General features: G+C 44.1%; 2 protein-coding genes across 2 annotated transcripts in view; both read right to left on the reverse strand.

Annotated features, from left to right (window-relative positions):
• Positions 1 to 1,619: 1,619 nt before the first annotated feature.
• Gpat4 (glycerol-3-phosphate acyltransferase 4) lies at positions 1,620 to 40,012 on the reverse strand. Its single transcript, XM_028887789.2, has 13 exons — positions 39,847 to 40,012; positions 21,706 to 22,696; positions 12,978 to 13,047; positions 11,131 to 11,431; positions 10,070 to 10,144; positions 9,155 to 9,244; positions 8,923 to 9,016; positions 8,309 to 8,424; positions 7,894 to 7,949; positions 7,146 to 7,231; positions 3,423 to 3,551; positions 3,262 to 3,341; positions 1,620 to 2,594 (listed from the first exon to the last, which is right to left on the reverse strand). Exons 2-13 carry the CDS (start codon positions 21,868 to 21,870, stop codon positions 2,486 to 2,488), a joined length of 1,371 nt encoding a protein of 456 aa, XP_028743622.1. The 5' UTR covers positions 21,871 to 22,696; positions 39,847 to 40,012; the 3' UTR covers positions 1,620 to 2,485.
• A 20,853-nt stretch (positions 40,013 to 60,865) lies between these two features.
• Gins4 (GINS complex subunit 4) overlaps positions 60,866 to 72,089 on the reverse strand; it is an 11,309-nt gene continuing 85 nt past the window's right edge. The window contains exons 1-8 of the mRNA XM_028887816.2: positions 71,974 to 72,089; positions 71,483 to 71,596; positions 69,256 to 69,342; positions 67,101 to 67,214; positions 64,007 to 64,104; positions 63,785 to 63,873; positions 61,245 to 61,335; positions 60,866 to 61,173 (exon numbers count right to left, since the gene is read on the reverse strand). The exon at positions 71,974 to 72,089 is cut by the window's right edge and continues 85 nt beyond it. Of these exons, the coding sequence (XP_028743649.2) occupies positions 61,077 to 61,173; positions 61,245 to 61,335; positions 63,785 to 63,873; positions 64,007 to 64,104; positions 67,101 to 67,214; positions 69,256 to 69,342; positions 71,483 to 71,596; positions 71,974 to 72,089 (806 nt within the window). The 3' untranslated portion in view covers positions 60,866 to 61,076. The remainder of the gene's footprint in view (positions 61,174 to 61,244; positions 61,336 to 63,784; positions 63,874 to 64,006; positions 64,105 to 67,100; positions 67,215 to 69,255; positions 69,343 to 71,482; positions 71,597 to 71,973) is intronic.

The following is a 72,089-nucleotide window of genomic DNA, read 5'->3' on the forward strand; positions in this document are numbered from 1 at the left end:
AGCACAAATCCCCAAGGACAAGGGCAGCGGTTAGCTTCCCAAGCTGGGTTTGCAGGGGGAGCCAATAGCTCAAAATGGACCCACACAATTCGAGGGCTCAGAGCTCATACGTGAGCAATGGGCTTTTAATGGAACTGGAGCTGGAACAAGAGCTCAGTCAATAAAGCACTTGCATTGCAAGCATGAAGACCTGAGTTTGAGCTCCCAGAACCAATGTTAAAAACAAACCACAAAAGCTAGGAAGGTGGCTTCTACTTTTAACCGCAGAGCTGGGCAAGCAGACAGGAGACTCACTGGCCAATCCGCCTAGGTCAATGAGACCCTGTCTCGAAAACAAGGTGAGGCCCGACTGAAGAAGTGGTAGCCGAGGCTGTCCTCCGGCCTCCACATGCACTACCACCCAATGTACCCACCCACACAGACATAGACACACAGGTACACACACACATACACCTACTGAAGTGTCAGGTGTCTAAGGCCTCAGAACTCACCAAATTTAAGTCAGGAAATAGAGACATGAGGATGATACAGCATGGGAGCAGCAGGTTGACAATTGGGATTGAACTATTCAGGCTGTCCTTGTTTGTATCATATAAGGCCAACCCCACACCAAATCTCTGCTATGGGAACCTGCAGGACCCAGTCACCAATGGTCAGCGGCAGAGCAGTGCCTGGAGCAAGTGCTGAGGAAAGACGCACAGATGTCTCCTCACTGGTACCTGCTGTGTCATGGGCGAGGGGGAAGTGAGCCAAGTGAAAACTCCCTGCAGAGATCATGAGATCAAACCAGGAGCAGCAGTTTCAAAGGATGCCTGACCCTAGATGGTTTTAAAGGACAGCACTGAAATACTACATTCCATGTAAGCTGAAACCCGCTTTTCATTTTTGAACATTTGTAAAATAGCTCCCAAGAGGCTGTTCTTACAGTCGTAGGTGTTTTTATTTGAAGTGTTTTCCACTGGGAATGGAGCAGGCAGGAGGGGACGGGAGGCTATAGTGACAGGAAGGTAGGACACCCACCACACGGTCCTCAAGCATCCGAGTGGCATCAGTTCATAGCCTTGGGAGCCCGGCTGCCCTCCTAGAACAGCCTCACATCCCAGACTTGGGGTATCTACAATGCTGTAAAAAGTGCCGTGACTGTACCATTGCGGAACAATGACATGTGGGTAGGAAGGTACTCTTCCTTTGGAGGAACTCACAAGTAGGTGGACCTCAGCAGTAACCACGGAGTGGCTGACTGGATCTGTCCCCAGTGGCTGTTGGGTGGGCTGCAAGCCTGCTATTTCTCTTCCAGCCGTGGGTGCACGCTGGTTCCCACCCCGCCTGCCTAACTTGTGAGTTCTTCCCACCACTCTGCTCCCTCCTCACACCTTACCGATCCCTCAGATCGTGAATGCCACCGACAGGGCCTCTCTCTCACCTCATCAACCGTTTGTTTTTCATGGCTGCATGGGGAGAAGGAGATGTGGAAACACCAAGAGTCTGTCCCTCCTGAGCACTCCTATCCTCACTGCAGAGTTACGTACAGGCCCTGCCGTCCAGGGTCATTTTCAAGTACCACAGTTGTTACCCGGCAAGAAATACATTTCTCAGGGAGTGAAGTCAAGGTCCCTAAATTCATTTACCATCCAGTTTTATTTACTCACAAAACAAGTTTAAAATCCTGGGCAGCAGCTGTGAGCTCTGACCTTTTCGTCCTGCCCTGTTCTATGAAGCCATCCCTGTGGACCAGCATCCATTTCCTTCTCATATGCTAGCACTGGAACCCCCACAACAACCCTGTGAGGTAGGTTATCATCACCCTCTGCAATTCCATGTAACAGACAGGGAAACTGAGACATAGTAAACACACAAGTCAGGTGGGGGACCCAGGCCCAGCCTGGAGTCCGACTCAAAGACTCCTGGGGCTCGCTAGCTGGCCAGGGGCCCACTGGCTTCTTCCTATCTCCTCTGGTGATCTTCGTAAGCAGGAACACATGACTTGTGAACGTAGGACTCCATCTGCTGAACGGAACGAACACTCCTGTAGACAGTTTTCTTTCTGTCCCACCTAAAGGCTCCAAGGCTGGAGGCTGTTTAGACACCTGCCTCGGCAGTGTGTCTTCTGACTTTCTCCAGCATGTAGCTGTCCCTACACAGTAACAACAACATTCTCTCATGGCAAGAATGGGGCCCGCCTTCCCACCAGCTAGCACACAACAGATCTGCTTTAATGGCATTCCTCTTAGAGGCTTACTATAAAGGAACAAGAGGCATTTGTCTCAGGGAGCCCCAGCCAGCAGCATTCTGGGTAGAGGGCAGCAGGCAGTACATGGGGCTCTGAAGAACTCAGGAGTCCTGGAGTCCAGAACAGCCTGAGGGCCAGAGTCTGGAAGATGCAGCAGTGGGTGGCGGGGATGGTGGGAGAGGTTGTGGCACAACTCCAGCTGGCTCACTTGTCAGGATTGAGAGGTGGCGGCTCCAGCCAGTGCCAGGCAGAGCCTCAGGACCGGCTCCGGTCCTCGTGGTTACCGACAATCATCTTGCTATACAGTTTCTGCTGCTCCTCCTTGAATGTGTCCTTCACCTTTTCTCTTTTCAATCCACCATCCCTGAAAAGACAAAGGCCAATATAGCAGCAGAGAAGGCGACTGGTCAGTGCTGCAGTCTGACAGATGCCGTCTATGGTTCAAATCCAAGGAAAATCCGGCAGGAAACATGGAGCAAGCTCCTGTTTAACCTGCCTTTGACTACTGCAGACACCAGGGGTTAATTCAGACTCACGGACAAAAGCTCACACCCCGACCCCCATCTGTTCTTGTAAAGAAGTTTCAATGGGACACAGCCACGACTACTTGTTCATGTATTCTCTTTGGTTGCTTTTATACAAATGGCAAAGGTAAGTGGTTGCAAGAGACCTATAAAACTGTACAGAAAAAGTGTGCCACCTCCTGTGCTAGGCGATAAGGCAAGATAAGTAGTAAAGAAAATGTCTACTTTTCAAAGACTAGTAGTATACAGACAACAGAGGAAATTCCGAAGTTTCCAAAATGGAGTCAGGTCATCTCTACCTAGAGGCACAAACTGTCAGGAAGCCCGAACATACTGGGCAAAGGTCCATAATTCCATGTTCCTGAGGACAACACAGTGCCGCCATTATTCGCTGGAACTAGGGAAAAGAAGTCTGGCCATTCCTTCTCTAGGGCAAGATTCATTCTGGGCCAGGGAGGAAGTCCTTTGGCTCAGAGGTGCTTATTCTCTGGAATCAGCTCTACTCACCACAGAAGGTCTACCAGTCCTCCTTGCCGGGCAATGGCAGACTTCACCCTGTTAGCAAACTGCACAGCATCTTCATCTTTCTGTAACAAAGAATGAATGAGAACACTGCCAGACTCCTGACCCCCACAGCACACTCACACTGGAGGACTGGAGACACCGACCTCTCTGGTCATAGGCGGCAGGTACCAAACACTGCAGACAATGGCCCAGCTGGTCATCATTCTCAGCAAGTACGTCACCATCCCATACTTGCTGCTATTCCAGAAGGCATCGCCAAACTGAGGGTCATACTGTAAAAGGAGAGGAGACTGGATATAAGGACTACAGAAGCAGCTCTGACCAGTGCTTGGTGAAGGGTCCACAGGGGCAGGGATCCAGGTTAGAAGTACTCCTGGCCCCAAGTAAACCCTGCTTAAGTGGCTCTAAAGCCATGGAGTCTGACCTCGAGCCCTCCAGATTCAACTCACGCCATCAGGGAGGTCTTTCCTGACCATCACACCCAAATAGCTCCTGCCTCAGATAGCCTCATCTTGCACTCACAAGGAGCATGTAAGTTTTAGACAATCCAAAAACAGAATGAAGGATAACACACTATCAATCACTCATCTCCTAAATTCAATAATTAACAACAGTCCACTGTGCTTGCTTCATGTATTCTTTCCTTTTATGAGGCCTATTTTAAACATCAAGGTATGGACTTATGTACATAAAGTACATATAAACCTTCATACATACACTTAGAAAGCTTGCAACATACTATGTTAAAACTTAAGTATTGCAAATACAATTTGCATATTTACAATTCTAACAAAGTGAATTTCTGTTTGGGCAGAAAATTCTGCTAATTAAATCACAAGTATCCACTAGCAAATGGGTCCACACCCATTAGTCTCATAAGGTCTCAACAAGGCAGGTGTATTAGGTACTTGGGTTTGTCATGATTTTAGTGGAGGGAAAAGGCTGTTTTCAAGGTGTTTTGTGAGAAAAATGACTGCAGCTGCTGAACTATTATTAGACCACGGTAATCTTAGGGGTAGGAAAGTGCTGAGGGAAGGTACAGGAGAAGTAACAGGAAGAGCCAAGTCCTTGAGAAGGCTGCCTGAGCACAGCATGAGCGGCTGCTACCAAATGTTTGAAGAGACAGATAAGGAGGCAGTACACTGACTGCAGAATCACACAGCGACTGGTCAGCATGGAGAATGCATAAACAGAAGAAGAATTTCAGGAGTTATCCTCCAGGACCAAGGTACCACCACTGTTGCCTTCCCTGATGCCTGTAGAGTACTGTCATGGAGATTTGTGTGTTGGTGGATGGGGTTTCAAGTGTCCAATCTTGTAGGCCTTCCCAGCCTAAGTTTATGATTTCAGAATAAAAACTGAACAACTATGTTGGGATTAAGTCCTAACAATAGAGACTTAACAACAGAAACTAAGAAACTTAACACTTTAATGAATGCACCTTAAATACCACTAAGGGGAGCAGGAGGGCTGGCTCAGTGGTTAAGAACACTGGCTGCTCTTCCAGGGGACCCCGGTTCAATTCCCAGCACCTGCATGTCAGCTCACAGCCATCTGTAATTCTGGTTCCAGGGGTTCTGATATTCTCTTCTGGTTTCCTTAGGCACCAGGTACATAAATTGTGTACAGATACATGCTGACAAAATACCCATATACATAAACTTTAAAAATAGCAACAGCAGGGGCTGGAGAGATGGCTCAGTGGTTAAGAACTTCCAGAGGACCCAGGTTTGATTCCCAGTACCAACAAGGCAGCTCACAACTGTCTATAATCCCAGTTCCAGGAGATCCTACACCCGGGCAGACATACATGCAAGTAAAACACCAATGTACATAAAACAAAAATAAATCATTTTTTTTAAAAAACAGCAAGTGAATTTTTTAATACCAGTAAGAAACAAGGGAGGATGAAAATTTAAAACTAACAAAGATAATGCAGCTAGCCAGATAGACTGGAGTGCACCTGTCATCCCAGCTACTTGGAAAACTGAGATAAAAGGATGATTTCGAGCCTGGGAGCTTGAGACCAGCCTTGGTAACACAGGGAGAGCCTCTTTCCAAACATAAAACTGACTCTTTTGTTATAAGCACATGAGCAGAAGTTGTAGTAGGAATAGGGGATCAACTTCTCTGTTGAGGACTGACTCTCTTTCCATGCCAGGCAGACACCACAGCAAAGCAAGGCAAGACAAAAGTTCAAAATAATAATTAACATTCTCAAAATCAGTGACTTGTGATTGTAGAAATATGATAAAAGCACTGTCACTGCTGAGGTTACCCAAGTTCAGATATCAATAGAAATTCAAAAAACAACAAACAAACCTAGAAACTATCTGCAGAACATAAGTTTGTGATATGTGAACAGGAAGAAAATTTACATGCATCCTATTTTACAGAGAAGTCCTAACCCTCTCAAGATTCCATGCTTCACAATGGATGAGAGCCATGCTGCACAGCAGAGACAACCAATGAGATTCCCTGACCAGTACTCGAAGTATCTCCAGGTGATTGACATTTAGAGTTTGGCATGAGGAATACCAATCTTTTTAACCACCCCCAGGTGATGCTGCTATAGGAGCTAACACAGTGAGGGGGAAAAAAAGGCTGGTAGCCCAGCAAACACAGCTGCTACAGTAACCCCCCCTACACACACCATTATGCTGGACTGTAGGATGACACTGGTGGGGGGATGGCTAGTCTTGGTTGTCAATTTACACATGTGAAACTAACTAAAACCTAAGGGGCTGTGTACATCCGTGAGGGATTTTTTTTCCTTAACTGAACCATTTGAAGTGGGAAGATCCACTTTTAATCTGGATCTTTTTATGTGGGAAGATCTACCTTTCATCGGGGCCATCTGGGCCACACCTTCTGGTGGCAGCCTGTACCGAGGACCTGGAAGAAGGAAGGCCTGCTTGCCCTCACTCTCACTGACAAGTCCATCCCTTCACTGACATTAGAGCCTGCTTCTTCAGGATTCTGGCGTATACTAAAGACCAACTAAGACATCAGCCTTGTGGACTAAACAACTACTAGAGTCTTGGATGTTCTACTGGAAGACAGACAGCCACTGCTGGACTAGCTGGGCCACAGCCTGTAAGCTACTCTAATACATCTCATATATATCTATGCAGTAGAATATTTTAAGGTGTGTTACTTTTGTTTATGTTGCATTTGTTTAACTCTGTGAAGCTGTGTTACTGTGCCTGCCTAAAACACCTGATGGTCTAATAAAGAACTGGCTATTAGCAAGGCAGGAGACAGGACAGGCAGGGCTGGCAGGCAGAGTATATATAGAAGGAGAAAACTGGAAAGAGAGATTGGAGAGCTAGGAGCCAGAGAAAGAGGACTCCAGGGGCCAGCCACCCAGCTATATATCGAGCCATGGAGTAAGATTTATAGAAGTCAGAGAACCAGAAAAGCCTAGAGGCAAAAGGTAGATGGGATAAGTTAACATAAGGAAAGCTGGTGAGAAACTAGGCCAAGCTAAGGCTGGTGCACTCATAAGTAAGAATAAGCCTCTGTGTGTGATTTATTTTGCTTAGCTGCGTGCAGTCTCGAGGATCCATCCATTCTCCTCTCTACCCACTGCACAAGTCCAGCGTACAACCCTCCACTGCTCCTGGAAGTCACCTGTGCACTCAGTGCCCTAGACTTCAACAAAGTAGTGAGGACACAACTGCAGAGCTCATGCAGTTCCTCTTTACAGAACCTGGTAGCTGTTCTTCCCCCACATCCCACATCCCTATGCATCCCGCCAGCACCCTCTTCGGCTGCTCTGCCCACATGGCCTGGCAGCACTGTGGGGGAAGAGGAGCAGCCCCACCTCCCACCTGTGCATCAGAGCTGGCTCAGGGGTCGCATACCTTGATAGCAACAGGGTAAACAGTGGCTCCAATTTCAAAGCTTCCCTTTTTGAACATCATCACTGATGTGTTATTGATGCAGGTTCCTGAAACACAGGCAAGAGGAAACCCTTCCTTTCTGGACTTCTACCCAGTGTTTCTTTAGCACTGAAAATAATCCTCAAACAGCATAAGCCAACCATCACCCAAATGATGAATGCACACTAAGGGACTGGATAAATGCAATCTTTATTCCTTCTCTCCTCTCTCAGGCCACTGTCCCAGCCTTAGTTAGAAAGCAGGGATGCCAAGTAGACTGAGGGAGTACTCTATGAGAGGCTGGAAAGCTACCTGTCAGCAGTATCACAGAAAGGATCCTGCACCAGTGGGGTACACACCATCAAACGTAACCAAACTTATGAACTGACCCAAGTTGTCAGTCTCCCATGCTAAAAGCCCCAGCACTACCCAGGGCTCAGGGCCTGGTCTCCCTCCCTAGAGTTCCCCGGGGCTCAGGGCCTGGTCTCCCTCCCTAGAGTTCCCCGGGGCTCAGGACCTCGTCTCCCTCCCCAGAGTTCCCCGGGGCTCAGGACCTCGTCTCCCTCCCTAGAGTTCCCCGGGGCTCAGGGCCTGGTCTCCCTCCCCAGAGTTCCCCGGGGCTCAGGGCCTGGTCTCCCTCCCCAGAGTTCCCCGGGGCTCAGGGCCTCGTCTCCCTCCCTAGAGTTCCCCGGGGCTCAGGGCCTGGTCTCCCGCTCCCATCACTTTGTACCTTCTGGGAAGATGAGGATGGGCAGCTTACTTTTATCTTGTACGTGCTCAGTCAGTCTTTAGGATACAGAAAAAAATGGAGGAGTCAATGACCTTATAGGTTGCAAAGAGCAATGAAAGTTTTTGGCTTGCAGTCTGTATATCTCAGTAAAGGACCATTTGCCCAGCATATACAATGCTCTACCCAGCACCACCCAAAACAAACAAGAAATTGCAGTTCCTAAGTTGTTTATTAGGAAGGATATAATGAAAACATAAATAACTTGGTAAATAATACTGGGTTTATTTATATCTTTTCTAGATGTCCTAAAACTTTATTACAACTGTATAGGCTCATTATAAAGGGATAACTACCCTGAAAATATTTTCTGTTTACTTCCTAACTAGACCAATAGAATATCATTTTGCCCATTTACCTCTTAGCCACCAGGTGGCGATCTTTAACTTCAGAACGCTCAAACCAGACATGTGGGCAGGCTTTCACCATGGCTCTTTGAATCACACCCATAAGGCCCCCGTGCACCTGCCCCACCTAATCTCAGAGAGGAATAATTAGTGAATACATCCTTACACAAATCCCAATCCCACAAAACACACATCCCAGCCTCTCCTTGTTAATTTTCATAATTTTAAGTTTCTCACTATCAAGAAACCACTATTTAGGCTCCTCTGATTCTGAAGTCCCCTTTAGGCATCAGTGCCAGAGGCTATTCCAGTTAAACACATAAAGAGGAGTAACTCTGAAAACGGCCCTCTCAGGTATTCTCAATGCCTCTCACCTCGCTTTCTTTCTCAAGACTCCCTTTTCTTGTCATCTCCTCCGTCTAAGCACACAAGACACAATTCCCAGCCATACTCTCAATCACTCTACTCAGAACAGCTTCTATCCAGGCCTAGGGTGACCCTCTTAAGTTGGGACCGACACACAAAACATGTTCACATGTGTGAACCCTTAATCAAGGAAGTTTCCTATGGAGGGCCTAGAGATCTCCTAGTCCTGATCAGAAAACCACAAAAAGAGGCTTCGTACCATGGCATAGTAGCCATCGCTGGCCAAGATGATCACATCAATGGGAGATGTATGATTAGCCACACAGATGCCACCATTTCTTGGTCTGTTTTTCCTGGGTATAAAATATATGCAAAGCAATAAAAATGGTATGAATCAATTCATGTGGAACACACCTCACACTTCACAAGCATCACTAGCTCTAGACAAATGTTAATGAGTCTCCCTCCATGTTAATATAAAGTTCCCTCACCTGTTGTGGTAGGTAATGATGGCTGTCAGGGCTCGAACACAGATCCGGTAGCACATTAAATGGACATGTTTACTCAAAAACTCCTTAAACCTGCAACAACAGGACAGCTGAGGTGTTTGTGTATGAAGACAGGACACGTTGCTAGCTCCAAATATTTAACAGTGCACAAAGTACTTGTAGAATATTAGCACACACGGTAAAACCTGCAAATGTATTATTTAACATCTTTATAGCCACACACAACTGAAGAACTGCAATGAGACTTGGTGACATTCACCTGTTAGTGGTTGAAAATCTGTAGGCCGAGAATTCCCAGCATAGACAAACCAAGGTTTCTTAGATTCCTGTCCCCCAACTCACCACCCACAGCAGGTACAACCTCTTTACCAGCCCCAGCTAAATCAGTATCTATGGCCTCCAGAACTTCCCCAAGGGAGTCAAGTTTCCTTAAGAAAGAAAGGAGGTGGGGAAAAAGAAAATTCTACTTACACTCTAAGTTACTTGTCAACTTATGGAGCAAGCAGAACCATGCAATTAAACATCTAAAGATTCGAGGTACAGCAGCAACAGAGAACTTGCCCTGCATATAGGGTCCTGGTTTTGATCCCCAGCAAAACCAAACAACATGCTATAAAAATCTGTGACTACCTTAGCCTGGACTCCTTTGTGGTATCTACCTTTTTTACTCTTAAGTGGGAAGATGGTGAGGGCTGGACTTCAAGAAGGAAGTACACACACAGCTACTATCTCCTATCAGTTACAAAACAAAAGCCATTTACTAAGATACCACTGTCCCTGTGGGTTATTTGAACCACCTAACACTCAAGGACTGTGCTGATCCAAAGCTGTGGTTGCCTCCACTGTCAGCCACCATGCTCAGAGCAAGCTGCTGACACATGAGTTCACCCCACTCACCTCCCATTTGGCAGGTATCCAACCATGGTAGTACCCACTACCAAGAGGCTAATCCCTGTGAATGCCAGAGCAATCCTGTAAGAAGGAAAATATAGTAAACCAAACAGTTATTCAGTGACTGTGTGAAGACAAAGGCAGGAATCATGAAAACCACACATAAGAACTGACAAGAGCTTCCTCTGAAAATGTGAGAAACCACTTGTATTAAGGGGTGACTGCAATTCCAAACAGACAGTCAACTGTCTCTTTACATTAGGCAGTTGTTACACCCAACACCTGTCTGATCTTGCTTAAGCTGAACAAACGCCCTGGCAGAAGTAAAATCTCTGTCAAAAAGGAGGTAGAGTTGGAAGGTTCCAGCATCTGGCAAGACAAACAGAAGGGCACAGAGAAACAGAGACCAATGCTGCTTCTGTACCAGGGAGGCAAGTTTCAGGAAAGGCTATGCCTAGGAAAGAGGGGCCAGGAAGTATATGATGTTCTCTGCCCTGTGTCCAGTCCCCCCAACAAGCAAACAGTCGTTAAGAAATCCTACTATTGCCGGGTGGTAGTGGCGCACGCCTGTAATCCCAGCACTCGGGAGGCAGAGGCAGGTGGATCTCTGTGAGTTTGAGGCCAGCCTGGGCTATACAGAGCTAGTCCAGGACAATCTCCAAAGCTACAGAGAAACCCTGTCTCGAACCCCCCCACCCCCAAAAAAAAAAAAGAAATCCTACTATTAGCTGGGTGTGGTGCTTGGCTCACACCTTTAATCCTAGTACTCAGGAGGCAGAGGCAGGTAGATCTCTGTGAGTTCAAGACCAGCCAGAGCTACAGTGAGACCCTCTCTCAAAAAAAAAGTACACACACGGAAAAGAAAGAAAGAAATCCATTTCTGTCTGATATGTAAAGAATTGAGGGCTTAAAGGGATAGTCCCCACTGTGCCCTTCCACAGAGTAAAATGGACTAGCCCTGGAAAAAAATACTACCCTGCTTTCTAAATGGGAAACAAGGCAAAGTGAGGTGGGGAAGCCATGCACACAGGCAGAACAGTCACACTGGCCTCAAGGCCCAGGCTCACCTGAGTGGCAGAAGGAAGCAATACCGAATCAGCACTCCTAACCCCCAGAGGATGGTAAGCCGTAGGCTTATATATTGAAAATTGTAATTGGTTCGGCTCAGCAAGTTCCAGGACTCCAACTCCTCTGCAGAGAATCTCTTTGTCACTTCGTCATCCATAATAGTCTCCATTCCTTTCCGGCAAAAGTAGAAGATGTCAGAGAGCTCAAACTCTGGTGTCTTATCCAGAGCCTTGTTACTACCACTTCGACGAATTTCTTTGATTTCTTCTTCCAGAGAAGTGGGATCTTTTGCAATGATTCCTGAAAAAACAAAACAATATCCCTTGTCAAGTGGCATGCTACAAGGAACATGTGTTTGAAAGATTACGTGTGCTGTGGTTTGGATGTGGGCTGGATATGCTCTCCACAGTATCATGAGCAGAAAGAGGTAGCCCTCAATACAACAGTACTGAGAAGTGCGGGGGCTTTGAGGGGTGGGGTCTACCATGCTCCGATACATATCTTCCACCTAGGCTCATGCTTGAAACGCTATTTAAACTAAGTGAGTCACTTACACACAAAAAGGGCATAAAAATAGGTGGGAAAAAGAAGGGTTTCTGCAGAAGAAAGGAAGATGAGATAGGGAAATGGGGGGTGAAAAGGACTAAAATTTATACTTGTATAAATTATCAAAGATGAAAATCAACAGGTGTAGTAGCAAATGCCTTTAATCCTAACACTCAGGAGGCATAGGCAATCAAATCTCTGTGAGTCTGAGGCCAGCCGGGATAGATAGACCCCTGTCCTTAAACAAACCAACCTGGAATGTAAGAGATTAGCTCATGGGATTAGGTCATGGGTCTGCTGTCCCTGAACAGAGCAGCATATACTTGCTCTGGGTGGGTGGGTTCTGCAGGGGTGTATTCATTCCCACAACATCAGTTTGGGGTTTTGGTGGATTTTTGGATGCTTGTTTGCTTGGTTTTTTTGTTTGTTTGCTTGCTTGTTTTTGAGACAAAGTCTCAGTAGCAATGGCTGGCCTTGAGCTCACTAAGCAGCTAAGGATGCCTTTGAATGCCTGATTCTCCTACTTCCATCTCTCAACTGTTGAGATCACAGGCATATGTCACTATGTCCAGCTCTCTACATCAGTTTGTTTTTAAAAAGTAAGCCAGACACCTCCCTACTCTCTTGGGTCATTCCTTGCCACTGGAACCAATTCTTCCCTCCCTCCTATCCTCTCAAACACTCCTGCTATGTGATTCCATCTGCCATACTGCAATGTGGCTCAGGGGACCTCACCACATGTGGCATTCTACCTCTACCCACCCAGGTTTTCTTTTCTGTCTCTCTGTGTGAGAGAGTGATAGAGAGGGAGAGACTGAGAGATTGACTGTGTGTGTGTGTGTGCGCGCGCGCACGCGCGCGCGGGGGGGGGGGGGGGTGTTGCATAAGCATACAGGTCAGAGGTCAATGTGAGGTATCTTCCCTTACCACTCTCCACCACACACATTTTTTCTAGGGTCACACTGAACCTGAAGCTCTCGGGCTGCTAGCCTGGCTAGCCACGGAGCTCTGGAAATCGGCCTGTCTCTGGCCCCCAGCACTGGGATTTTACAGGGTATGTCACTGAACCTGTTTTACGTGGATCTAGGGCTCCGGTCTGTGTAAATGCACAGCAAGCATTTCACTCACTAAGCCGTCTGCCCAGCCCCTGCCTGAGTTTTGTACCCACCAGAAGGTCAAACTTTTCTTCTACAAAGTACCCTCGGGTATTTTGTTACAGGCAAGAGCAAGCGGACTAAGGCTCTACAAGAGTCTGGGTATTATTTCAGAGGCTCTGTAAGGCTAGGGCACCCAATCCTACCGTTGGTGTAGGGCTTGTAAAGCTGGTGGTTCTTCTCCTTGGCTCCTCTCTCCATTCTCAAGGTAGCCCACTGGGGAGGAAAACGGTAAAATGACAGCGAGAGTGGTAATGTTCTCATCAGTTATCATCCTACTTCTTTAGCCTGCGGGGCTGGCTGCCTGCTCAACTCTAGCTGCCTGACATGACAGCAGTCAAGCAGCACACCTTCCCAAGGAGTCATCCCGTCCACAGGGCGACGACTTACTGACCAGGAACACACACTAAGTTCCCAGCAGTAAAGCACTTAAAAGTCAAGAAGCCATGACAAGATGTTCAGGGTGCTTTTCTCATTGCCTGACAGTCTCCAGGCACATAGGAACTGGCTAGTACAACATGTCTCCTTCAACCACTGCCTACCCCTGCAAGAACACCCATCACCACAGCATTTATTTGCGGGGGGGGGGGGGGAGGGGTGTCACGCGGTGGCGCAGGAGAACATGTGGAGGTCAGAGGACAATTTGTGGGGCGATGGTTCCACCATGGCGATTCTGGGGATCAAATGAACAAAACTATCTGTGCATGCCCTGATGAAGAACATAGAAGCAGATGCGATTGGTGATATGCCAAAGGAACAAAGAGTCTGAGAGATGAAATCTAAAAGGCCCTGACTCATCACCAGGCTGTTCGTTCTTTTACTTCAGGGTTCTTCCTCCTCCTTGGTGACTTTGGTGAACTTCCTTTGAGTCTGCAGTCTTCTACATGATCCCTTGACCAGCCAGAATCCTCCAAATACACTCAAACTAGGCAACCAGGTACATTCCAACTTGATGCTTAAATTATGTACTGGTGGGGACAAACTGACCCTTTTCTAATATATAAAAAAACATCTATCTGGAGCGCTACTTGTCAAGCTATTTTTGGGATCTTTCCCTGTAGTAGGGAGCTGTTACTCTACTTCTCAATAAAACCCCTACTTGCTCTCAATTCCGCTGTTCTTGCTGACATTCTTTTCAATAGTGAGACAATGAAACCAACAACTCCAACCCATGAGACCAGTGACAATGGCTGTGGACTAATGCTTTCATTAGAAGAGTAACTATTCACAGAGGTTCTCTTAGCTCTAGAACAGCTCAGTATTTGTTGCCTTTATAGTTACAGTCCTTCCCCTTTGGCTTTCTTAGAAATGTCCACAGACAAGAGTTAATGAAGAGACTCAGAGCTGGCCAATGTGCTGAGAACAAGTGACTGGTGATCAGTTCTAAAAGGGACACCTACCCATATCACAAACACACCCTTCAGGTCTCAGGGAACACTGAAAGAGTAAGGAGAGAGTGCTGTGAACTGCTGTCTTCTGGACATGCCATTGCTGTTGCTGCGCTCATGGACTCACTGCAGCTACGGCTACCTGAACAAAACCTGTACACGATCAAGCCAGTCATCATTTCAGCATGGATGAAGGAAAGGCTCATGAGACTCCACTTGTAGCTGAGAAGCTACCAGCAATTGATGGCTGCTGGGGAAAAGTGAGTCATTTTTCTTTGGGGGTGGGACTGCTGGAAGTGGGCCTTGCTCAAGTGGAGGGAGACCCCACATCCATGTGCATGCAGACAGAACTAATTAGACTCAGTGGGTTATAAAAAAGAACAAGGCAGGAAGGTAGAAGGGGAGCATGTTGTGGGAGTCCCATGGGAGTGGGGAGTTTGGGGTGGATCTGATCAAGACACACTGTATACATGTGTGAAACTGTCAAAGAATAAATAAGACATTTTACAACAAACCTAAACATTCTTCCTATCACCTCCCCTGACAGAAATCATCCTCATCTTCAAAACACGGCCTTTTCATTATTTTCATGTCCCTCTGCAGACAACAAACAACACTAGAAAGTTTATTGATCAAGGCTAAGCTTCTGGGCTGGCTGAAAAACCCCAAGTGCTCCAAAATATTGCCCAGCCTGCTCCAATACCACTGTTGTTGCAATTATGTCTTCAGCCTCTGTACTCACACCATAGCTTTTTTAAAGTTTCCAACAAATTCAGCTGCATCTGGGCACTGACCAGATTGCAAGACCTCGTCTTCTCTAACATGATCTAAGTGACTCCTTTCATCTAGGTAGCAAAACTCAGCTTATTTTCATCTTTTTGCTTACATCCAGGTCTTTTCTTTCTCTTTCCCCAAATTATCTTCTATTTAATTGAAAGTCAGTTCCTAGAAATTCCACTCCAAAAATATTACTGCGAACTGTATAGGCAACATCTAAAGTAAAAACTCCCAAAACAGATTACTTTAAGGTACTCTGGACAGACACAGACCCATCTGTGGCTGGCACATAAATACTTTCTTCTGACAGGATGAAGCATCCAAAACAGTTGCAAGCTGCTTAGGTAAGTGACTGATGCTTAGTCCCATAAAAAGCACAGGTAAGTGTACCTGAACTATTAGATACCCAGAGCATGAAGATACCCACGATCTTTGTGAAAATGGCTAGTGAAATGACAAGAGATACAGACATAAAATGTATGTCTACACTATTAACATAACAATAAATTATGAATGTCAACTGTCAAAGACTGAAGGGTATTATGCAAAAATAACAAAGCTATAAAACTATAAAACTATAAAGCTATAAAACATGTGCAATTATAATTTTTTGACATTATGGTATTTGTCTGGTTATCTACTACCATATGAAAACTATCCCAAAACTTAATGGTTTAAAATCCCACTACTGAGTTAGATATGCATGGTGGTATATGCCTTTAATCCCAGTAAAAGCAGGCAGATTTCTGAGTTCAAAGCCAGTCTAGTCTACATAGTGAGTTCCAGGACAGCCAAGACTTGCAGTGACCCTGTCTCAAAAAAAAAAAAAATCAAACAAATTGACAAGTAAGAACAACAACAAAACTCACTACTGAACTGGGAGTGATGGTGATGATGCACCTTTAATACCAGCATGCAGGAAGTGGAAATAGGTAGACCTGAGTATGAGACAAGTCTAGTCTACAGAGTGAGTGACAGCTCATCCAGGGATACACAGTGAGAATCTGTCTCCAAAATAAAATGAAAAGAAACCAAAAAAACTATGTTGCTTGCGAACCTGAAGATAACAGAAGATTGGCATCTACTAGATGGCTCGGTGACTTGGGAGCTGGAGTTCTTAGAAGGCTTATGCCCTATGTGGGCATCTGATTCAGGCTATTAGAGCCTGGAGCTGAGATGGAACATGGCATGGCTACATGAGCAAACAGGGAGATCCAAAGAGTGAGAGAGATGAAAGCAAGAATGAATCAGAAACAAACTGCGTTGTCTTTTCTTACCCAACCTCACAAGTAGCACAGTGCCATGTATATCTACCACATCCTATCTGTTAGAAACCAATCACTAAGGCAGGGTTCTGTAGCTCAGTGGTAGAGCACTTGCCTCACCTCATACATGAGGCCCTAGGTTCAATCTCTAGGACAGCAAAAAAAAAAAGAAAGAAAGGAGCCAGGCGGCGGTGGCGCACGCCTTTAATCCCAACACTCGGGAGGCAGGAAAAAAAAAAAAGAAAAAGAAAAAAAGAAAGGAAAGGAGGAGGGAGGGAATGAGAGAGAGAAACCAATCACTAAATATGTCCACATTCAGGAAGAGGGACTCAAACTACTTCTCTACAAAAGCCAGCAAAATCACCTGGAGAGCTTTGTAAAAATGCTAAGACCAATGAATCAAGATACTGGTACCCCAAATAAGTATTTTTTCTTTTTCTCTTTTTCTTTTTCTTTTTTTTTTTTTTTTGGAGAGGTCTTATGCATTACGGACTGGTTTCAAACTCACTATACAGCAGCCGAGGATGACCTTGAATTTCTGACTTCCTGACTACCTCCTGAGTGCTGGGGTAAGGATGTATCAGCACATCCTGTTTTATATTGTGTACAAACCCAATGCTTTGTACATGCAGCACACACTTTATTGAGCTACATTCACAGCCCAAAATAAGTACTTAAATGTTTCCCTGGGTGATTAAAATGTGTAGTTAGGAGGGAGAACCAAAGAATTATGATAATCTCTTAGCTTTCTTCCAATTCTAAAGATATGCATATCATTCCAATTTAGGAAAAAATGAATCTTTTAAAAGGTAAAATAAGTCATTCTGTGCCATGAGTCAAAATCTTTGTCCTTTAAAAATTCTGCTGAAATCTAATCTCCAATATGATATTATCCAAATGTGAATAAGATTATGAAGGAAAAGGCCTCACAATAAATTTATAGGGGCTGAAGAGAGGTAGTTTAGCCATTAAGATCACTTGCTGCTCTTAGAGAGGACAGGGTTTTGATTCCCAGCACCCACAATTAAGTAGTTCACAACTACCTATACTTTCAATTCCAAGGGGTCTAACACCCTTTTCTGACCTCCACTATACCTGTGCAGACATGGTTATATATACACATAAAACAATAAAATAACTCCTTTTAAAAACAGAATTGGGTTATAAAAGGGATCCCAGCAAGCTCCATCATCCTGAGGACACAGTAAGAAAAAGTCTACGAGCCAGAAGTAGGCACTGACTAGACAATGCTGCCAGCACCTTGTTCTTGGAGAAATTTGCTGTTTTTATAGGCCATCAGTCTACGATAGCAGAATGTTACAGTGGCCCAAATTTGGACATTTCTCAAGACCAACCAACCAACCAATCAACACATACAAATACAGGTATATTTAGATGTATATACATGGATACACAGATACATACTTTCTAAAGTTTGACAACATCTTAGCCTGTACCTGGGTATTGTCATTGATAAAAGTAGCATCAATTCTTTGAGTCCATTAAGATTAATTCACAGGATTGAGCTTATTGGTAGAGTGCATGCCTAAAATGTATGAGTGTGTACACACACACACCACACACCACACACACACACAATCAACTCTGACTGAGTCTGAATAGGTGGCCTTAGCTGGTCTCAAACTCAAGAGATCCACCTGCCTTTGCTTTCTGAGATTAAAAGCATGTGTATCACTATAACTGGCTGCAAATAGAATTTTTGATGCTAGGGTTAGGAAATGCTAGTCAAGAACTCTACCAGTGAACTTTATCTTAAGGTTACAAATGTATGAACTATTTTCATTACTACTTTAAATCACTGTGCCCAGAACAGTGATTTTCAAGATGTGCATTCTCTGGTAGCCTAAGGTTATATGTCCTAGAGTAAACATTTAATTATTCTAATGTACAATTATAATCTATATTAAAAATTATAAGAATGTACTTTGCTGTTGTTTTTTTGAGACAGGTTTTGCTGTGTAACCTAGATTGGCCTTGAACTTGTTGTGATCCCCTCGTCTCTGCATCCGAAGTGCTGGGATTACAAGTATGTGCCATCACCACACCTAACTTAAGAGTGTGTATATTTTATTTTTATGGTCTCTAACACTTTATTCTATTTTTTTTTTTTTTTTTTTTTTTTTTTTTTTTTTGGTTTTTCGAGACAGGGTTTCTCTGTGTAGCTTTGCGCCTTTCCTGGAACTCACTTGGTAGCCCAGGCTGGCCTTGAACTCACAGAGATCCGCCTGGCTCTGCCTCCCGAGTGCTGGGATTAAAGGCGTGAGCCACCACCGCCCGGCTATTCTATTATTTTTAATTACTGGTGAGTGTGCTGTCCATGGGAGTACAGTGCCTGCAGAGGCCAAACGATGACATCAGATTTCCCTGGATCTGGAGTTCAGACTACCCAACATGGGTGTGGGAACCAAACTCAGGTCTTTTGAGAAGTAGCAAGTACTCAACTACTAAGTCATCTCTCCAGCCCCTGAATGTATACTTTAAAAACAAAATTATGAAAAGGATTTATTTGCTCAGTGGCAGAGAAAATCTGGCATGCACAGGGATTCAACATCCAACATTCTACCCAGCAAGGATTTTACTTGGCTATCAACTTCAAAATAATCTGGAATCAACTAAAACCCAAGCATCTGAACACACCTGTGAGGACATTTTCTTGAACGAAGAAATATTCAAGTAATTGAGGTGAAAAGACCAACCCCAAATCTGGATCATCCGAGCTTGGAAGGACCACCCTAAATCTGGGTCACACCTTCTGGTGGCAGCCTACATGAAAGAGGTAGCTTTTGCTTTCTGCCTGCTTGCCCTCTGCTTGGCAAGTTCATCTATCCTGATGCAGAGGGATTCACTCCTTCACTGGTATCAGACCATACTTCTTCAAGATTCCAACATACACTGAAGGCAACTGAGACATCCAGCCTCTTGGACTGAACTACTATCAGATTGTTGGTCTTTTCTTCCGAAGACAGCCATTATTGGACTAGTCAGTTTTATGTTAACTTGACACATGCTGGAGTCATCTGAGAGAAGGGAGCCTCAACTGAGAAAATGCCTTTAAAAGACAGGGCTGAAGGCAAGCCTGTAGGGCCTTTTCTTTTAATTAGTGATTGATGTGGAAGAGTTCAGTCTGTTATGGGTGGAGTCACCCCTTGGCTTTTATAAGAAAGCAAGCTGAGCAAGCCAAGGAGAGTAAGCCAGTAAGCAACACTCTTCCACGGCCTGTGCATCTGCTCCTCCCTCCACGTTCCTCTCCTCACTGCTTTTGATGATGAACTGTTATATGTAACTGTCAGTGAAATAAACCCTTTCCTCCCCACATTGCTTTTGGTCATGGTGTTTAATCACAGCAATAATAACCTTAACTAAGTCATTGAACCACAGCCTGTAAGCCACTTTATTAATAAGTCCTCTTACATATATTCATTCATTCTATCATTTCTGTTCCTCTAGAAATCCCTGACTAATACAGTATGTATATACTTGCCATAGTGCATGAGTGGAGGTCAGAGGAAGACAACTTTCAAGGAGTCAATTCTCCCCATGCACCATATAGGTTAAGGAATGGAACTCAGGTTATCATAACCTTGGCAGTCAGTGCCATTACCCTCTGAGCCATCTGGTTGGCCCTCCATATTGAGGAAAGGATATACAATTATTCTAGACTTTTTGTCTCATCCAATGTTATCTAAGATGAATTAAGCACTAAAAAAGAGATTTTTAGCTCTTACTTCTGTTTTTAAAAATGGCAATTTCTAGGGGCAGGAAAGATGACCCAGTGCTTAAATAAAGCACTTGCCATGCAAGCATCAGGACCAGAATTCAGATCCCCAGGACCCACACGAATGCCAGGTGGGCATGGTGCCCGCCTGTAATTTCAGCTTCTAATGTCTGAGAAGGGATCTCCACTACATACTGGCTAGAAAGACTAGATAGGCATCAGCAAGCTCTGGGTTTGATTGAGACAGTCTGCTTCAATAACTAAGGTGGAAGAGCAACTGAGGAAGACAGGTAACATCAACTCAGGTCCCCACATGCACACATGCTCACCCACACACAGGCTAAAACAAACATAAGAAACATACTTGAAAACATGGGTTCACAGCAGCCAAAATGTGGAAACAATTCATCAACAGATGAATGCATAAGCAAATCATAGGACAGACAACCTAATGAGTTACCATTCAATCACACATAACACAAAAGTACTGACAACTGCTACCATGCATGCAGATGAGCTCTGAAAACATTCGCAGACATATTTAGAATAGGTAAATCCAGAGAACATAGCTTGTGCTAGCCAGGGCCTTGAAAGAGTAAACGAGGACAGACTGCTGAGTAAGGGGTGTTTTTCTTTGGTTCGGACTAGCTTCGCACTGGTTACCATCCCCCACTCTGGTATGACTACATTGGTTTAAGAGCTTCCTTTGAAGTGACAGCAACATGTAGCACTACGAGAGGTGGTGCTGTATAACATGAACATGCCGAAGCCACCAAACTGTGTTTAGAATGACTTGCTTTACAGTCTGCTTATTTCACCTCGATTTCATTTTTTTTCAATCATTTTAATTGTGAGCATATGTGTGCACACCTGTGTGTGCCTGTGCACTGAGGGCAGGTCCCATGGAGGCCAGAGGTGTTAGATTCCCCTGGAGCTGAAGTGACAGGTGGTTATGGGTCACTGGATGTGGGTGCTGGGATTCACACTTGGGTCCTCTAGAAGAAGCAGTACATGCTCTTAACCCCTGTACCATTTCTCCAGACCCACCTTGTTCTTATAAGGGCAGTGAATACTACAGAATTCAAAGGAACTAAAAGAATGTGGGAGAAAAATATTTAAAGACTGCAGAGTGCTTGCAAAGCATGCCCAAGACCCTTGGCTTGATCCCCAGAACCACCAAACCAAACAAACCTGTAAGATATCACATGAACCAGTGTATTATATTATCATGGTATATTACTCAAATTATGCAGTTTCAGCTGTGGCAAAGAATTCCTGAGGATTTGGTGACTACTGAAAACATTCTGCAACTAAAGCAGCAAATCTCTGTCTAAATATTAAAGTCTTGAGGCACAGGTCAACTTCTAGGAGATACTACTTCTCATCTGCTTCCATTTAACACAATCAATTCTGTTCAGCGGTATGTTAACTAAGTTCTGATGTATTCTCTACCTTTCTGAAAAATTCAAATGCCCTTTCCTGTGCATTCTTTTTGCATGAATGGAAGGACCGACTTCAGACTGCTCTGAAAGAGGACAAAAAGAGCCAATTAGCAGAAGCCTCTTGCCCTGCTACCTGCTCTGCATGAGGCAGTTTCTGATGTCGAAGGCCACCGCGATGTAGAAGGTAAAGGACTCCTGATAAGAACACTCCTTCTGCTAATGCCCTTCTCCCCTGTGAAGAAACCTATCACAACAGCAAAACTTACCGCAAAGATCTTTAACAATGTTTTCATGTAGAGCTTTCGGATTCCAAAGGAGACTCCAAAAATGGCAGGGACTATGATAAAAACAAGTAGCAGAGTGAAGAGGACAGTCAGGGAGATGCCCAGAAGGTTGACAATCAAGCTATCAAAAGGCAGCAACAGGAACATGGTGGAGGATGCAGGTCAGGCTGGTTTTCACACACAAACACGTCTTCAGATGATCCCTTCCGACAGCACAAGCCTTGGAAAGGAAGCCAGTCCCCTACAGGTGACAAACTCCATCTCAAAGTTCACATCATCCAACTGCCTGAATACAGAGCTGTGGTGCCGAACAGTAGTACAGAAGGGCCACAGGAGCACCTCAGAATTCCAGGTCTCTCTGGTGCAGATAGAGCTGTGGTGAACGAGGCAGGACACGGCTTCAGGAATAGCATTCGAGTCTGGACTGTTTCTGGGCAAGTGAGCGGCAAGGGTGAGCTTTCTGTTCGGCTATGTGGGCTCCTTCCAAGGTTTTACTTTTTTTCCTGCTCCAAAGCATTCAGCAGGTGAATTTGTCCTAAAGGGCTGTATTGCCAGAAGTACCGAGAAGAGTTCACCTTGGTGCCAGAAGAATCCTGATAAATCCAGTAGACAAGAGCAATTGCTGGCACTTCACACCAAAGGCTTCTGAATGTCGGTATGCAGAAATTAAGTAATTTTTACTTAAAATTCCTTCATAAGCTAAAACTGAGTTCACTGTAAAGAGTTCATAGCTGGTCCCATGTTCCCTTTGGGGGGCTCCTGGTGCTGGCTGCCCCAGGACCCTCCTACCCGGAGAGCCCCAGCCTTTGCCAGTAATAAACAGAGGCTGGCACAGAACGTCTCATGCTGCCTGTACCGAGCACTATTCCAGACACGCCTGGCATTGGTGTCCTCTGATAGTCTTCTCCCTTAAGGCACCCTTCTCAGCAGTGACCTGGGTTCTTGGCAAAAGGTTGTTTACATGCTGCCAGAGCTGGGGGGTGGAAACAGAAACACCATCAGTCACACAAAGCAAGAGGAGAAATGTCAATATGCTTCTGTATGTGTGGCAAGGGAGAGCTGTTTTAGGGTGAACCCACAGCCAGCTTCTCTAGTCATCAAGGTCAAAAGGGAGCAGGCAAACAGATATACGCATACAGGGAAAAGAACAAGTTCCCATAGTGTTTTTACCTGCAATGAGAGGAGCTGTGGCCACACCAACTTCCTAACAGTACGTATGTTGAAAGGTAAGAGTACAGTATGCAATGTAAATCCTATTCTGACTTGTCCCCAAGTTACCTGAGTTCTTCATAACAGACAGAACTAATTTTGTATTCTTCCCAATATTACACAAGCAAATCACTTGTTCCTGTCCTTCTCAGGACCAGGCAACAAAAATGAGGGCATTAGTAACAAGGTATGCTGTTCTTCACCTTATTTTTTACTTAATTAATTTGGAAGAGAGTTCTATGAGTAAAAACAGAACACACACACACACACACACACACACACACACACACACACACACACACCGCCCCCGCAGGTGCACAGTTTGCAACCAAAAGAACACACTAGGATTAAAGTAACCTATCTCCTTAGACCCCACTAATTCCACCTTTTTGTTAAATATTAATTACTGTGCTAAATAATCCTACCATACATGATTTAGTACCAGCAAAATTCCTAGAATAATAGAACTGTAGAGGAAAAGGAAATACACATTCAAACTTTTACAAGGTATTTATCACATTTCTTCCATAGACATTAAGCCCTTCCAGTCCACTTCACTTCACTGGCTGCTCATTTTAAAATTCTACTATTTTATATATCTCATAAAAGTAGTCCAATATATAGTGCTCATTTCAAACTACAAGTTACCAATGCAAGCCCTGAACTCGGGAGCATCCTATCAGATCTTTCTGGCAAAAGTGTTCACCATGTGGTATTGGGGATAGAACCCAGGGTCTTCCCAACTGTGCTGAGCAAATACTCTGTAACAGAACTAAACCCCAGAAGTGACCTCCCAGTTTTGCCCCAATACACAGTTCAAGGAACTGAACAAATAGGTACTGACTTACTATCAATTTTGATCAATGTTTTATGAATGAATATGTGTTGTCTCAGGGCTGGCAAAGTAGCTTAGTAGGTAAGGTCCCTTGCCACTAAATTAAGGTCCTACATTTGGTCCCCAGAACCCACATGGTACAAGGTACAATTAATTCCCACAAGTTGCCCTCTGACTTCCACATAGGCACCATGGAACATTCATATGTAGACATACACACACAAAACAAACAAACATAATAAAAAATGGTATCCCAGCTGGCACCAAGCTAAAAGCATTATCCACACACTGTCCTCAATGATTCTCCTAACAACTCTATGGTTGAGTCATCACCACTACCATTTACAAATGAGGGTAGTAAAATTTAGGAGACAACTAAACTTCCCAGGGTCACAAAACCTGTTAGTAAAGCAGAAGTCGGGACAAGGGATCATCTTTTATACCATGCTCTTTAACAATATTTATGGCTTCCTACATCCCAAACTACCCTGAAAAAATCAGTACCTTACTAATGCAAGGTGCTACAGGACTTCCTATAGAGAAAAACCACAGATCTGGAATCACGTATCAGTATTTGCTATTCTCAGAATCTAAGTACATGAGGGTTTGCTTTTGTTTTTGTTTTTCATTTTTATAAACTGGCTAAACTCATTACACATGCCAGATTTTTAACCACATCCCCAAAGTGACTGAGGAATTTGCGTCACTGTGTTCCTTACACCTGTCAGGGCCTCGCCTAATTCAAGAGCCACACCTCCACTCTATCCTCTATCCTGGCCCCTATTCTCCCTTGGCCGGCATTCCCATGAGAAGATGCAGCAAAAGCCCTCTGTCCCACTGTCCAATGTTACCTCGAATTCCAGGGGCCCAGAATGACTGTCACATATCAAATTTGACCCCACATGTCAAAGCTTTGAACATTCTTCTTTGTATCACAATCAGTTGAGAATTCCCAAGGTAATTCTGAGTTCATGTCCCCAAAACACTAAAATAAACACATGTAGCAACACATTCATTTCTTCAGTTAGTTCAAGAGTTGGTCAACCACACATATTTGGCTATGGTTTGTTTTATAAGGCTCTGGAGCTTGGTATGGCTTTTATAACTTTAAAGAGATATGTAAATAAGAATGTGTGACAGAGACCAGGGCCTGCAAAAACCTAAAATACTGACCACTGAGCCTTTACAGAAATGGCTTGTACTATCCTTTTTTCCATGAGAGGTGGTGACCTCTTCCCCTCACCCCACCCTTCCTAGAGTACTTGCTCATGAAAGCTGGACTCCAAACCAGGGAACACTGAACTAGTCTGACGAGTTCTCTGGCCAACAACAATACTCACATAAATTCTTAGAAGTAGAGGAAACAATACACAAACTACAGTTATCTCCTACATACCTTGGAGGATTAGTAGAAATATTAAGGTCAGAAGTAACTGAAATATCAGAAAACTGCCCATTTAGGAGAAGATAATATTATTTCACCTTAAGTAACATGTAACACTACCTCTCTTAAGGATGTGTGGTAGGGAAAACATTAATTAGTATTTGCTTATTCTCTTAGCTTCATAGCCAGATTCCTGCCAAACACTGAGAATCACATCAACCAAAAGCTCCCCACTCCCCCTCACTCCCCCCCCCAAAAAAAACTTCCAAACTCCAAACTTAATTGTTTCAGAGAAAAACACAAGACCAAACTAGTTCTTAGTATCAGGAAGGAAGTTTCATTGTAGTCAGAGACAGAGCCAATTGCTGAGCTAAGTAAACTTTTTAATCCTCAGTAGTTTCCAAATGTCCTCGATCCTCAGAGTGACTAATTCCATATATACTCACTGGACAGAGAGCATGTGCTGGATATTATGTTAACAGTCAGTGAACAAATAACCGAAAGACAGGAGAGTCAAGTGAAAGAGAACCACAAAGTCACTATTTCAAATCAACCACAAAGTCACTATTTCAAATCTTCACAATGGCTAAGTAGGAAAAGACAGGAGCCCCAGAAAAGGGTGGGAAATTAATTGTTTAAATTCATTTAAACATCTATGCCAGTTCAGATCTAGTCACAGGTATGGGGCAGGGACTATTACCACTCCTAAAGACAGCAATATTTTCACAAACTATTCTGAGAAGTAACTCCTATCTTCATCAGGTGACCATGACTGTCAGAATATGTAGAGAGACATGTCATAGGTAACTCTAAAGGGATAATAAAAGTGCCCTTTTATTAAAAGTAAATGGTTAAGGCTGGTGGATGGCTCAGTAAACAGAAGCACTTATTGTGCAAACCTCATGATTCCAAGTATGATCTCTGGGGGGCAGGAGAAAACTGACTCCAAAAGCTGTCCTCTGATCTTTTTAAGTCCACACATATGCCCCACATGTGTGTATGTACACACACACACACACACACACACTCAGTCACAAATTAAATTTTAAATTGTTTAGCCCATACAGGGATACATTTTTTTTTTTAAGCACACAAAGTACATACTTGTCACACATTAGATGCCAATTAACAGTTCATACTATTCCCTCTGCAAGGAACTGTCCTAATTAGCTGTGTCAACCTTACATAGCTTTCACACACACACACACACACACACACACACACACACACGAAAGGAAGGACTGCTCAAACTAGACTGATCTGTGGGCATGTGTACTGGGGATTATCTTGATTGTTAAGCAATGGTTCTCAACCAGAGTTGATTTTTTTTTATACCCCTTGGTAGCATTTAACAACTACAGGTATGTTTGGTTGTCATAACTTACAAGAGGGATACCACTGGCACCTGGTACAATGGAGCTGGGACACTACTGAAATTGTCAGATACAGGATTGCCCCATAACAAAGAATTACCTTGTCTAAATATTCATAGTGCTGGAATTGAAAACTCTATATTAATGCATATGCAAAGGAAGCAGATGCAACTGCACTTTAAACAATCTTAAATATCTTAAACAATGCCAAGCCCATCAGTAATAGATACAATGGCATACTATCTTTTTTTAAAAAAAGAGATGGGCTGGAAAGATGGCTCAGTGGTCAAAAGAACTTGCTGTACAAGTAGGAAGACCAGAGTTCACATCGTAGCACACACACAATAAGTCCAGTGTCCAGAGCACAATTGTAACCCTAGCTCTGAGGCAGGAGGAAACAGGAGGATCACTAGGGATTGTTGGCTTCCAGACAAGCTAAATAAATAAGTAAATTTAAAAAAGAAAGAAAAAAAGAAACATTGAGTCCCAGGTTTATGGAGAGACACTGCCTCAAAAGGAATAGGCAGAGGGTGAGAGGACACCTGGACACCCTTTTATTCTATAGGCCTGCACACACTTACATAGAGACAGACAGACACATATGCAGATAAATAAATCTTTTAGTGAGTGAGTGAGTGTGTGGGTGTGGGGGGGGTGTCATGGCAGAACACCTGCTTAGCTATGCTCCAGGGTTCTATCCCCCAACACACATAGCAGAAAAGTAGGGGAGCACATCTACATATACAATGATAAACAAACAAACAAACAACAAAAAAACAATGTTTTAACAGGATGTGACAGCTCATGTCTGTAAACCTAACACTGAGGAGGCTGAATCAGGAGGATTGCAATTTTGAGGCCAGTGTGGGCTACATACATAGCCCAAGCCTATATCAAAAATACAACCTCCCAGCTAGAAGCAGAACAATGTCTACAATAAATACCAATTATGAAGAAGGAAATGAAAAAATATACCAAGTTTACAGCTATTTACATATAGTATCTCTAGGGAAATACAAATAAGACATGTTGTAGGTGCCTCTCAAAATTAATACCACTGTTCATCCTTTCAGCATCTTTAAAACTGCATTGAGGACTTTCAGTAGGTAACCGTTTCAGTTCACTGAAAAGAGACACCCTATAGTTTAAACCATGGCTTACTCCCTTAATAGTAGTGAGTGGGATTTGGGGTCAATTATTCAATCTCTTTCAGCGCCTGTTCAGCAATACCTACTGACCGAAAGGACTGCTCAAAGAATGTAAGATCTGGCTATGATTAAAGACAAAACATGAGAAAGGGAAAGTGAATGTACTATTGGTAGGACGTGTATTAGCTAGCCACTGTGGAAAAACAGTATAGAGTCCTCAGAACACTAAAAAAAGAACTTCCAATATAATCTAGCAACTCCACTACTTATCCAAGAAAGGAAATCATTACAGCCAAAAGATACAAGTTTATCATAATACTATTCACAATAGCTAAAACATGTCCTAGTATGTACCCCAATAATAAAATAAGCAATCAACTTAGTTCCCTTCAGTAGATGAGTGGGCAAATAAACTATGTGTGGTACATATACACAATGGGATTTTATTTAGCCAAAAAAGTGCAATTCTCATTTACAGCAACATGGATGGAACTGGAGGTCAATATATCAAGCAAAGTAAGTCAGACACAGAAAGACAAGCATCACATATTCTTCCCTGTGGAAACAGGTTAGTCCACTTTTGTAAAGAATGAACTGGAATAGATAGAGGAGTAGGGTGGAATGAGGTGTTAGGGAGCTCAATAAGGGGCACAGGGGCACAAGATGGCTCAGAAGCAAAGGCACTTGCCACCAAGACTGATGATCTGAGTTCAACTCCTGAAAGGAGAGAACTGATTTCCACAAGCTGTCTCTGGCCTCCACACGTGCTCTAGCATACATATGCTCACACATATACCCATAAATAAATAAACATAACTAACATATATATAAACAAGGAGCACCAAAGTCCAAATGGAGGCAAGTACTGAGTTTTTAAGCACAATAGGTTAAAATAACCTATAATATATTCCAAAATGGCTGGGAGAATATGGAATTTCCAGTATATAAAATGATTGTTTAGAGATAGAAATGTTTATTTACCCTGGCATCATTAAACTGCACACATGTATTGGATCGCCATAATGATGTATAAATACGTTTCAGTAAAAGAACTAAAGAACAGGAGATTATGAGATAATAAACAAATGGTCTGCACAGTGTACCTGGGTGAAAAGACCTTTACTGAAATCAGAGTGAAGAAAATGTTTGGTGCCCAGAGATAGCTCACTGTGTGAATACATAAGCTAACACAAAACCGTCACAGTAATTCTAAGAGGACAGAAACCAGTGGCATTGATGGCAGGGCTGGAGGCACTATGGACTAGAAGCAGACCCAGCTACAGCTACATCTAAGTCCACTACTGGCTCCATCAGGATGTACATGTGAGTCACCCAGGCCTCAGTCCAGACAATATTAATCAGAATCTCTGTGGAGGGACACTACTAATAGTTAGTGTACTAGGCTGAGTTAAAACTTCCCATGGTCACACACCAGTGAGTGGCAGAACAGGAATCAGAACAAGGCTCTCTGTTTCCTAGCCCATACTCTAACAACTGCACCTTCTTATTTCCCAAAGTTCCAAGAAATAAATTTACACTTGCCTCATGGCAGACCTGTTCACCAGAACTTCTTGGTAACTAGAGAAAGTTCCAGGGAGATCTGGATTCACATTCAAAAGAAATAAATGTGTAAGTCTTTCTAGGAAACTCGAGTGATTCTAATGTGTGGCTGAAATTGGGGTCAGGATTATTACCCATGAACTCAGTAAAGAACAAATATAATATAAATATAATCTAAGAAAGCCACTAACCATCTTTGATGATGTATACCTGTAAGTAAAAGGCATCTAATTCTCTAAGTAGAAAAGGGGGAAGGGAATATAAACAAATTTAGGTACACTGGTAAGAAAGCTCATGAGAGGACATGAAACTGCATCTTGGATTGCAAACTCTGGTAAAATCATTCTGTGTTAGAGATCACTCAGATGAGATTAAGGTGGTTGTCAACTAGAAAAAGGAGACTTATTCTGGTCACCCTTAAGGTAGAGAATTGGTATTATTAGCAGTTATGGGGGTATAAATTTTAGCACAATATTAAAAATTCAATCCGAGTGCTGGAGAGACGGCTCAGTGGTTAAGAGCACTGGCTGTTCTCCCTAAGTACCTGTGTTCTAAGAACCTGGGTTCCCAGTACCCATATGGAGGCTGGGTCATTTATAACTTCAGTTCCAGGGGATTCAACACCCTCTTCTGTGCATCAATCAGCATCTTCCAGTTATCATACAAAGGACTACAAATTACATGATTTAAATGTAATAAACAAATTTATAAAGAAATAGATTAATGGTGGCCAAGACTGCAGAAAAGTGGAAAGATTGGGACTAACAGTTAAAAGGTGTAGGTTATTTCTAAAGTGATGAGAATGTCCTAACTTGACTGGTGATTCTTGCACACATCTGTTCATATAGTCACAATTGAATTGGATGCTTTATGTGTGTGGGTGGTTACTTTGGCTCAGTTTTATTTTATCACGGAGAGAATGCACGGCGTAATTCAGAGACAAGAACATGTAAGAGGGACTCTGTATCTTAGCAGCAGATAGAAGGCAGAGAGGCAAGTGTGTGTGTGTGTGTGTGTGTGTGTGTGTGTGTGTGTGTGTGTGTGTATTAAATGGAAGAGTGGTACAGTGGGTGAATTCTAAATTACTTTTAAAATATTAAGTTATTAAAAACTAGGAAGTGGGATTGTGGAGTTTTCTGTCTACTGGTTTCTAAAATTGTGGAACCTAAGCACTTAAAATCTCTGCCAACAGTACCAATCAACCAGATCAAGCTATCAGTTTAGTGCTTCAAACAAGAGCTTGATAAACTGAAAGTATAAACATTAATTATCATTTCAAAGCTAGAGGCAACAAGCTGATGACAAACCACAAAGTTATGACAACCACTGAAAATCCAGTCCAACCTCTGCATTTTATAAGCTCTAAGGGTTAAATATTAACTAAGACAAACCACAGAACAGAAAGAGGACTTTTTCTGCTTCTTGCTTTTGAGTGGGTTCAACTTCAGACCTGGTAAATGCTCATTTCTGATGAGATGGCAAACATGACTCCTAGGCACACCTGGGCTGATTTCATTTGAACTGTTTTCAGTAGTGAAATGGACAGAATGGCCTGAATGGGATGCTGCAGCTCAGTGGGAAATATGTTTCCCCAGACACAGAGAAGCACTGAGGCTATGGTAAAGTGAACCTAAACAATCACCAATATACATACATTTGAAATCTGCTCTGGATAAGATAAAATACCCAAGGTAGAGTCAGATTACAATAGGCAAAGGTTGACTCAGTTCACTGGGAAGAGTGGGGCTGGGTTCAGGGTCTTGTTTTTCCCCAACCCCCAAGGTCATTCTGAACTCACCAGGGTTAGCATTGGCTAATAAGTAACATGGTACATCAAGTTCACTCCAAAAAATAGAAAGGTCTCTTAAAGCTAAGGAAAAACAAGTATTTTGATATACAGTATCATCCACTTAAGACAGCATGTAGATGGCTCAGCAGTGAAGAGCACTTCCTTGCAAAAAACCCAGGATTGGTTTTTAGCAATCACATGGTTGTTCACAAACATCTGTAACCCCCAGCCATAGGTTATCAGATGCCCTCTTCTAGCCTCTGCAGGCACTACAGGCACATGGTACATACTGCAGGTAACACACATACACACATTTTTAAAAACCAGAAAGGAAGGACGGGAGGGGCTGGAGAGATGGCTAGTGGTTCAGAGCACTGGTTCCTCTTGCAGAAGACCCAGATTTGGTTCCCAGCACCCACATGGTCTATACATGTATATACATAGTTATATAACTCTAGTTCCAGTGTGTGTGTGTGTGTGTGTGTGTGTGTAGGTCCAACACTGTTTTTAGGTCTCAAATGGCACACTGGATGCATGTGGTGCTTATATACATGCAAGCAAAACACTCATACACATAAAAATAAACCTTGAAATTTGTAAAAAATGACAATGTAGGGCCTAGCAAGATGGCTTGGTAAGGGCACTTGCTGTGAAAGCCAAAGGGGCCTAAATTCAAATCAACAACACATATTAAAAAAAAAAAAAGTTCAGTAGCAGTCCTTCCATGTTTCAAGTAAGACTGTTGAATCCTTGTGAGAAAAGATTTTAATGCCAGTAATAGGGCAAGTGAGATAGCTCAGGGTATAAAGATGCTTACTAAGCCTAATGACTTGAGTCCAACCCCTGGGAATCAGAGGATGGAAAGAGAATCAGCCGGGAATGTTGATACACACCTTTAATACCAAAACTGGAGGTAGAAGCAGGCAGTTCTCTGTGTGTGAGGCCAGTATGGTCTACACAGCAAGTTCTGGCCAGCCAGAGCAATATAGTGAAACCCTGTTTTTTTTTTTTAAGATTTATTTATTATGTATACAATGTTCTGCCTGCGTGTATGCCTGCAGGCCAGAAGAGGGCACCAGATCTCATTACAAATGGTTGTGAGCCACCATGTGGTTGCTGGGAATTGAACTTGGGACCTCTGGAAGAACAGCCAGTGTTCTTAACCTCTGAGTCATCTCTCCAGCCCGAAACCCTGTCTTAATAAAGAGACAGAACTGACAACCTGTTCCTCTGACTTCTACCCTCACACCATAAAACACACAAGCTCCTATGTGTACACATACACACACACAAACACAAACACACACACTTTAGATGTAAGTAAATGGTAGCATAATTAGTAGTGATAACATTTGAATACCTAGAGAGGACATAAATATGAATGGCAAATAATCACGAAAAGATGCTCCATATTATGTTAGGGAAATGAAAATTAGAATTATCAGATCCCATTTTATGTGTCATCATTATGTATGTGTCAAACTAAAAAGACAGCTTTATCAAGTATGGGATGTACAATTACTGCAACTCCTTGTACTCCTAGTGCAAATACAAAACGCAATAACTAATTTAGAAAACTGGTTAAACATGAAAGGACCTTGAAGTCAGCATAAGATACCTCAAGACCAAGTTCTCAAGACAAAGGAGAAAGGGAAAGGAACAAAAGAGAGCAGGAAGAGACATATGCCCTGGAGGGAGGGACAAAGGACTGCGTCTGGCTAGAGAGGAGACAGATGTGGCCCATAAGCAGATGGCAGTTTAAGTTCATAAAGGGAAAGAGGGAAACCTTGTGTTAGAATAGTTGTTTAGTTTTGATAGGGCATGTTAATTAGGGCAGCCAAAAAGGGGTTTTTGATTCCTGGACTTCAATGCTTTTGATAGCTGTACTTTGGTAGTCAGCCTCAGGGGGAGGAAGTGGCCAAATAAGGGAACAGATCTTGGTGGTTAGCTTTAGGAATGCAATCTGTACTCTAACGGTTTAGCAGGTAGAGGGGATTGGGGAGAAGGGTAAGGCAAAAACTGTTGGCACCATGTTTGCCACACCTGGGCCTAGGAGAGCCCTTCAAACACACTGTGATGGTTTATGTTTTGTTCAAGGCCAATTCAAAAAAGAAAGCTGTGAGTGGTGGCTCAGAGCTGAAATCTCAACACTTGAGAGGCTGAGCAAGGAAGGCCATAGATTTGAAGCCAGCCTGGGCTACAATAGTGAGTTTCAGGACAGCTTGAACTATAGAGACTGGGTTTGGTAGTGTACATCTTTAATCCCAGAACTCAGAAGGCAGAAGCACATAGATCTAAGTTTGAGGCTAGCCTGGCCTACACAGTGAGGTTCAGGCCAGCCAAGACTACATAGGTAGACCCTATCTCAATAAATAAATAAACTTAAAGGGCGAGGGACATCCTGAGAGAGCCTTCCCAGAACACACAAAGACTGAGGTCCTACTTCAGCACTCACACAAACAGACATATACTGAGGGGTGGGTATATGAATCACTGTCCTCTTAAGGAGGAGACAGCACAAGCATCACAATCCCAGAACTTAGGAGGTAGAAAAAGACTGAACGGCCAGCTAGTTACATGGAGACTTTGACAAGCCTGCATTAAACTCTGTCTCAAAAACTCAGTGGTGGAGCAGCTGGATCAAACTTGGATTGTCAGTCTTAGTGGCAAACACCTTTACCCACTGAGCAATCTCATCAGCCCAAGTGGTTTTATTTATTTATTTACATTTATTTTATTTTATTTTTGAGACAGGGTTTCTCTGTATAGCTTTGCGCCTTTCCTGGAACTCACTCTGTAGTCCAGGCAGGCCTCGAACTCGCAGAGATCCACCTGGCTCTGCCTCCTGAGTGCTGGGATTAAAGGCGTGCGCCACCACCGCCCGGCTAGCCCAAGTCTTTAAAACTTTGTAGTTGACAATTGTACATAAAGTATTTAATGTGATCTTTTAATACATATTGTATAATCATTAAAGCAAACTAACTAGCACATCACTTTTACATTCTTTTAAAAGCAGCTACCATAAAAATTAAAATTGTACATGTGCATACATTTTTAGTAAATAGTACTGATCTAAAACTTTTAAAGGGAAACTCTGAAAGTAATATATTTCCAACAGATAAAAGAAAGTATTTTTCTCTCCCTATCATGAGATGGAAAAGTGGGACACGCCCAGAAGATTACTCGAGCTATTTACACAACTGGATGATGGGTTTTGCTTTGATCTGATTTTAACTGTGCCCTGGATCTCTCCTTTTGAAATAAGAACGTATATATGTTGTTTTTATTTTACAGGACCACATTGTTTAAGAGAATATGGATTTTTGAAGAAATTTTGGACTTTTTAAAGTGTTTTTTGCTAAGCATGGTGGCACATACCTTTAATCCCAGCAGTCAGGAGGCAGAGGCAGGTGGATCTTTGAGTTTGAGGCCAGCCTGGTCTACATACTAAGTTTCTGGACAACATAATAGAGCAGACATTCTCAACCTGTGAGTCATGACCCCTTTGAGGGTTGAAAGACCCTTTCACAGGGGTCACCTAAAACTATCAGAACACACAGATATTTACATTATAATTCATGACTAGCAAAATTACAGTTATGAAGTAGCAATAAAAATGGTTTTATGGTTGGAGGTCACTACAACATGAGGGACTGTATTAAAGGGCTGCAACATTAGGAAGGCTGAGAACCACTGTAATAGAGACTGCAGCCCTTCTAAAGTTAGCATTTTATACTGTTATTATTGGTGAAATTACCCACTACATGTTCTAGTAACATGAGATTCTGGGGATAAACAAGAAAGGAAAAATCATAGTTTAGCCTGACACAAATTAAGTTACCTGGGAAGCAAGGAGCGGTGGCACACACCTTTGATCCCAACACTTGGGAGGCAAAGAGGCTGGTTTGAGGCCAGCCTGGTCTACAGAGTGAGTTCCAGGACAGTCAGGGCTACATAGAGAAACCCAGTTTTCAACAACAAATTTACCCAGGAAAAGGAACTTCAACAGAGAAGTTATCTCCATCAGACTGGCCTGTGGGCATGCATGTGGGGCACTTTATTAATTAATTGATTGATGTGGGAGGGCCCAGTCCACTAAGCAGACTTTCTCCATGGTTCCTGTCCTGACTTCCCTCAATCATCAACGGTGACTGGGCTGTCTGTGTAAGCCATACAGAACCTTTCCTCTCAAAGTTGCTTTTGGCCACCCTGCCTATTAGTTACTTTGCTATTGCTGTGATAAAATACCACGACCAAGGAACTTATAGAAGAACCGTTTGTTTTGGGCTATGGTTATAGAGGAATAAAAGCCCATGAGGATAAAGCAGAGACAGCAGGCATAGCAGCTGCCACGGGATGCTGAAGGCTCACATCCCGAACCACAAGCAAGCAGCAGAGTGGGAATTTAAATGGGAATGGCATGTGACTTTTGAAACCTCAAAGCCACACCTCCTAAGCCTCCCCAAACAACGCCCAACTGGGGACCAAGCATTCAAATGCTGGAAACCATGTCGGATAGCTCATTCAAACCACCGCATGGTGGAACAGAAAGCAAACCAGGACACTATGTCAACTAGATGTGGCTGCTTCCCATTAAACTCCATCTGTATGACAATTACTGTATTGGTTACAAACTCACAAATGGCCATCCTGAAGGTAAATTTACAACCATGCACAATATACACATAGCCTATACTCATATCTAGATCCAAAGTGCTCTATGGTCTAGGGTTTGCTTGTTCACAGCACTCCTTGGAGAACACACCCACATTAAGTGTGAAAACTGATGCACAAGTAAAACTACAGCAATGCACTTGTGCTAGACTTCTTGTCACTGTGACCAAAATGGTCGAGTAACTAACTCAAGGGGAACAATTTTATTTGGCTCAGCTCCAGAAGGTTCAGTCTAAGGGTGCCTAGCTCCACTGGCTTGGGCAAAATATGGCAGCAGGATGTGTGACAGACACAGGTGTTCACTTCACAGCAGACAGGAAGCAAAGGTGGACTACAGAAAGAAGACACAGCTCTCAAAGGCATAGCTCCTGTGACTTACTTCTTACAGCTAGACATTCCTCACCTTTCACCACTGTTCAGTAATGCCATCATACTACCAAGGGACTAACTCAGTCCTCATAATGTTTCTGGAAATGTGATCAGATACCCTGAGCTGTACTTTGCTAATCTCCAAAGCATTTCTCAATCCGATGAAGTTAATAATTAAGATTAACCATCACATAGGATGGAAGGGAGATGGGAGAGAAGTAGAGGTATCTAATTTAGTAGAAAGATGGACTATAATCAATAGTTTTGCCATATGCTGTCAATGGATGGAACGTGATTCAAGTTAACTCAGTTATATTACTTTTCATTTGGTGTACCAGTTTAACTTGCATAGGGAATCTCATTAATCAATCCTTAGTCCTCTTGTAAAAATACTTCAGCCCTGAACCAACCAACATACAAATTCACTTAATGAAGTTGTCCCATTTAAAGCATTCTGTTTTTAAGACAGGTAGCTCATGCACGAAATCTTGGGAATCGTTATCTTCTGCTTGTATGTACCTCAGTCCTTTATAAAGAAAAAAAAAAAAAAAAAGAAAGAAAAAAAAGCAAACCACGACCAAAAAACAAACAAAAAAACCTCAACACATTTGAAGAAATTCCTTTAATTGGGCCTTAGAATTATACAGATTGCCTTGTAACATTCACACTTTCCTAGTTGCAATATTGTTTCTGGGGGAAAAAATGAACAGTTATAGCATAAGGGCATTTTGATCAATAACAGACCACCTAAAGGACAGCGGTTCCCTAAAACTTTATTACTGTTAAGACACTGTAGCCATCTTATTTTGTGTGAATGTCCTCTATAATGTTCCAGTAACAAACTTCCTAACAATGTACTTTTCAGAACAGTATCTCTGTGCATGACGGTACTGAAAATTTACTGTTCTTATAAGGAATTTTAATAGCATAGTTTACCAGGAAATGTCTAGTTTTATTGAAATAAAACCTCATCATCTAGCCCAGATTTTTGTTAATAGCACAAAAGGGTTTAGGGGAAAATTCTATTGTTCTCTCAGCCATCAAGAGTAAAGCAACTCAACACTAGGGAGGTTATCGACAGCCTGGACTACAAAGGAAGACCTCTCCATCACATACACCCCAACTGCCCCCCCCCTCCAAAAAAAAGGAAAAGGAAAAGATCAAGAGTGCACTTCCAATTAGTCTAATTTCTACTAGTAAGCTTCCCAGCAGTGCTGGGGATCAAACCCAGGGACTCAAGCATACTGAGTGTTCCACTGTTTGAGCAGTATCCCTAGTGTAATGCCTTTTGTGACTTTATTAAATAGCAGTGAATGTTATCTAAATTCTCATATCTTTTTCTTATTGCCAACCATTTATAAGTCAGTATTTTCTGAAGTCTTCTAAAAGCTTCATCAGAACTTCTCCTTTGTTCCACATTTATTTTTAAAATAAATTAAAAGCATATTCTTATTGTACTATTCTGGACTTCACTGAGAAGCTCATGTTACCTCATCTAAACCTTTCATGGAGAGCTCTCAAGGCAAAAGTGGCACCTCACTGTGGCAAAGAAAGACCGAATTCAGAGCTGGGAAAATGGGATGTTCTTCCTAGCCTCAACATGGCCTCTTAGAACTATTGGTCTGGGCAAGTCAATGAACCCCTCTAAACATGAAGGCTTGTTAAAAAATAAATAAATAAATAAATGGAAGGAAGGAAGGAAGGAAGGAAGGAAGGAAGGAAGGAAGGAAGACGACACTGGACAAGATGATGTGGAAGTTCTCATTCATGTATATGCATATCGAAACCTTCAGAAATCAGGTCTTTTCCTTAGTCATTCTCCATTTAAAAAAAAAGTTTCATTATTTTGTGTGTATGAGTGTTTTGCCTCCGTGTAGTTCTGTACATACCTGGTGCCTGAGGCCAAAGGATGCTAGATCCCATGGAACTAGACTTATGGACAGTTATGAGCCACCATGTGGATGTTGGGAATCAAATCTAGGTCTTCTCTAAGAACAGCCCATGCTCTTAAGTTCTAAGCCATTTTATCCAGCTATTTTTATTTTTAATTGTGTAATTGTGTGTGTTTGTGTGTGGCCACGTGCATGTGAGGCTATTAGATCCCCTGAAGCTGGAGTTACAGATAACTGTAAACCACCAAAAGCGCAGGGAACCAAATCAAGGTCCTCTGCAAGAGTAGTGGCTCTCTTAACTGATGAGCCATCTCTCAAGCCCTCCCAAGAGACAAGGTCTATCACTGAACCTGGATCTTACCGAGTGGTTTGCAGGATTTTCTTGTCTCTGCCTCTTAGCAGTGAGATTACAGATGAGTGTGACATCTGGCTTTTTACATGGATGCTGGGGATCTGAACTCAGGTCCTCATGTGTGTGCAGGGCTTTACCCACGGAGCCTCAAGGAAGAACTTTTAATAGGTTATCTTCCAACAAAAATACATTACAATTTTATGCAATGCTACACTCTTTATTTTGAAACCTAAGCTACTTTTGACAAGTAGGGCTCATTGTCTATCAAAAACTTCTCTGGAGCTGGAGACATATAGTTCACTGGTAAAAAAACAAAACAAAACAAAACAAAACCAACCCCTCCCTACCCATCCATACACAGGAGAGCTATTTTTTTTTTCTTTCTGAGACGTAGCAGAAAAAGAAAATAGGGATGTAGATGGCACACGATTAACCAATGGTGTTACTGAGACTAAATAATGGGGCGTATGTTAGCTAGAAATACTATTTTCGTATACCTGAAATTCCCCAAAATACAGATCTAAAAAGAAAAGTTACTTCCAGAATGAGAAAGGAACATTCAGCAGGCAAGAGTACAGGAGTTTTGTTCACACGTCTACGATTTCAGTTTAAGTGATTTAATGCCCATTCTTACGGGGTTTCTATACAATCTTCAAGGCATGCTGCTGTTCAGCAGAGGTTCTGCTAAAATTAAGGAAAACGAACTCAAACCCAAAGTTCTTCAATTGCTTTCAAGGCTATCTATGGATAATGAGCGCGCAGAGCTGAGAACGGGATGGCACCATTTCACACCGATTTTCTATAACTCCTGGGCCACCAAAGTTATATCCAAGTAAGATGTCAAGTGAACAGATAACGTCAAACTCCCCGGGGCAGGAGGGAGGGAGGATGCTGCCCCCGAGGGCAGGAACCAAGGCAAAAGGCAGTGTGGAGTCTGGGGTGGGACTCGGTGGCTCAGCGAAGCGGACTAGAGGAGGAGGACTACCCTAGTATAAAGGGAGCGAGGGAGCCAGACCTGGAAACGACAAATGTGAGCACAGCGTGGGGGGGGGATGAGGGGGGGACACGACACAAGGGTGCATCCCGGGGGAAGGGGGTGAGCACCGGTGAGGGCGTTTCCACGTGATCTAACGCCCGCTTCTCACTCAGCTCCCGGCCTCGCCAGGCCGAGATGGCCAGCGGGAGAAGCGTGGTCGGCTGGAAGAGGAGCCGGCTGAGGGGAGGTGAGGAGAGGCGGAGGGGGTGGGGGAGAGAAGGGCTGGCTGCGGGAGAGGAGAGAGGAGCAGGGTGGCAGGGGAGGGTAGAGAAGGAGCGGGGAGGCTGAGGAGAGGGGAAGCGGAGGGAAGGGCCGGCCGAGGAGGAGAGCAGGGCGGGCGGATGAGGAGGAGAAGAGGGGAGCAGGGCGGGCGGGCGGGAAGGAGCTCGGGCCGCCCGGCTTGCCTCCACCGGCCGGACCCCGGACCTCGGCTCCCCACCCCGCGCCCCGCGCCCGGCCGGGGCCTAGGGCCGTCCGTGAGGACCAGGTCCCTCCAACTCACCGGCCGTCAGGCTCGGCTCCAGTCTCCGCCGACTGCCACTGCCGCTCCCGCCCTGCCCTGCCCTGCCCGCCGCCGCCGGCCCAGGCCTACGTCACAGCGTGCGCACGCCCGCCTTTGTCTACGCCGCTCGACGTGGTCCGCACCCCCCCACCCCGCGCGCGCCCCGCCCACCCCGGCGCCCAAGCGCGCTCGCGCTTGCGCCGTTCTCGGGAGGACCGGGCGAGGGAGGAGGGGCGGGGCGAGGGCGACGCCCGCCTCCCGCGGCTGGCTATTGGTCGGCGAGGAGGAGTTGTCCCGCCCCGCCCCAATAGTAGCCCCGCCCCGCAGTAGCCAGCCCCGGGCACGGATGCACTGGGGATCGTAGGTGTGTGCGCAGAGGTCGCTTTCTGACCCGCCGGGTTTCCAGGTCGGGCATCATTCCGGGAGAGAGGGAATGAGCCCAGACGAGCAAGGTTTGTTTACTGACTCACTGTGGGACTTTGTGTACCGTGAGATTCGGTTCTGGCTGGTCACGAAATGTTAAGCTGCCACCCACCCCAGCCCCATCGGTCCTGCCTGAGCTTCAGCTCATGATCACACTGAGAAAGAAAAAGTAAGGCATTGGCTGGTTGGCCAGCTACAGGTTTCCAATTCAGCCTCAGTTCTAACTCATCTATCGTCAGACTGGAAACTCCTAATGCAGGCTTGTTTCTCCTATGTGGGTCCCCAAAAGAAGAGGAAGAGAAGAAAGAAGGGGTGTGTGGGGGTTGGGGGCGCCCCCCCCCCTCTTTTTAATACGGCGTCCTGTAGTACAAGCTTGCCTCAAACACTCAGGTGACACATGACCTTGAACTTCTGGACCTACTGATTTCACCTCCCAAGTGCTGGGAATAAACCACATCCCAAGTTTTATAAGGTCTGGGGATGGAACTCAGGGCCTCATGCATGCTAAAACAAGCCCATGACCAACTGAGCTACATTCCCAGCCTCCAAGTTTGCTGCTTTTATTATTTCCAACAGTACCAAGCCCTTTCCCTAATTCAGGACTTAAACCTTTCCACTTTTTGATTTCTTCTTGCCAAAGAAATTTTTACACAACTCCAGGTGCGTACGTATGTAACATACTTAACATATATTTACTTAATATGTCTTATAGAATCATAAATTTAAAGTCATTTTGTTACGTATAGTTTTACTATTGCTTCCTATGAAAGCAAATTTACATGTTAATGAGGTGGATGTGCTTGCCATTTCTTATATAAAGAAATTGGCTAAATATTTGATACCAAAGGATATAAAATATAACATTTCTCAGAGTTGTTCAGTTTTTTTGTTGTTGTTTTGGTTTTTGGAGACAGAGTTTCTCTGTGTAACAGCTCTTTCTGGCTGTCCTGGAATAAACTCAGTAGTCCAAGCTTGCCCTCAACTCACAGAGATCCTCCTGCCTCTGCCTCCCAAGTGCTGGGATTAAAGTTGTGGGTCATTGCCAGGCGAGTTAGTTTTTTTTTTTTTAATTTTATAGTTGTCAATACTGAGAACACTGTTTTTCATAAATACCTTGTACAGAATACCATTAGTAAGTTTATGGACATTTCAGAAATTATTAGAAATTCTGCTCTAGCTGGGCAGTGTTGGCACAAGTCTTTAATCCCAGCACTCGGGAGGCAGAGGTAGGCGGATCTCTGTGAGTTCGAGGCCAGCCTGGGCTACAGAGTGAGTTCCAGGAAAGACAAAAAGCTACACATAGAAACCTTGTCTCTGGAAAAAAGAAAGAAAGAAAGAAAGAGAGAGAGAGAGAGAGAGAGAGAGAGAGAGAGAGAGAGAGAGAGAGAGAGAGAGAGAGAAAGAAAGAAAGAAAGAAAGAAAGAAAGAAAGAAAGAAAGAAATTCTGCTCTAATTCCAAGCCAAAGTCAATTTAACAGGTTTTTGTGAGCAGGTTAACTCAAGCAGCAGTCTTTAAAATCAAGCATTCTAATACAATGCAAACCCCAAATATGCTAATTTGATGCTTACATGCTGAGAGGAATGACTATAGGGGAATATTTTTTAAGGTAATGTTTTCTTTGTTTTTAGTTTGTTTTTATTTTATGTGCATTGGTGTTTTGCCTGCATGTATGTCTGTGTGAGGGTGTCAGATCCCCTGGAACTGGAGTCACAGACAGTTGTGAGCTGCCATGTGGGTGCTGGGAATTGAACCTGGGTCCTCTGGAAAAGCAATCTGTGCTCTTAACCACTGAGCCATCTCTCTAACCCCCAAGTCATGGTTTCTTTAAATAAGCCATTATGTGGTGGCTCATCATCATAATACTCCACAAACGTAGAGGCAGAGCATCAGAAGTTCAAGGTCAGCCTGGGCTACCTATGTGAGACCCTGCCCCAAAACAACCCCAAAAGAACTGGTGAGATGAGTCAGTGGGAAAAGGCACTTGTTGCGAAGCCTGAGGACCTGAATGTAATCCCTGAGACCCATTCTTACAAGTTATTCTCTATCCTCCACATGTGCACTGGGACAAAGTCATACTCACAATTGCACGTGTACACATAACACACCCACACATTAATAGATAAATGTAGTAAAAACATTAAGAAAATTGGGTCAGGCATGGTAGCAAACACCTTTAATTCCAGCACTCGGGAGACAGAGGCAGTGAGTCTTTGTAAGTTTGAGGCCAGCCTGGTCTACATAGTGAGTTCTAGGCCAGTCAGAGCTGCATAGTGAGACCTCGTCTCAAAAAATTAATTACTTAAAAAAAAAAAAACAGGTGGGACTGGAGAGATGGCTCAGAGGTTAGCAGCACTAACTGCTCTTTCAGACCAGTTCCATTCCCAGCACCCATGCAGCGGCTCATAACTAACTCCAGTTCCAGGGGATCAAATGTCCTCTTCTGGCTTCCACTGGCACCAGGCATGTGAGTAGTACACAGATATACATGTAAGCAAAACACCCATAAACATAAATTCTTTAAGTAAAATTAAAAATAAAATAAGTAAATAAAAATCATTTCAAAATGTACTCCAGGCAGTATGGCCTTGGAGTAAGATGCAAATGTGAAATCTGAAGTCGAATAGTGACAACATCTTTCTTAAAAATCCTTTTCAGGGCTGGGCTCGGGCAGTGGCTTCGTGTACGGTGAAGTGCTTGCTAAGTGTGAGGACCTGAGTTCAGATCCGCAGCATCCATGTGAAAGCCAAGTGTAGGCCTGGTGCGCTGGAGGAGCAAAGACAGGCAGATCCTGGGGTGAGAGGCTCGCTGGCCGGCCAGACTAGCAAAACATTGACTCTAGGTTCAGTGAAAGACACTGTCTCAAAAAATGTGGAATGTGACACAGAAGATACCATAAGGTGGCCTTTCTGGCCTTTACACATGCAAACACAAGTCACTGGTCCCGTCTGAGAGGCTTACAATTGATAATATTCAGAAAGGCAGGATATCTTTACTCCAAACACTTAGGAGATTTTTTAGGAAATTTCTGGGAACAGAAGAGGCCCTACCTATCCCAAGTAATATATATTCAGACCTTAAGCCTGGTCACTGCTAGATTAACCTAAAATACCTATATATGAACAGAATATTAACTTGATGTCAACAGCCTCCACAGTAAATGGTGTTCATTGTGTAGGAGTTCTTTTTAAGATTTATTAGTTTATTTGTGTGTGTGTGTGTGTTTGTGCAAGTGCCCGAAGAAGCCAAAGAGTGACAGGCTCCCCTGGGTGCAGTTACAGACAGTTGGAGCCCCCCAACACAGGTACTGGGAACTGAGCTCAGGTCCCCTGGAAGAGTAGGAACCACCCTGTGATAAGATAGTAACCTCAAACCCCAATGTGCTGTTATATTGTGTACTCTAATAAAATCTGCCTGAAGATCAGAGAACAGAACAAGCCACTAGATTAAACATAGAGGCCAGGCAGTGATGGCACACACCTTTAATCCTAGCACTGGGAGGCAGAGATCCATCTGGATCTCTGTGAGTTCAAAGCCACCCTGGACTATTGTGAAATTGACTCAATCTAGGAGAGAAACAGAACCAGGCAGTGGTGGCACACACCTTTAATCCCCATCATTGGGAATCACACACCTTTAATCCCAGCACTTGAGTTCTCATGCCTTTGCTTCCAGTATTGTGGGAAGTCACACACCTTCAATCCCAGCACTAAGAAGGAAGTGATGGCTGGGAGGAGAAAGGTATATAAGGCACGAGGAAACAGGAACAGTAAGCCTTTTCAGGCTGAGGAGTCCTCGAGGTAAGACGTGGCAGTGGCTTGTTCCTTTGTCTCTCTGATCTTTCAGCATTTACTCCAATATCTGGCCCTGGATTTTTTTTTTTTAAATTAAAAGACCAATTTAGCATTCGTGTTACACCCCACCCAAATCCTATATATGAATATTGAAAACAGTGGACTGCAATTCCTCTTTGAGAAGCTCACACCCATGTTTCCATGTGTCTTACTTTCTTCTCCCCCCCCCCCCAATCCTTGAGTTTAAGCCTATATGAAAACATCTTTAATATGGACTGGAGAGATGGCTCAGTGGGTGGGTAAATCATTTGTCATGCAAGCATGAAGACCCAAGTTTTGATCTACAGAACTCACATAAAGCCAGATGCGGCAGTGTGTGTGTGTGTCTCTGCTCATGGGCCAGTTAGCCTGGTACGTGAAGGAGTGATGAGATCCCGTCTTCAACAGGTAGAAGGTAAGGACTGACAGCCAGAGTTGTCCTTTGACCTTTGTACACCTGCAGTGGCACATGCACAACTGCACACATATAAACACAACATCGCTAACGTCCACACAAATACTAAAAAAAGATACGGTGGTCTGACTGGGAAACGTTCTCCATAAGCTTATGTGTTTGAATACTTGTTCCTCAGTTGGTAGCATTTTTTTGGAGGAGGTTATGGAACCTTTTCCGGTGGAGCCTTGCTAGAGGAAGGATGTCACTGGGGTCAGGCTTTGAGATTTATAGCCTTATTCTGCTTCCAGTTCGCTCTATGTTTAGTGTTTGTAGTTAAAGATGTGATCTCTTAGGGGCTGGGGAGATGGCCAGGTGCAGAGGACCTGAGTTCAATTCCCAGCATCCACATGGTGGCTCAAAACCATCTGTAACTCCAGTTCTTCTGACTTCCATGGGTATGTGGCACACATGCACAGGCCAGACAACTGTACATGTAAAATAAAATAAATCTTTCAGAAGAAGAAGATGTCTCAGATTCTTGCCTCTGTTGCCATGCCTTCCCACTATGATGGACTCCTCCCCTATGATGGACTCCTCCCCTATGATGGACTCCTCCCCTATGATGGACTCCTCCCCTATGATGGACTCCTCCCCTCTAGAAGCCTAAGCCATAATAAACTCTTCCTGAAGCTGCTTTTGACCATGTTTTATCACAGCAACAGAAAGTAACTATATAATAAAATCTCCAACTCTGCTTCATAAACTGGCTAGTCCTGAAATCCTTTTCCGCTTTAAAGCCTGCTTGGGCCTTAGTTGAGGGGGATATCCCTGAACTGAGGGAGGTGGTGAAGAGTTGAGCCTCTTTGTGCCTGTGCCCTACAATGCTGACATATCACACTTTAAAAAATGCATCAAACCACTGAAAATTGTGTATGGGGAAGTTTTGAAAGGACACGTATGTTGAGGCAGGCAGATACTTTCTCCAAGCCTTTAAGGGAGGAAGAGGGGGAAAGAGCATTTAAACATGACCACATGGGCCTATGAACTAGTTAGGTTCTGTGGACAGTATGGCAGTCTTTTAAGTAATTAAATGTCTTCTGCTTCCTCTATTTAAAAGCAGCTCTGTAAATGGAAAGGATGCCTATTTCTAGAATCTTCCTGAAGGGGAAACTTGCGGTCCCTTTGAGTCAGGAACATGCTTATTTAAAATCTCTCTCTATAAAAGGACTACTCTCTCTACGTAGGCAACCTTCACAACAGATTTTGTTAACTGTCCCGGAATTTCTTACTGTAAGATGGCCAGACTTCAGCTAGACTCCCAGATGAGAAGTTCCTTCCCCTTTCTATGTCCTGTCAGTCTTCACTTTCTCTCAGGTTTCAGCCTGCAGCCGCCAGGGCCAGGAATTGGTCCCTGACCTTGACTACCACTGCATGATTTTTGTTCTTCTGTTCACCAATACCAAGGCAAGCCTCTAGCTGGGCACACCCTGTCACTACCATCAACACTGCAGACTGGAGGAAGAGCTGGCAGACTACCCAAAATTCATGACACCAGGATTTGTGTTTTTTTAAAAAAAGATTTATTCTTACTATTTTTAACTGTGTGAATGGGTAAGTGCATATAAGTGCAGGTGTCCAAGGAGACCAGAGGCGTCCGGTACCCCCAGAGTTGGAATTTTAGGTGGCTGTGAGCCACCCTACATGGGTGCTGGAAACCAAACCCTGGTCCTCTGAAAGGACAGTAAATGCTTTGGATCACTGACCCATTTCTCCAGCTCCATGGGGTTTTGTATTTTGATCTTACATACCTAAACTGCTTGCTAATGCTTGGATTTTAAATGTCCCCCGAGAACTGTTCATTGAAACATGGTGGTCATGCTCCTTTAGCAAAATAATACTGTTTGGTTTTTCTCGAGGCCCATGACCTTTCTGGTCTTGACTCCTAATGACTCCTAGACCAATACCTCGCTCGGCCCACATCAGAAAAGCAGCTTGTTGCAGCAGGAGGTGGGGTGGGGGAATTAACAGAGACCTCCAGTTAGGCAGTGTGCAGAGTGAGAGACTTCAGAGCACTCAGTTCTAAATGGGTCATCTTCATCAAACCTGTCCCCTCAAGGCTCAGGGATCCCCGTTGAGGAGGAGGCAGAAGAATGTAAGAGCTAGAGGTGGTGGATGACCCCGAAGAAACAGTGTCTGTCAGACATAACGGGATTGACACATGAATTCACAGACTGTGACAGCATGCACAGGGCCAGCACTGTTCAAACCAGACAAAATCCCAGCACCGAGAAGGAGGACTGGACACAAAGCTTCACCCCTACCCAAGAAGCTATTTGTTACTCATTAGTGAGAGGAAAGTAGGTTTTTTCCAATGGAGTCTCTCTGGGTTCATTAAGCACACCTCAGGGCAGGCCCAGTGCCCAGGAGTAGTTGACTTAACACAAATGAACTCCATGTTTTTTGTTTTTTTAAATTTTTTGTTTCGATTTTGTTTGTGCATTTTTTTATATATATTATTGGTTTTTTGCTTGTTTGACTTTTGTTTTGGGGTCAGGGAGAGAGAGAGAGAGAGAGAGAGAGAGAGAGAGAGAGAGAGAGAGAGAGAGAGAGAGAGAGAGAGAACATAAAGTTGGGTGTGGAGAAACGTGGAGGGATCTAGGAGGAATTGGGGGAAGGGAAGAAACATGATCAAAACAGATTGCATAAAAACGGTTTTCCAGCTTGTTCTGGCGTTGAGAAGTGGCGGAATCTGTAGGAAGAGGATCCTAATGGAAGGAAGGCAGTAACTGAGACTCCAGTCCCCAGGCCTTTCCTGGTCACCATGACCTAGCCAGCTTTGTCTTCTTCCTCACTCCTTCCCAGGATGCTCTGCTTCACTACAGAGCAAAGCAATGGAACTGTTAGAGACTGAAAACCCTGGAGCTGTGAGGCCAAATAAACCTCTCTACTTATAAACGGTCCAAAACAAATCTTTCTTACTCTTAAGATTACCACAGAACACAGTAACAGCTTGAAATACCCCCCAAAGCTGGCTAAGCACATAAACACATCTTAAACACATGCTTGAATACGTGTAAACGTTTCAAAGATTCAAAAGCCTTTCACCCACAAAGAGACCTTGAGTTGGAATAACATTTCCACCAGTTAGAAATGGAAAAGATCTACCCAATCAATCATATTACTTAACTCAGTTGGGAACCAGCCAGCTGGACAGGCATTGCTGGTGTGAATGTCATCTGAAGAGCCATTTTTTTCTCCTTGACAAACAGTGGGGTCAGGGAAAGGTAACTGATTTTCTGAGTTGGAGGTACTAGGTTGCAAGCTTGGCTATACTAAATTGGCTGTGGGAGTGCTGAGGCGCTTATATCTGCAATTGGGTACCCACTGGAAGACAAGCTAAGATCGTGGTTAGTTGAGTGCAGCGTCCCAACCTATGACCCCAGCACTAGGGGAGGATGACCAAGAGTTCCTGGCAGGCTGAGCTACCTATGGACCTTGCCTCCCAACCCCCAAAGTGGAAAGAAGGAAAACTGGCTGCATTTCATTGACTACTTCTTATTTCTATTTATTTATTATTTATTTATTTATTATTTATTTATTATTATTATTATTTTGGTTTTTTCGAGACAGGGTTTCTCTGTCTAGCTTTGCGCCTTTCCTGGATCTCGCTCTGTAGACCAGGCTGGCCTCGAACTCACAGAGATCCGCCTGGCTCTGCCTCCCGAGTGCTGGGATTAAAGGCGTGCGCCACCACCGCCCCCTCATTGACTACTTCTGTGTGACAAAAGAAATGGCGATGAATATGTTTATAGTGCACGTGACTGGCAAAGGATTATTCTGTATAATATATACAGTAGTCATTCTACAGCTATCATTCGTGAATGACAGATGTACAAGGGCATTCAATATAGCAGCGGTTAGTGTAGCAAAAGTTTGGAAACAATCCCAAGTCAACTAAACTATGGTTATTCAGGTACTAAAACTCCATGTAGCTGAAAAAGAGATCTAAGACCATCTTTGTACCCAACTGGTTAGATCCTGAGGAAGATGTACTATTAGGAAGAGAAATGAGAAGAAAATTAAAGCTGTTACATCTTGTGTACTTTCCAATATAGATGGAAAATTATAATTTTTATAATAAAATTGAAGTTATATTGTTAGGAGTTACTGATTTTCTGTGCTCCACAGAGTCAGAGTCACTTAGTGAAGTCTATTGAGTGATAAGGCCCAGTACTGATGACTAAATGATGTAGGAAGTGAGTAAAGCATTATTTCCCATAAGGCTTCCAAGTTGCTCATGGATAACAAAACTGCTTGGGAGTTACAGTTACTTGGTGTCTTGTTAGAGTTTCTATTGCTGTGAAGAGACACCATGACCATGACAACTCTTACAAAGAAAAACATTCAACTGGGACTGGCTTACAGTTCAGAGGTTTAGTCCATTGTTGTCACGGTGGGAAGCATGGTGGTATGTAGGCAGACATGATGTTGGAGAGGTAGCTCAGAGTTCTACATCTGGATTGGCAGACAGCAGGAAGAAAATGACACTGGGCCTGACTTAAACATCTCTAACCTCAAAACCCACCCCCAGTGACATACTTCCTCCCACAAGGCCGCACCTACTCAATAAGGCCATACCTACTAAGAGTGACACTCCCTATGGCCAATGGGCAGTTTGCATTCCAACCACCACGTCTGGCTCCAGTAATTAGTAATGTGTATCAAAATCTAGTCCCATTAAATCTTGAGTAGAGGAAACCAGTGATGGTAACAACCCTTTCCACTGACTCCAATGTTATTAAAATACGGAAGTAATCCTCGGCCTGTGTGGTTATTTTCTCCATTTTCATTTTGATAACATAACTGATTCCCACCCTGGTTTGGCCAATCTTTTTTTTTTTTTTTTTGGTTTTTCAAGACAGGGTTTCTCTGTGTAGCTTTGCTCCCTTCCTGGAACTCACTCTGTAGACCAGACTGGCCTTGAACTCACAGAGATCCACCTGCCTCTGCCTCCTGGGTGCTGGGATTAAAGGTGGTTTGGTCAATCTTAATCACAGTCATTTTTAAGAGTATATGACTCAAAGTGGGGCAGTCACTAGGACCTTAAAAAAGGAAGCAAGAGCTGGTATGGAGACACACACCTACAATCCTAGCAGGAGGGTAATGAATTCAAAGCCAATCTTGATGACAGAGTGCAGCCACCTTGTACACTCAAACCAAGGAACACGCGGGATTAGGAGCTGATGTACTAAACAGAAGAGGTAAGTGGACAGCCTGCACCTGGAAGAAAATCAGGACACAACCGAGGAGTGAACAGGGATGGCGTGCTCATTTCTTTCCCATCCATGATAAAATACAGGAACACAGTGACAAGGGAAGCAACGTTTATGTTTGCTCACAGTTCCGGAGGGTACAGGTTGTCCTGGTAGGGCAAGCATGGTGGCTGGCTTGGCGCGGGTGGTGATGTAGTGCCTATAATGAAGCTTGTGACATCTTGGTAGCTTAGGAAGTAGAGAGCTCTAGAGTGGAACCAGGGTTGGGCTACATAGTGAAAGGCTCACCACTCTGAACAGTCTACCTCTCCCAGCCATGCCTCAGATTCCAAAGGTGCCATGATTATCTGACCCAGCACCAAAGGGGGACCAAGTGTTCAAAGATGAGCCTGGCCCCCGTTCTCCATAGTCACTATTCATATATTTAATGTACGTTGAGATTCCCCAAATGTAAATTGGATTTGATCCGATCTGTTTAAAGCCTTTCAGAGCTCCCAGCTATTTTAGCACAAATCCCAGACTCTAGCGTCTGGTAAATCACTCTTTAAATGTTTGGGTCTCCTTAAGTCTCCCATAGAAGATAGAACCTGCCTCTCCTCCACACTCCAATCTCATTTGTGGTTTTTCAGGCTCAGCTCTTTGGAAGTGTCTCCTTCTGGATCCTGTGGCTTCCCAGACAGCCTTCTTGCCTGATTACTCCTCCAGTGTTTCAACCTTGGACTAAAGCACCTCTTTGGGGACATTTCTGCGGTTCTTACAGTCTTGGAGGCCTTCCTAGATCTTTCATAACTCTTTATGCTCCTTCACCTTTCAAGAACACAATATTCCTTGACTTGTGTTGGTTTTTCTGCGAGACTCTCAGCTGCTTTCAGCCAGAGCTGCTTCTCTGATTGTCCATATCGAGGTTTGGAAATTGGTAGCCCCTAACATGGCACCTTGACATGCCGAGCACTTTGAACTAAAAGGTTGGAAATCTTAGAAGCAGCTTCGAAAGCAAATTCTCCCTGTTGGTCTGCCTGTCTCCTGTCTTTCTCTCCCGAAGTCAGTCATAGAAATCATAATTTCTCCTCTTATGGTGGGGCATAGATATTACAAATCATTTTCTCAAAGCAAAGCATATAGTCTAGTAAGGTCACTTTTTTCTGAAGACCCTCATTCCAGAGTGGTTCTGCCTCATACCCAAGAGGAAGATAGACTACCCAGAAAAGGCAATAAATAAATAAGTAATAAATAAAAGGCTCTGCTGGCTCCCAGTTTAGTCTCCTGCCATTGGAGCATAGCCCTGTGTTCCTGATCACACTTCTACATGGCTGTCCATTCTGAATCAAATTTCAGCATGAAATGGGTATTGGGTGTTTCATTTTTAAAGACTCCCATCTCACGTAAAACTTTATTTTTAAAATTTGTTGGTTTTGAATGTGAATGCGTAACGTGTGAGGGTCAGAGGACAATCCTGTAGAATCAGTTCTCTCTTTCTGCTTTCTCCATCCAAGGACTGTACTGGCTGTCAGGCTGGAGGGACAAGTGCCTTTTCCTGCTAAGCCATCTCACTCACCTCCCCAAATTCATATTTCATGAAATGGCCCATAAATTGTTTATTTTTTTTTTTTTTTGTGATTTTGGATTTTCAAGACAGGGTTTCTTTGTGTAGCCCTGCCTGTCTGGAACTAGCTCTGTAGAACAGGCTGGCTTTGAACTCTGAGCTCAACCAGCCTCTGCCTCCCAAATGCTGGGATCAAAGGTTTGTGCCACCAATGCCTGGCTTTTTTTTTTTTAAGACAGGGTCTCACTATGTAGCCTTGGTTAGCTTGGAACTTGTTATGTAGACCAGGCTGGCCTTGAACTCATAGAAATCGATCCACCTGCCTCTGCTCCAGAGTACTGGAATTGAAGTTGTACAACACCACACCTAGCATTATTAACATTTTCAAAAGTGAGAACTTCTGATTCGTTCATGTAAGCTACTATTATATATTTATTATTACTTAATTCTTCCCCTAAATGTGTGGGGTTTTTTAATTAAAGCAAAACATTTAGATATAAAAGAAATTGGGGTACAATTCATCATGCTTAAGGCCTTGTGTTCACTCTCCAGCACCACAAAAAACAGAAAATAAAGGACATAAACCAGGAGGTCAGAAGTGGCTTAAGGAAAATGCAGAGCCCAGTCAGGAAAAAGTGGACATAACAGTAAATACTAAGTAGTCTGGGTCCCTGGTGGGAGGCCAGAAGGAGAACACATAGGATGTATTTGTCCGGTAGAATAAATTATAGATTTAAAATATCTTTTATTTGTACTAAATTTAGAAAATGATTACACAGATCCTTACAAAGGAAACAATAGAAAGTATAATTGACAATTCAATTCTAATTTTGTGGGATTTTTTGAGATGTGGGTCTTCCTACATAGCCCAGGCTGGTCCTCCTGCCTCGGCACCATGATGAAAGGAATGCATAGTGCTGCTAATCATCAACTGTACTTTCTTTTTCTGAGGAAAACTTGGAAACTTCAATGTTCCCTTTCTTTCATTCTGCGTCCCTTGTTCTCACTGTGCATGGCACTGGGTTACATAAGGACATTTTCCTAAGTATACTCTAGTTCCACTCCTACGCTCTTCATAATAACAGTCCCTGTTTATTCTTTCTTTCCCTAGACAGCTCTGCTTCGACTTCCATGTCATATACACAAACATGCCTTCTTTATGCGCTTACTGAAAATTTAGGAACCATGAGTGAGAGAAAAGCGTGATTTTTTTTTTTGACTGAATTATTTAATTCACTTATCTCCAGTTGCATCCATTTTCCTGCAAATGATGTCACTTTGTTCGTTTTGGATGAAAAAAAAATTCATTGTGTATATAGATAGCACACGTTCTTTATCCACTTCTCTGTTGCTGGACACATAGGCTCGTTCCACTGGCTACTGTGAATAGTGCTGCAATAAATATTGGTGTGGAGGTATTTCTTTGATATGTTGCCCTGGAATCCTTCAGGTAAACAAATACCTAGGACTGTTTCTTAGTTACTTTTTCTATTGCCGTGAAGAGATATGATGACCGAGGGAACTTAGAAAGTATTTGATTGGGGGCTTGTTTACACTCAGAAGATGACCATGACCGTCATGGCGGGGAGTGTGGCAGTAGGCAGGCAGACATGGTGCTGCAGCAGCAGCTGAGCTGAGAGCTTGTATCTGATCCACAAGCACGAGGCAGAAGGGGGCAATGTGTGCACACAGCTGGGAATGTGCCTTTGAGAACTCAAAGAGCCCACGCTGCTACGTCCTTACCAAACAGTTCTGCCCACCAAGGACCAAGCACTCAAATATATGAGCGAGCCTATGGAGGCCATCCTCATTCAACCCACCAGAGTTGTAGAGCTGGGTCACGTGGCAGGCCTGTTTTTGGTTTAAGAAACCCAGTGGCTGGACTAGTTTACATTCCCACCAGTAGAGTTCCATACCCTCACCAGTAGTCATTGTTCCTTCCTGACTGCCATCTGACTGGGGTGAGATGGGATCTCAAAACAATTTTAATTTGGATTTCTCTGTGCACAGTTGCATTGTTTGCGAAGCTAGGTAGCCTCATCCAGTTGGGAGATACTGACTGTGTTCATGCCTGTCATGTCACATCCTATTGTCAGGCAGGTAAGTCAACTCTACAGCATCCAGAGACACCTCTGGCTGCTATGGAATGTACTGAGTGATCTGTCCCAAATTCTTCACTAAGTACCACAAAGGATCTGTAGTACTGAACAGTTATAATAGCCTTTGGTATTCTGATCTTCAGATCTGGCCTTTGCTTGTGATGGCACCAAAGAGTTGCAAGGATTTCACTTTCACAAATAGGGCCTTTCGTTTTTGTGTGCATGCATACATGTGATATACATGCAGAGCTCAAAGGCCAGCCTCTGGTGTTATTCCTCAGGTGCATTCTGCCTTTTATATGGGACAGGATCTCACAGGCCTGAAATTCACCTCACAGGTTGACCGGCTGACCAGGGAGCCACACCTGTTTTGGTGAGAGAGGTGTGTGTGTGTGTGTGTGTGTGTTGTGGTGTTATGCTACATCCAGGTTGACCTTGCGTCTTTCTCCATAGCTCTCACCTTAGATATTTGAGACAGGGTCTCTCAGCTCAACCCTGGAGCTCTAGACATTGTTTTCATGCTCCGTCCCCTAGCTTTTTTTTTTTTTTTTTTTTTTTTTTTTTAAACATTATATAGGTTCTGGGGATCTAACTCAGTTAGATCCTCATCCTCACAAGGCAAGCACTTTACCATTGTTTTATCCTCCAGGTCCTAAGGGTTTTCTATTTTTCAAGGGTCTTTTCAAGCTGAGGCTGGCAGGGATGGTCTTTTTTTTTTCCTTTTTTTTTGGTTTTTCGAGACAGGGTTTCTCTGTGTAGCTTTGTGCCTTTCCTGGAACTCACTTGGGTAGCCCAGGCTGGCCTCGAACTCACAGAGATCTGCCTGGCTCTGCCTTGCGAGTGCTGGGATTAAAGGCGTGCACCACCACTGCCCAGCAGGGATGGTCTTCTTGATCAGCTCATCACCCCAGAGCCTCTAGCATCTGTCTGTAATTATTCCTAGGGCAGGTGGATTTTGGAACCAAGTCACCATGTTTGGCTAGGAGAGACTGGAAGCGTGAAGCCCAGCTCTGTGTCCTTGAGGTGGTGCCCTGAGCAAGGCAGCCATTGTTGGGCACTACTGACCCAGGCACAGACCTGTACTGTGGCACAGTGACTAAGCAGTCAGCAGTGTTCTTGGCTCCCCCTCTGGCCTCAGGCTCCCATCCCTTCCCCAGTGATGACTGACTGTATCTGGCCTGTATCCCTTTCAGGTGACTGCCACTGCTGGGGTTGTACCGAAGAATGGATGCTTAGGTATAATGAATAGGTGCTGTGGGGATTTTGTTTGTTTTGTTTTGTTTTTTGAGACAAGGTTTCTCTGTGTAGTTTTGGAGCCTGTCTTAGATCTCGCTCTGCAGACCAGGCTGGCCTCGAACTTACAGAGATCCACCTGGCTCTGCCTTCCGAAGTGCTGGGATTAAAGGCGTGCACCACCGCCCAGCAATGGGGATGTAATTCTTATTTCTTTCCTAAAAGCACAAAACCATTACATCAATCCAGAAATACTATTCTGGGATCAAATCTGACAGAAATAAACTTGGGGAACTAAGGAGCAGACTGATGCTCTTCCTCTAAGTTCTCTCGTTTCACTTATTAAACTGTTGTCAAAACTAGCGAGCAACTTCAATAAGCATATGATGTTGATTGGGGATCACAAAGTATTAAGACTTCAGAGGTGAGGGTCAATTATAAAAGAGTGAGGCAGAATACCCTGTCCCCCTTCTCAGCATGAGGGCCAACTTGTTTGGGGGTCGAAGGCAGGCTTGCCTGCAGAGTTACCAGTGGCTGGTACACATTCCAACATGCTAGACTTAACAGATGAACCTAGACATGACTGATGCCATTTTCATTATCTAATTTTCATGACTTGTTCTTAGAAGGGGATGGCAGGCGTGGCATTATGCTGTTTGCACAAACTGTCTTGACTTCTCCAAAATAATTTACATGAAATTCTCAGTAATTCCTCAGTTCCCTATGGGATTTTGTAGAATTTAAGTGAAGATAAAATAGTAAAACTGCAGGCATAAAAGAAGATAAATTGTTAAGAGAAAGGACAACATGGTCAGGACCAATGGCGAACTATGCTTACTCAGGGGGCTATAATACGGATTTAAAGTCATCCATGGAATGCAGCTTACTCATTGTCCACAATGTAGAACTAAAAGCTAAATTCCTACATTCTAACAACTAGCTGTGACTACTTGGAGCCTGACCCCTATGACTCAATGTTTTATTCAGGCATATGGACCCTAACTACTAATAATCCCATGGAATTATATACAATTTGTGCTGTAAAATTTATTACTATACAACAAAATAGTGAGATGCCTACCTATCTATTGAAATAGAATACCCCACAAATGGTCCACAAGGTTAAGACCTAACTTTCCTCAACTGATGCAGAATTTCCTCTCCCTCTTAGTGGTTGATGCTTTGGGAACTCCCACTTCCTTTCCTGCAGTGATTTATTTTGTTGTTTTTCAAGAAGGGTATCTTTGTGTCGTTTTGGCTGTCCTGAAACTTGTTCTGTAGAGCAGGCTGGCCTTGAACTCAGAGATCCACCTGCCTCTGCCTCCCAGTGCTGGGATCAAAGGCGTGCGCCACCATTGCCTGGCTTCTTGAAGTGTTTTAATGTCTCAATTATGTCCCTTGTAAATTCTTTTTACCCACCATGTCTCCAATCTTGTTTCACATGACATAGGACACCTGCTGAATGTACATTAATCCCCTTTACTCCTTCCCCTTCTGGAAGTAACTGATAACCAACAAAGTGTGGGGATATATTGTGTACCCTAATAAAATCTGCCTGAAGATCAGAGAACAGAACAAGCCACTAGATTGAACATAGAGACCAGGCAGTGGTGGCACACATCTTTAATTCTAACATTCGGGAGGCAGAGATCCATCTGGATCTCTGTTGAGTTCAAAGCCACCCTGGATTGCATGAGATTGATTCAGTCTAGGAGACAAACAGAGCCAGGCAGTGGTAGCACACACCTTTAATCCCAGTACTTGGGAGTCACACACCTTAAATCCCAGCACTAGGAAAGCTGAGACAGGAAATAATATGGTTGGGTGGAGAAAGGCATTTAAGGTGTGAGGAGATTAGTTTTGGCTGAGGACTCAGAGAAATTCAGTCAGAGGATTCGTGGAGTTGGGGAGGTGAGACATGGCAATGGCCTGGTCCTTTGTCTCTCTGATCATTCAGCATTTACCCCAATTTCTGGCTCCGGGTTTTTATTATAAGACCGATTAGAAATTTGAGCAACAACAAAGCTTTTTGAGATGCAGTAAGATAGTTAAAATTACATTTGAGGAAATTAACAGTTCAGAGGAAACAGAGAACAATAACCAAAGTGTCTTGTTAGGCCTTAATGTATTTTCCTTGAGGAAAGAGAAAAAAGCAGGCTTGGTGATGAAGCCCAGGGCATGCACTTACCACTGAACTTACACTCTCAACCTGTTATTTAGCTGGGTTGTCTTGTATAGCTGTACAAGCTTACAACAAAGGATGGTGTAATTATTTGATGAAAATGTCTGCCATGAATCTAGTGGTAAGTTTTTAAGGGTAAAGTAAAATACCATGAAACAAGAAAGGAAAATCTGTGACAGTCAAGCCTTTCGACTTGGGTTTTGAAGTGCAAATATCCCTTTATTTGGAGATGAAACATTTCATTCTTTCTCAAAGAAATGGGTCAACCGAGCCCGTGGCTTTAGCAGAGAACCCAACTCCTCCACACAGCCTGGCGTGTTCAGTGCAGGTGGAAACTTGCTGCTCAGCGTGGAGCCGAGGGCAGCAACTGCACAGCCTCAGGCCCCATCTGACCCTCCTGGAGATGCATCTATAGCCTTTGCCTACGAAGGCTACTTCCACCATTAAGCCATACCTTTAGTTTGGGAATCTAAATCTTACCAAGATCTCTCGGTGATTGAGGTGCACAGCCAAGATGTGAGAACTATTGTAGGGCTGGCAAGATGGCTTAAAGGCAAGGGCGCTTTCCACCAGGCCTGATGGCTAATCTTCATCCTTACGACCAACATGGTGGACAGACGGAACTCACTCTACCCAGGTGTCCTATGACCTCCCATGTGTTCTCTGGTTTGCACATGCCCACCCCCATTCAGACATAAACACACCAATGAAAGAAAGGAGGACAGCACTGTTCCAGACAACAGCCCAGGCTGCCTTCCCGGAGGCCTGGCACTACAGTGCAGTTTGAGGGAGGCGTGGGCACTGATCTCAGACCCACCGCTACGCAGCTACTTCTCAGGGTTGCTGTGAGGACCAATCTACCTCCCAGACTTTATTCTACACTCCTCTCTATTTTTGCACATTGCCCTCTAGCCATGCTAGGCAGAGTTTGCCTTTTCTGCTTTAGGACCTTGCACAACTATCTTCTCCACCTAGAATTCCTTGCCATGTGATCTCTGCATGTCCAGCTTGTTATTCAAACCTCAGTGCAAGTATTATCCTTACAGTGAGACCATCCTAGACTGTGCTGATCAGTATTTATTTATTTATGTCCACGTGACATAAACTAGAGTCATCTGGGAAGCGGAAACCTCATTTGAGAAGATCCTCTATCTTGTAAGCCAAGTCTGTAGGGGCATTTTCTTGACTAATGTGCAAGGGCTGTCCACTCCTGGGCAAGGTACTCCTGGGTTCTATAAAAAAGCAAGCTGAGCAAGCCATGGAGAGCCAGTCAGTAAGCAGCATTCCTCCATGGCCTTTGTTTCAGGTCCCACCTCCAGGTTCTTGCCTTGACCTCCCTTAATGGATTAAGCTATCAAACCCTTTCTTCTCCAAGTTGCTTTTTGTATTGTTTTACTATGGCAATAGAAGGCAAACTTAGGAGAGAATTTTGTACCATGGAGTGGGCTATTGCTGGGACAGACCTGACTGTATTGTTGGGAGGATTATGGGAAGAGTGTGGAACTATGGTTTTGAAAAACTGCTGTACACTCAAAGTTTAATGGGCTGTTATACGGGAACTTGAAAGATAAGAAAGTGGAGAGCAGTGCAGATCTCGACAACCTACGGAGGAAAGTTACAGAGGAAAGTTTGAGAATCTCTCAAAGAATTTGTTAGGGCTGTTCATATGGTATTTTGTTTTAAACATCTGTGGTTTTTGATCCACTAAGGCTGAAGAATCAGCTGTGATTAACGAGGCTAGTACCACTGACATAAAATCTGGGAAGTATTTCCTAAGGATCAGCACACAGTAGTGCTTTATCTCAAGCTGGTAGCCAAACTTGGTACACCTAAGAGTCTTCCATGTGTCCTGGCTTTGGCAACATGGAAGCTGCAGGACTGATGAGGTCATGGAGAGCAGCTGAGGCTTGGCACTGTGAGAAGCCAGGAGAGGCCATTGGTGAAGATACAGCCTCAGTTGCAGGAGACCCAAGATACTGGATGCCAGGCTTGTGGGAGACCTTCAAGGAGAGCAGCAGGTGTGGACTGGAGCTGGCTGGAGCCAATGAGACAAAGCACATGTGTTGTGGATGGCAGAGCTGGAGATGTAGAACCGCTGAAGCTCTTTGGAGTCCAGATCGTGACACTGTACAGTAATCTATGTACAGTAACCTCAGACACTGTACACAGATTTACCCTGTTGGATTTTGGTTTTGCTTTGATTGTGCCTGTGCCTGGTCCATCCCTCTTGGAATAAAAAGCATTCAACTTAGTTTTTTTTTTTTTTGGTTTTTCGAGACAGGGTTTCTCTGTGTAGTTTTGCGCCTTTCCTGGAACTCACTTGGTAGCCCAGGCTGGCCTCGAACTCAAAGAGATCCGCCTGCCTCTGCCTCCCGAGTGCTGGGATTAAAGGCGTGCGCCGCCACCACCGCCCGGCCTCAACTTAGTTTTGATTTTACAGGAACCAGTTTTTTAGAATTTTAGAGACTTTGGTATTTTAAGGAGACTGAACTTGTAAAGTATTTGAATTTGAAAAGTTAGATGTGTTTTATATTGTGATATTGATAGTATCTTGGGGATAAACATGAAAGTAATATTATCTTTTAATAGCAACATTTAGGTGTGTCAAGTAGAAGAGGGGTCAATTATGCCAGTTATTTATTTATTTTTTTTTGTAATTTTATTTTTGGTCAACTTGACACAAGTAAGAATCCTCTATGAAGAGGAAAAGTCAGTTGAGAAAATGCCCCATAGGCAAGTTTGTCAGGGCATTTTCTTGATTAATGATGGATTTAGGAGGGCCTAACCAACTGAGCAGGTGGTCCTGGGCTGTTTAAGACTGGGCAAGGCATAAAGAACATGGCAGTAAACTGTTCTTCCATGCCCTCTGCTTCAGTTCCTGTCTCCAGGTCTCCAGGTTCCTATCTGAGATCCTGCCCTGGCTTCCATCAGTGATGAACTTGGTTGTGGAAGTACAATGAAACCAATCCTTTCCTCCCCAGGCTGCTTTTGGTTTTACTGTAGCAATATAATTCGAACTAGGACAACCTCCAATCTGGCCACTCTGGTGAGTCACCCTAATTCTCTGCAAGGGACACACTTTCTGAGCAGGGACAAAGAATATTTAATTCAGGATTATAACCCTGGATTACATCAGCTAGGCACATCGGCTGTGCCTAGCACACTGTCTGTTCAATACACATTTGTGTAATGCAGAGGACAAAGCTACTCTGGAGAATGCAGTTTACCAGATGAATGTCAAATGCTTTTGTTTACAGAGAACCTTCCTTGCTTTGATCTACTGGGTTCTGTTGGCAATGACAGAAATTTCACTCTGATCACGTTATGCAAGTGAAAATCTGAACTATCACAAAGAGACTGGCTGGGCATGGCAGTGTATGCCTTTAATCCCAGCAACAGGGAGGCAGAGGCAGGTCTACATGGTGAGTTCCAGGACATCCAGAACTACCCTGTCTCAAAATGAGTAACAAAAAAAATAAAACATGGGCTGCTTTTCATCAGTCTCAAGGTGCCAACTCATGAGCTGTCTGTCTTCCCTTCAGGTGTTAAGCTGTTCACATTACGTCATTTTATCCATATCCCTGAATACTGCTGAGGTCCTAACTTAGGAGACAGTTAATGATGATGCTTTGTTCAGAAACTCAATCAGGGACAGCCAAATGGCCTGAAGACTTGCCAGGCAAAGCTGCCTAAGACACAGGGAGAATCCACTTCATTAGACATTAAGCTAAGAACTGTCCAAAGACTTCTCTACCATAGCCTGACATTTAACAGTGGTTTAGTTAGTTGACTTTCTTCAGTCATGCATGACAGAAACTTGTGTTAAGTTCAATATTTGAGGTTCCAAAACATCAGGTCACACATTTAATGATGTATAGAAGCACATCATAACTGTTCAATCTGCTTATGATCTTCTACCAGGAAAGCTAAAGGAATCCTCTTGTTATCATCAAGTTATGCTCAGTCCATCTCCCCATCACGGCAGGGAGGAGAAGCCTCTTCATGACCTTTCCCGAGCTCAATAAATAGAGAAAGAAAAGGCACACACCTGACAGTCCATTTATTTGCTGAGTATCCTCACAGAGCAAGGGCTCCATCTGCTGGTGCTGGCTAGCACAGTAGGCCGTTAGAAGGGTGTGGTGATGAAGGGAATCCACACTGACTCCTTTTCCATGTCCAAGTAGTCCGCACGAAGGAAACGGGTTTCTAACTGTCCATGACTCCGCGTCCGCAGGCTCGTTTTTCTGTTTTATATTAGCTGAACTGCTCCAGAGGCAACAAGAGGTGCAATGGTTTTGTACCGGATCAAGTGCTGGGAGCCCTCCTCCAGGTCAATGACATAGTCTCTGAAAGAGGAGGAAGCGTTACCTACGGCGCTTAGCCACTTCTCCATGGGGAAGCCACACTCGGCACTCACCTCTGCTCATCGGCTTCTGGTTCCACCAGTATGTTTTCCTGTCGTTCTTTCACCCTCAGAAACACGTAGGAATCTAGGTCTGGTTTGGGAACTGCCAGGGAAAGACACATGGAATCATAAAACAGCGAACATGTTCAACATGACAAAAGTCACTAGGGTTAATGCTATTGAGACTTGTGGTGTAGAGGGAGATGTGAGGGGCGATCAGCAATGTACAGGGGATTCTCCTATGCAGCAGTCTTCTATTTTGAAAGGGGTCCATTCCAAGAACCCCAATGAATAGTACGGAATCTCATATATACTTCTCTTTATGTACATACTTATGATAAAGTTTAATCACATAAGCACTAATCATATAAGAGCAATTACACTGTAATAAAATGGCTTCTGTTATTGCCCTGATCCCGCCCTATGTTTGTAGTGAGAGGACATTGCCTACATGATAAAGGAGATAAATCACTTACACATTACGGAATAGTTTTGGCCACCACTTTAACACAAGTACTGAGGTCTAGTATCAGTTATCTGGTAAGAGAGATCTCATAATAATGGTCAGAACAGTGCAAGATTAAAAAGCACTTTTTAGATATTTATGAGCATGAGTATTTGCCTGCATGCAATGCCACAGAGACCAGAAGAGGGTGTTGGATCCCTTGGAACTAGAGTTGTAGACAGTTCTGAGGTACCATGTGGGTGCCAGGAACTGAACCCAGGTCTTTTATAAGGGTAGCGAGTGCTTTAAGCCACTGAGCCATCTCTTTAGTCCCAACAGTTTAGGATTTAAAACTTACAAATTATTTCTAGAACTGTCCAGTGTGTACTTGTGGAACATGGTACAACAACTACAGATAACAAATCCTGGAGAGTGAAGCCACAGATGAGTGGAAACCACTGCACACTTTGGAAGACACAAACAAGTGTGAACACGTCTTTCCAGAGGAGGTGGTGACTGAGCCATCAGGGAAGCCTCACATTGTGACATACACTTTCCACAGTGTGGAACAAAGGAGCAGATGTGCTTGCTTTCCTTAAAAGCCCAGGATTTAAAGAGGGAAAGGAGGCTGGGAATGGCACAGTAAGGCGGAGATAAAAATGTACATGAAGATCCGGGAGCTTATATCCAGGGAAGCTTGGGTTACATGCGACAGCGTTGACTATAGACAAAGCAGTCTCTCAATGATCAAGGCTAAGAACCTGCTGCCACCTCCCACCGCCAGCAGCCAACACGAATGTGTGCCACAGCTGGACTATGCTTCTACGGCAACTCTGCTCCTGGAGTTCTTAGGGCAGGGTCAGTGAAATGATTGACTGAGAATTCTACCAAGTGGTATGGGTCCGCTTTGTTCTAGGTCTCACAGGCTAGCTAAAATGTATCCCTTTGGAATCCACATAGGCAAGCTGTAACTTCTATATCTGGAATGAAACTATGGAGGAAGGCTTTTAAGAAGGTATTTAAGTTTACATGACACCATTGGGTAGGCCCTAAGTCAATCGGACCAGCGTTCTGCTAAGAGGAGATTAAAACACAGAAGGGAATAGTAACTTTAAAGATGCCCAAGCCAGGCGGTAGTGACACACGCCTTTAATCCCAGCACTAGGGAGGCAGAGGCAGGTGGATCTCTGTGAGTTCGAGGCCAGCCTGGTCTACAAAGCGAGTTCCAGGACAGGCTCCAAAAGCTACACAGAGAAACCCTGTCTCGGGGAAAAAAAAAAAAGACGATGTAAAGATGCCCGAATGCTTCCTTCTTCCCTTTGGCTATGCAGGACACACAGCAGGAACCCCGAAGCGGACAAGTTCTTACTAGACGCCAAGTCTGGTGCCTTGATCTTGGACGTCCAGCCGCCCAAACTGGGAGCTGTTCAAATGTGCTAGGACTGTGACACACCACAGGCGCCCTGGTGCAGCACACGCCAGGGCAAAAGATGAGGGCACCACTTTACGTGTGGCCTGGGGACGCTGAGCTCAGTGAACAAGGTAAGATCTGGTCCTCGAGAGAAAGGTTTGATTTGGTCTGGCCATTCTGTCTTATTAGACTCAACTACAGCAGGCCGTGCAGCCGAGGGATATGGATTTCATTGACAACCACAAAAGCTCAGCTGGCGATCTTCACAACAGAGCTGAAAGGCCCTTTCTAGAGGCAGAAAACTCTTTCGACCCTCCTTGTAGCCACCACATTCTAAAAAACCTAGGAAACCTGTGATGCCTGCTTCCCTAGAGCTCAGAGAGGCCCAGGATCCTCCAAGATGCTCAGAGGTTTTGCGGCTGAACAAAGGAAGAAGTCTGTATCTGGAGTAGCAGCCATGAGTCCAATCCCATTTGCAGGACACAAGAGTGAATAATGCTGACACGGTGATCTTGACATGTAGTTTTGAATACTTCTGTCTTTAACCAGAACCCTCCTCTTCCTCCTAGTGTCTCAGTTGCTTCTCTGCTACCTATTTTTCTACACTGACTAAAGAGCTGACTCTCAGGTATGTGGAGATGTCTGGGATGTACATGATGGTCCTGATCTTGATCTGGAAAAGGCGGCTCTGCTTACCTGCCCTCAAAAGGTCCACTTTCTGCAGGTTGGGAGGCATGTGCTTTAAGGCAACGTTTTTAAGATGGGTCTCTGTGTGATCCATATACCTGGAACAAAGAAAGTCAGACAGCTGTGGCGTGCACCGGTGGGAGCCACCAGGGCTCCCGGGCTGACCACTGTGGACGAAGCTCATGCTGGAATCCAAACGCAGAAGCAGTTCCACGGTTCCTGTTTACTTACTCTTTGACAAAGACAAACTCCTCTGGAGAGAGAACGGAAGGCTCCTCGCTTGGGCGCGTTTTCTCCTTTTCTAGGATGTGAGGGAAAAACTTCTCTATCTGTGATGATATATAATAAAGATGAAAACTCATCACTCAGGGTCGCATGCTTGCTGCCCTGATCTCAGTGCCTTGCGTACACCAGGCTAGTGCTCTGCCACTGAGCTACACCAAGGCCCAGTTTTATTCTGTGTGTACGTGCCTGTGCATATTCATATGTGTATGGGGGCACACGTATGCGTGTGCATACATGTACAGGCAACCTTGGGTTTCACTTCTCAGGTGTCATCGACTTGGATTTTTGAGACACTGTCTCACTGTCCTGGAGCTTGCTGAATGAGGTTGTTGCTAATTCTAAAGCTGACGAGAAAGGGCTACAGAAATTGCTCAGTGGTTAATAGTATTTATTGCTCTTGGAAAGGACCTGGGTTCAATTCCTAGCATCCACATGACAGCTCACAACCACCTGTAACTTCAGTTCCAAGGAATCCAATGGTACCCTCCGGCCTCCATGGGCACCAGACGAGGACACACACAGAGGTAAAGTTAGCAGCAGCAGCAGCAGCAACAACAACAATCAAACTGACAAGGAGCTGGGGATTTGGCCTGGTGGTAGAGCACCTGTCTAGCATGTGCAAGGTCCAGTTCCCCAAGCACTGAGGGGTTAAAAAATAAGTCACCCAAACAGCAAACTTCCAAGAATTCAGAGAAAGAATGATTCTAAGAGCCCCAAAAGGAAGACAGTTCAAAGGGGAAAGCGTTTGGTAAAGAAATTCTGAAAACAAACTGTATCAGATGGTAAGGAAAAGAAAGGGTATCATTAATATTCAATGTACAGTTCTTCCTAGGAGCTGAAACTCATACAAAAGCTGAAAAAATATATACAAAATACACAAACATAAATGACATTTAACGGTAAGAGTATTACCGGTAGTAAGATATATAGCTTGGAAAACAGCAGTAAGACCTAAAAAAGCTCAACATCAGTAACAACCAGACCAACCAACCAACCAAACCAAAAAACTAAATGCTACAAAAAAAAAAAAAAAAAAAAAAAAAAAAAGGTGTGTCCCCAGAGGCTCGGGAGGAATGGCCTGCCGTGACAGTGACCAGCAGGGAGAGGGCAAAGAGAGGCAGCTTGAAAGTGTTTTCCTTGTGCACTATTTTGTAAAGTCACCTAACAGTCAGGCATGGTGGTAAATGCCTATAATCCTAGAACTCAGGAAGAACTCATCTGAGGCAGCCCTGGCTACACGGAGACCCTGTCTTAGTAAAGATAAGATCTGACATCTCGGTGATGCCTTTCTAAACTAATCCTACCAATGAACTGAGAGGATTATACACAGATGAATAAAGAACACTGCTCAGGGATGGAAACAACTCGGTGGTGGGTTGCCTGGCATATGTGAGGTCCTAAGTTCAATTCTAGCCCTGGTTCAGGGTCCCTACCCACTCAGCAGGTAAAGGCACTTACCATCAAGCCTGAGGACCTGAATTTGATCCCCTGAACCAACACAGAGGAAAGCAGAGAACGTATTCCCACAAGATGTCCTCTGACCTCAACATGCAGGCCAGTAAGTGTAAAAAACCAAAAAACAAGCAAACAAAACAGCTGTTGAGCTGGGCATGGCCACTAATGCCTGTAATTTCAGCACTTTAGAGGCTAGGCAGAAAGACCGAGTTCAGGTCAGCCTGGATTATAGTGAACACTTGTCTCAAACAGAAACAAGGGCTGGAGATGCAGTTTGCAGAATACCCGTCTAGAATACAGAAAGCACTGGGCTTGATCCCGGGCACTACATAAACCGACATGGGAGTGTTTGCTTATAACCCTAACAATAGGGAAGTAGAGACAGAAAGATCATGAGTTCAAGGTTATCCTTGGCTACAGAGTATGAAGCCATCCTAACCTTTATAAAATCTGCCACAACAACAAAAATCCATGAATAAACACATGTAATAAAAACACAAAAGCAGATGAGCATGTTAACTCACACCTTTAATGGCAACACTAGCGAGTTGGAAGCAGGCAAATCTTTTGAGTTTGAGGCCAGCCCTGCCTATGTAGTAAGTTAGTCATGGGTACGTGGTAAGACCTGATCCCATAAGATACCCCCTCCCAAATTAACAAACCCCACAAAAACAGTAACAAAAAACAAATTGTTCAGTGGGTAGATGTCTAGTTAAGAGAAGATTCTGGTAAAGTACTCTTACTATTGGCTTAGTATTAATGATTCAGATAAAAATTTTTATTGCATATGTATCAAAACTACTGATGACAAAATATTAAGAGATAGCTAATATTTTGAGTGACAAGATCAGGATTCTGAGACCAGGATAATGGCCCAACTTAATAAGATCACATTTAATGAGCTGGAGAGATGGCTCAGTGGTTAAGAGTACTTGCTGCTTTTGGAGGACCCAGGTTTGGTTCCCAGCACCCACATGGGAACTTGTAGTTCCAGGAGATCTGATACTTTCTTCTGGCCTCTGAAGGCACTGTATATTCACATGGTGCACATACATGCAAGCAAAACACTTATACACACAAAAATATTTAAATCCAAAAGGTAATGTTTAAGAGGCTTAAGTATCAAAGCCCTAAATTCAGCATTCAAGCTCCAAGCCACAGGAGGACATCGTGGTGCCTGGATCGGGTAATTATACTTCAAACACGTCAGGATGGATTGAGTGCAGAAAGAGTTTGCTGAGATGAATCTAGCTGTCTGCTATGCTAATGTGGTCCTGAATGGTGCTCCTATACACTTCACATCCTGAATAATGGATGTGATTGTCCTGTTCCCTTGTAGTCTGGCCACTTCTATGGAATAGGACAATCATATAGCCAGAGGTACACACTGAGACCCTGCCTCAAACAAACCAACAACGTTAGATTTTCCTGGGCTTGTCCAACCTATAGTTTCAGCTACATTTCCCAGAATGTACTCTCCTTATTCTCTGGCTACAGTGTGCTGCGCTCTTAGAATCTGCAGGCCCTGAACCTCTCCCCATGCTATTCGATATTCCAAATTTGACTGCATTCATGCCCATCAAACCTTCATGAGTCGACACCGCAAGTAGCTGCTAAGGACATAGCGGATCCTCTCCATCTCCATTCGATGGATACTGACTTTCAGATCCCCCCTTTTGGCTCTTCGGAGATTTTCTTCCTATTATAAGAGAAATTTAAATCATGATGTTCAAACACTAAACACCATAAACACTGGCAAAGTCAAGGACCCAAAGATTATGCAGTTATAAGATAACAAAGAACTCTATTAGGTATATCATTCAAAAGTACCCATTTTAAAGACCATTTTTTGAATATAATCTGAAAATGGTGAGCCACAAGGGTCCAGGACTCCAATCCAATTGTGAAGGAGATAATACAGCAACAGCAGAACCATCTACGGGCCCATGAACCAGTGTTAGAAACTAGTTCAGGGGTTGGGGAGATGGCTCAGTGGGTAGGTACCTGCTGCTGCAGGCCTGGGATCCTGGGTTTGGTTCCCAGACCCTCACTAAGGCCAGCTGTGGGAGTGTGTGTCTGCAATCCCAGCAGCACTCATGTAGCCCGAAGGCAGGCAGAGACGGGAAAAGTCCTGGCAGCTCCCAGGCCAGCTAGGAGCAGACACAGCAGCGAACAACTGACAGACCCGTCTCAAGGTGGAAGGGAAAGACTGACTGACATCCAGGTTGTTATGACCTTCACACGCAGGCACCCATGTGCCGGAGCACACACACAGAGCTGAAAGAACCCAGCAACCACACCACTATGACGATCTATAAAACAGACATTGTAAATTTGCTCTGAAGGTGATAATAACCTAAGGTCACAGCATTCCAAGCCCAAAACCACAAACTTAAATGTCTGCAAGGGCTGGGGCAGGTTAAGGATGTGAAGAAAGGGTTGTCAGCAATCAGAGGGAACAGGACAGCACCATGAACGGGATTATAGTTAGCTGCTCTGGCCAAGTCCTCTCATGGAGAATGTAGAGTCAGTGACAGACCTTAGACTGTGGGAAGCCGACATGCTGGTATTTACAGGAAGGACTCTTGGGCTGGAGAGAGGGCCTGGTGGTGGGCAGCACTTGCTGCTCTTGCGGGGGACCCGGGCTTGACACCTAGCACCCACACAGCAGCTAATAACCATCTGTAACCTCAGTTCCAGGGAATCGGATACTGTCTTCTGGGCTTCGTAGGCGTCAGGCATGCACGCAGCACAAACATGCATGCAGACAAACACAGTCATACACAAAAAATAAAAATGAACTAAAAGACTTTATGGAAACTCTTGTAGTTTATAAACAGATTCGATGACCCGTCTTGGCTGTCACCTTGACCACACCTGGCATCAACTAACACTCAAGCAGCTGGGCACACCTGTGAGGGATTTCCTTGAATATATCCTTTGAGATGGGAAGACTGATCATACACTCTGTGGGCAGCCTACATAAAAGGACACGGGAAGAGGAAGCTCTTGTTTTGCCTGTTTGTCCTCTCTCGACGGCAAGCTCAATCATCCTGCTGCTGAGACATTACTTCCCAAGTAATAGAACGTAGTTCTTACGGATTCCAACATATACTGAAGATCAGCTCGGACACATACCCTATTGACTGAGTTACTATCAGATTCTTGGCCTTTCTGCTGGGAGTCAGACCACAGCCTGTAAGCCACCGAGCCACTGTAATAAATCCACTGTGGGGGGGCCGCCCCCACATTCCCCGCCAGGGTACTCTTGAGGAGTGAGGGATAAGAGAGTTAGATAGAAATATTGAGGGGAGGGAGACAGAAACATAGGATAGCCTGGGGAGGGCCTGGATCCTAATCCACCGGCCCCTTCTAGCTCTTCTAAAGGGCTTTTTAAAGGAATGCCAAGGGGTGGAGCAAAAGACCTCCCCTAGCACAGCCAAGTACAGGCCTTTCCAAACACCGGTAACCACACAATCCATCCCCTTATGCAGCCCTGCTGGGTCAAGCAAGCTCAGATCTCACTAAGAAACCTCTGTGGGCCCTCACAATCCACCATATATATACATTCATCCTTTCCATTCTCCTTTTAGAGAACCTTGATTAATACAGCTAGAACTTCTTTTAAAGTACCGGGCTGAGTCAAACAAAAAGATTTGCTATCAGAGCACATTTCACTATGCTGACCGAATGCTTTTAGCTTTCTCTTCCCCGAAACCCAGAGACAAGTTAACTCTTACCATGTGCTCTAGCTGCTCCATGACACACTCGACAATCTCAGACTTGCTTTCCAGCAGCTCAGGGGCAAACTTTTCATTCATCCACGCCTGAAACCCAACATGGGAACAGTGAGTGAACACAACGGAGCAAAACACACTGGAGACAGCACTCATGCTTCATGGTGGCCTTTCACCTCTTCTTTCAGGGGAGGAGCTTTTATTCAACTGGAAAAATCTTCAATCACTGTTTCCCTCATTCATCATTATGGTAACTGCTAAGTAATGCCACCTGGTGTTCTAGCCTTACCTGTCATCTAAGACCATCAACTGGGAACACATTTCTACTTCCTCACCAACAGGGAGCATCATCACGTTTCTTCCTTCCTCCTTTTCGGAGACAGGGCCTCACTGTGGTCCTGGCTGCACTGGAACAGACCAGACTGGTCTCAATCCCAGTGGCCTGCCTCTGCCTTCTGAGTACTAGCCTTAAAGGCACATGCCCCCACACCTGGCTTAGACTTAATCTTTCTAAATAATTTCCCTTGCTGTTGCTACTTTATCTATTAAGTGTATGTGTGTGAGAGAGAGAACACACATGTGGAGGTCAGAGGACAACAAACACATAGGTCTTGCTGGTCAAACTCGGGTTGTCACGCTAAAAGGCATCTTTACCCACAGAGCCATCTTGCTTGCCCAGGATACTTATCTTTAAACTACAGGAAACTCAGTTTTACCTCAGTTCAGGTTTATATGACAATCAGGCGCAACCCTTCTGATTTGCTTTCCCAAGTATCAACATCATGACACAGTTGAGTATTGTGTTTGCTATAACTGTAAGTTTTATTTCAAACTTCTCTAATAGTGATACGGCTATATAAAGAAATTCTTTGCCAGCAGCATACCTTTAATCCTGGCATTAGGGAGGCAGAGGTAGGCAGATCTCTGTGAGTTCAAGGCCAGACTGGTCTACAGAGTGAGTTCCAGGACAGCTAGGGCTGTTACACAGAGAAATTCTGTCTCAAAAAACCAAACCAAAAAAAAAAAGAAAAAAAAAGAAAAAAGAAATTCTTCGTAATTCTGGGGATGAGCCCAAAGCTTGGTGCATAGTAGGGCAATTCTCTACCACCCAGGGCTTAGTGCATAGTAGGGCAACTGTCCACCACTGATATCTATATATATATATACTCTCAGTCTCCAGTCATAATATTAAATATGATCATCACTGTTACGAACTGAATTTTGTTCTTCAAAATCTGTTTGATGACTGGGTTCCGACTCAACAGAGTAGCTGCCTAGCATGTGCAAGCTCATTGCCTGTAATCCTACCTCAGCGTCTCCAGATGTGACTGATGGAAACAGGGTTTTAAAGAGGCGAGGGTCTAAAAATGAGCTCATTAGGATGGGACCTAACTCAATGGGACGGGTGTCCTTTTCAGAAAACAAAACTGTATCACAGACACAGCCAAAAAGGCGGACCAAGTGAAGACACAGGAGACAGCCACCTACAGGCCAAGGAGAGAAGGCCCAGAAGAAACCAACCAAGCAAGTACATTGATCTCAACCTCTTAAACACAAAAATAAAGCCATTGGGTAAACCACTCCATCTGTGCTCGATTATGTAGTCCCAGCAAACCAACACAATCACCGAAGTGAGAAACACTGCACTGTAGGAAATCTTTTAAACCTTTTATTTAAAATACATCTTTCCTCTTTTCTCCCTCCACACATATATGCAAATATATAATTACAACCTGCTTAGTTCATTTAGTGTTGCTTGCATGTTTTTAAGTCTGACCATTTGGTATTGGATAAGCATTTAGGGATCTCATCCCCAAGGAAGACTAATTCTCCCTCTCTCAGTTGTTAATTGTCTGCTGTTAACTTAGGGGTGGGGCCTTGTGAGATTTCCCGGTTCACGGTGGGATGTCAGTTGGTGTTCATTCATTGTTCAGGCCTTGTTTAAACAGCCATATTACTGAGCTCTCATGGGTACGGCTTCCCTGTCATGTTTAGAAGACAATCGTGCAGCAGATTTCCTGGTCCCCTGGCTCTTAAAATCTTTCTGCTTCCTTTTCTTTGATGTTCCCTGAGCCTCAGGGGTAGGGGATGTATTGTAGGTATGTCCACTGGACACGCTGTAGGTACATCTACCCATTCGGTGTCCTTATTTTCTGAGCCCTGGTACTGCACACCTGGAGTAAGGTAAGGACTAAGAACGGGGCACAGGGGTTCTACTTGGGGTGCTTACCTGCTCCAGTCTTTCAATGAGTTCTGCAGGCGTCAGGACCACCTCCTCACTACTCCCATCAGAGTCCTGTCCATGGAGATCCAGCACCTCTGTCATCCTTTCTGAACCAGGCACCTAACGAGAATAAACCAACACCCTGCCACTTGCAAAAGGTTTTTAGGGCAATGTTTACTGGGGCTGGAGGGGGAACCACTGGCCAGGGATGGAGAACTCACAGACTGATTTTCAGTGTTGCATTTAGTCCCTCAAGGATTAGGTCAGTCGTCATTTTCTCTGCTAGTTTCAATCCTTTCCATTGCATGGGCCTGGAACTAAGCACCTACCGTACTAAACGGCAAGTTCCTTCTTTTCGTCCCCAGTAGCAGTTTTGTTAAGTTTGTTTGCCTTTAGTGGCCCAGGTACCCATTTCCGTTCAGATGTGAAACTTGCGTTATGTGCCTGGGGTCCACGGCTCTAACTGACCTATGTCGCCCGGGCGCCCCAACGCTCACCTCACAGGAGACACTTAAAGCCGCTACACGGCGCGGGAACTCGTCTCTCCACCCCTTCCAGCCCGCACGCTGGAGGGGAAGCGCGGGCGGAGGTGGCGGAACACCGCGATCCCACC

Source organism: Peromyscus leucopus, chromosome 17 (assembly GCF_004664715.2).
Source record: "Peromyscus leucopus breed LL Stock chromosome 17, UCI_PerLeu_2.1, whole genome shotgun sequence".
Classification (NCBI taxonomy): Eukaryota; Metazoa; Chordata; class Mammalia; order Rodentia; family Cricetidae; genus Peromyscus; species Peromyscus leucopus.

Coding starts and splice junctions, on each gene's coding strand:
- Gpat4 (XM_028887789.2), bottom strand. CDS start 21,870: ATGTTCCTGTTGCTGCCTTTTGATAGCTTGATTGTCAACCTTCTGGGC. Junction 10,145..11,130: donor TGCTTCCTTCTGCCACTCAG/GTGAGCCTGGGC, acceptor TCCTTCTTACAG/GATTGCTCTGGCATTCACAG. Junction 7,950..8,308: donor CGCCACCTGGTGGCTAAGAG/GTAAATGGGCAA, acceptor TGTATCCTAAAG/ACTGACTGAGCACGTACAAG.